The 72,089-nt window shown below is 36.6% G+C and overlaps 1 protein-coding gene across 1 annotated transcript; it reads right to left on the reverse strand.

Annotated features, from left to right (window-relative positions):
* Positions 1-13,787: 13,787 nt before the first annotated feature.
* On the reverse strand, positions 13,788-45,542 carry LOC18445741 (endonuclease/exonuclease/phosphatase family protein). The gene is made up of 4 exons (XM_011629315.3): positions 44,815-45,542; positions 23,116-23,249; positions 22,913-23,023; positions 13,788-14,604 (listed from the first exon to the last, which is right to left on the reverse strand). The coding sequence occupies exons 1-4, from the start codon at positions 45,275-45,277 to the stop codon at positions 13,999-14,001; spliced, it is 1,314 nt and encodes a 437-aa protein (XP_011627617.1). The 5' UTR covers positions 45,278-45,542; the 3' UTR covers positions 13,788-13,998.
* Between the last annotated feature and the right edge of the window lie 26,547 nt (positions 45,543-72,089).

The following is a 72,089-nucleotide window of genomic DNA, read 5'->3' on the forward strand; positions in this document are numbered from 1 at the left end:
TTTTGGTTTAAAGGACGAGAGTTATCAAATGGTGCATCCATTTTAGAGCGTCGTTCCTTTTCGAGGGAAACAACATCCAGCAGATCATCTTCGATTGATGGAGACCTCCTCAGAGGGTCAGCAACATCCTATCGTTTGTTAGGATTCAGGTCTAGGTCAATATCCCACCCCATGCCTTTCTCATGATGGCGCTTCAATTTCAATTATGAATATGAACAGACAGTCTCCCAACCGCCACTTACATCTAGTCGTTGAATCTTGTTCTCCAAAAGCGGGGCCATCAGATCACCATGACTAGATGTCCTCTCATCAGCACAAGGCAGCGCCTTTTCGGGAACAAGACAAGTGGCCACGGTTACAGAGGATGCATGGGATGAGGCCGCTAGAGGAGTCATTTCCGAAGGTGCCAGGACTTTCCTCTTTGATGATTCACCCACTACGAAGGTAGAACATTTGAATAGTGGTCTATAATGCATGGACCCAGCAAGATCACCACTTTTAATTGTTGGGAGCGACCTAGAATTTGAATTTGAATTCAACATCAAATGCTGCTGGTCTTTCGCCATTATTTTCAAAAAAACTTCAGGGGGGGTAGGTCTTTAGGTTATCATTACCAGAGGAAGTTGAGGCAGAAGAGATGGAAGAGTGCATAGGAGCAGCAAAGTTGCCTTGTTCAACATGGAAAGAGACATTGAAGTAATTGTCGTCAACTTTTAGCAAGATGCAGTCGGATATCTTCCAACTAGGAACCAGCCGCACTTTCATCCTTAAGGATCCCAAGGAGGGGCCTGCGGAGGTGAACCAATCTATCTCCACCAGGGTACCACAGGCTTGAGCCACCAGAGCAAAGACTTCCTTAGTCTAGGTGTGAATAGGAATGTTGAAAGTGCCTTATACTTTCCCCGATATCGAAGGGGATCAAATAAGAGACAAATTTACCTCAATAGACCATCATTCCACTGTCATGAGCACTCATTTGAATCTCCAAAGATGCTGCTTCAAAACCCGAACCCGGCCCATAGCATCTGGGCAATCAAAGATTAGCAAGGCTCTATGGTTAGGGATGATCTTATAGGTTAAGGGGCAGTTCCAAGTATGGACCACCCAATCTTGAAGCATACTTAAATCATTCACAGGAGCTCTAAATGAGCAAACTAAGGCCTTAAGAAGCTGGGATTCCCACTGGTTAGTGGTACCCTTACCAACCTCTAGCACAGGAATCCCTCCCAGTGAATCAGGAGTGCTCAAGGGAACGTGGGTGTGGGGGGAGAAGAGCTCTAGGATCCATTCAAGCCATTGACCTTAAGGTGCACAAAAGAGCCTTTAACACCACCTCCTGAGGCTCTGGACGATCTGGAGAAATTGCTGGAACTGTTGCATGTAGGAAGGGATCTCTAGCCAAATTTTTCCATAAAGGCAAGAAAGGAAATCAGGAGAAGAAAGGAAAGGAAGCATAGAAAGGAAGGTCACAGTCGCCAGAAACAAGAAAAGCAATCGAAGAGGAAAGAAAAGAAGGAAAAGCCGTAAGGGGAGAAGGAAGACAGAGAGGAGATCAGACAGGCCATGCCTTTTATAAGGTGATAATCTTAAAATATGACAAAACAAAATAGCTATTTAAAGGAAAATGGTGGGGAGTTTTGGGCATGTCAAATAAAAATAATTAAAGAGGCCATTACAAATTATGTAACCTTAACAACAATTATAAGGAATATAAAACTTAAAAAAATTCAACAAGAATATCCATTCTAGAAAATAATGCTAATACGGGGTATACTTTTTTATTAGTCATCTGGAAATAATTTAAATAAGGTATGTTTGTTAAGTAATTCGTAAATTTCCAAAACAGGAAAAGTTTATATAAGTGGTCAACGTTATACTATAGAAGTAAAGGGCACCTAAAAAAATCCAATCAAAAGGGTTGTTCTAATGTTAAAAAAACTTTGCACTTCATCATCTCACCATTGGTACATACGGATATGAGAAAAAAAGATTTTAAGTCCTAAAACAAAGTTTTATCTTGTAATAAATTATTTAGACTATCCATTTTTAATTTTTTTAAGTGTTCATAGATCTACAACGTGTAAGGGTGCTCACACTACAAAGTAATTTATCATTGTGGTCAACAAAAATTGGACACTTATATACCCTTGTTTTGTACATTGAGCCGTTTTTAGTAAAGGTAATATTAGTCATTAGGAGGACTATAATATTGATCTACATAGGGTGTGACCCACATTGAGCATTAAATGCCACTAGTGTGTTCTATGTAGCTGATGTCACACCTCATGTGTATAATATCATACCCTTCTTAATGACAAAAAATACCCCTACTAAAAAAATTCTTCATATACAAAACAAGGGTATATAAGTATCTGAAAATTGTTAAGTACAATGATAAATTACTCTATAGTGTGATTATCTTAACATAACCAATGAAGGTGTCTAAGTAAAACGCATTTGCTTCAATTTCTAAATCTTGATATAATTTAGAGAGAATAATGTGCGCGTTTGCTTCAAGTTCTAAGTCTTGATATAATTTAGAACAAAAAAAGTGCAACTTTGCATATCCCCCATAATTTATGTTCTTTAAAACTTATCTAAAATTTCAATTTTTTAATGTTCATAGCAGTTTTTCTCATATTTAAAAAAAATAGATTGGCCATATTTCTAATCTTCAAGGTTTGAAACCATACAATTTTGAAATTTATTTATTTATTTGTCGTTTGAATATCCAAGATATTTTTTCATCCCAAAAAAAAAAAAAAAAAAAAAATATATATATATATATATATATATATATATATATATATATATATATATATTTAACAATTTTTTGATTGTGAAAGTACAAAATTTGTATAAAAAAAGAAAAAAAATTGGGTTTAAAAAAAGATAAATGATCCTATAGGACCCTCCCCCACTCATGTATATAGGACTCCAAAGGATCACCATTAAATTTGCCACAGATCTATAGAAAAGTCAAGTCTCACACCCACGTGATAACTTTTCTAGAGATCCGTACCAACTTTAATAGTGATCCTTTGGGGTCCTATACACATGGGTGTAAAAGGGTCCTATAGGATCATTACTCTTAAAAAAAATATATTTGGATTTCAAAATTTGAAACAATTGTTTGGCCTATGTAATTTTTTGCACATTGAAAGTTCAAAACTTGTAAAAAAAAAAAAAAAAATGAAAATTTTCAGATAAATTATTTTTCAGATATTCAAAATCAAAAAGTTATATATATATATATATATATATATATATATATATATATATATATATATATATATATATATATATATATAAAATCTGAAAATTGTAAAAAAATAAAATAAAATATATATAATTTTGAATCCTCAAGATCCCAAATATGGGCACTTTCGTTTTGGCATTTTTAAAAAATTTGACAAAAAAGGGTATAAATGTAAAAACTAATAATTTAGAAAAAATTTGAATAACCTGAATTATAGGGGATATATGTGTAATTTTCCCTATAATAAATCATGTTTTTATGCATGTCTGCCATTTTTCACTTTTGCTATTTAATGCAAACCCCAGCTAGGTATAACTGCCATTATAAGCATCAGTAAACGCACATAGCGGTGTACCTTCTCCAATCGGCAAAGAGCTACGTAGGAGAATTTGTTTATCCAAAATTTTAAGATTCATTTAATAATTATTAGGTAATTATTTTGGAAAAATATTTATATTTCGAGTTTTAAACACATGGATTTAACTGTCTAAAAATTCTGACTCTATAAGAGTATTTTTCAAAGGGAAAAGTTCACATGGAGCCGAGGCTCTAAATAATCAAATTAGAACCTACCTCAAAAATTTCATTAGAAGAGGTTGTTTTGATACTCAAATATCCTCATATTCATCACCTCGACATCAAGATGCATGAACATAAGCAAAAAATGGAGTTCAAGTTTTGGAAATAGTATATTTTGTAATGCATTTTTGGACTGTTAATTTTCAAAATTTTCAAGTTTTCATAGTTCTGTCGATCTACACTATTTTTGACGCTTTAACTTTATAAATAAAGATGAAAATATATTTTAAGGCTATCACAAAGATTTTCAGTATTGAAATCATATTTCTTGACATTATTTAAAGGTACGCTCTAAATTTGATTGTTTAGAGCCTAGGCTCTATACAAACCGCACGCTTTTTCAAATAGGGCACATTGATGTTATCTTTTAAAGGATTATAGACAATGAGACCATTTAGCTTTAATACATGGTGGTAACAATTACTTACAACCAACTGATGTAAAATTTGATAGCTCGGATGTGTCACAAAGTTTGAATTTTTTTTTTTTTTTTTGAAGTTTAAACTTGATCAATGAAATAATTGTAACAATCTAATTTCATAGAACCTTTTGACAACATGATTGTCAGATTGGTACCATAAAAATCTGTCGGATGGAGATTTTGAGGCCTGTAGTTTTGTCCCTTTTGGGCATGCAATGCTCAAACTTGACTTAACAGTCCTTTCTCCATCTTAGCAAAAGATGTACCAAAACAAATACGAATTTCATTCCTACCACAGTCCATACATCCAATCCCAACTTAACTACCCAAATTTTATTTATTAAAAAAAAAAAACACAAACAAACATGATTAATACTAGTGATTTAAAAGATAGATCGGCACAAAAACCTGTCCCCATTGGTGAATCGGTGGTCCGGATCACTGTTTTACAAAGTGAAAAAAATAGTGAATTGACAAAAAACCATGAGCAAAAGCAGTGAATTAACCAAAAAACCGGTCCGGATCGATGAATTTGTGTTTTTACTGTAGCAAACGCCATTTTACTGTAGCAAATCACCGGTTCTCTTTTAGACCCAGACGATTTCCGATATATCGACAGAATCGGCATGGAGTGACTGATTCTCAAGTCGAACAGGACGACTCTGTGCTGACCCGGCTTTTTTTAAATCACTTATTAATACTATGCTATGCTAAAAATGAAGGACAAAATTATTAGGAGCATGCTTGGAAGGAGATAACCTTTTGTCAATGCCTAGTGGCAATTGAGTTCCACTCTCTGAATGATCCCATACAGTTCGAAAAAAGACTTCTATTTGCTCATTGCTCGAATGGACAACACTGAATTCCTTCCCTCTAATTCTGTGCACAAGCAACACTGGTTAAACAATCATTTACTCTAGTAGTAAAAAATAAAGTCTTAATTAAATGACACCATACAATTGATATCGGTCTTGTCCTCGTGGTAAATTCCAATTGATGTCCCAATATCTGCATAATTACAAGATTAAGGCAAATTAGAAGTTAAATGGGAAAATGAACTAACATCAAAGTTTCAAAAGATTCAGAATTTTCCCACCCTCGATCAGATTCCTTCAACTTTGTATCCACGAGATTGTCGATTCCTGCATACTCGATTGCAGTCAAGAATCCATGTGGTTTTGATAATAGAAGCCTTACGATGCCATTTTCGAGTGCTACCTGCATACAGCGCACGTTCCGCATAATCTCTCTGTGTCTATCTCTTTTGAAATGAAGAACTGCAACAATCAACAGCACTGGAAATTAATATCCGGCCCAGTTTCAAGTATCTGTTGTGAAACCAGTGGGCACTCACCCCTGGCTGAGGCGAGACTCAGTTGGGTCCAACACAGGCCCTTTTGGCCTTACTCGGTCCAGCACAGGACCTTTTCGACTAAGAAAATTTTACAAAATTGAGAATTTTGAAAAAATAAAAGCATGTAGTAAAAAAATTTGATGCCTCAAACAACTTTAAAAAGTTTAAAGAAAGCTTAAAAATATAAAAAAGAAAATCCAAAAAAGAGAGAAAAATACAAAAATAGTGATTATAGCAAAAAAAAAAAGCAATTACCAATCTTTGCCAAATACATCCAAATCTTATTATAAAATGAACCAATATTTTTTTATTTTTTTAAATTTTTGAATTTTTTTTTATATCCCCAAGTTCTGCACCGAACTCAGGGAAACTCAATCTCGTTCATTGGGTGAAGCTGAGCTACCCTAGTCCGAGTGGACTCAAGCGAGTCACGGCACACTCTGTGAGACTATTGAAAAACCATCTGATGTACCAATAATGATTGGATTATGGATTTCAATCACTTTGATGCCTATCAAACCAAAAAACATGAAAACAAAAAACAAAATCTTGAAAACCAATTTGAGGTACCAAGTCTTCAAGAAAATGAAATGAAGAAAATGGGAAGCATCTTGTTTATAGTGCATGATTGAATTTATTGATTCCAGTCACTGTGATGCCTATCAAACCCAAAAACATAAATAGGAAAAAAAAAGAAAGAAAAGAAAACATTAAACCCATTTGATACCTACATATGAGTCTTGGATTTTTATTGTAACACTCTTCTTTGCCATTTGAAGCAGCAGCAGGCAAGCCAAAGAGCTGTGAGCTCATGAACTGATAAATTAGGTTACAATTTCGTTGCTTTCTATTTAAAGCTGCCATTACAAAATTTTTCAATTGTCTTGTTTTGTCAAGGCTTTTGCAAAATCATCTTGGTTGCATCACCCACCATCGGATACATTTAAATTAATGAGCAAGCGTAGTTGGCCGATAGCCATATCACAGCTTCAACCAGTTACACAAATTTATCTCAATGTATTTATTCGAGACAATGTTAAAAAAACCGCCTAGTAGACCCGAAACCGCCCAATTCGACGCGGAACCGTGGGAAACTCCGATCCAGACATGTCTGATGGCTGAGTAGTACCTTGTTTTTATTTTTTATTTTTACAAATCAAAATAAAAATTTCGATTTCTCACTCGATCTTCTGCAAAAGATCTCTCGAACTTGTTTGGATTTTTTTTTTTAATAAATGGTGAGAAAAAATATGGAGATCTTTTTTTTTGGATAATGTTATCAAAATTTTATTGAACGAAAATGAAAAAAATTATAGCTGAGACGTTACATTGTCAAAAATAGCTAAAGATTGTACAGAAACACCCCTCTTTGCCACAACATCCATGATATCAGTGGCCTCCCTGTAAGCATGATAGAATAAAGCCGTCAAAGAAGCTGTCATAACTAAAACTCGAAGCCCAATTGATTTTAAATGCCACGGAATCCTTTGTTTTTTGTTGCACTATTTGATAACATTCATTGACTCCCCTTCAATGGTACAAGTAGAACCAACATTTTTTTTAAAAAAAATTCTCAATGCATGGAAAAGATACAGGGACTTATGGGGTCACTAAGGGTCTGACCCTTATAGAGTCATGTAGCTGACCCCAAATAGTTCGAAAAGGCAGATGATGATGATATTGATAATCTATAATAACTCTAAAGAAATTTCCCTAGTAAGGCAGTAATAGCTTAAATTCATGAAACTTGAAGATTATCAATAATTGCCTAAAATTTATGAAACTTGAAGATTAAAATTTGGTGTCCTTTTTTTTGTCATTTTTATACGTAATCCACCTTGTTTTTATCTATTTCTATTTGCCTAATACACCAAAATATTCAATATTTGCCTCAAAATTGTCGTCTTGATCCCTCTAATGAATCCATATTTTAATTTTATGGATTGAAGCGTAGTTTTTAAGAGATTGAGAATGGAAGTTTCAAGACTATTTTAACCCAATATTTTTAAGAGATTGAGAATGGAAGTTTCAAGACTATTTTAACCCAATATTTGGATTTCGGACTCAATGTTTCAATAAATTTATTCAAACATCTCAAAATGTTCCTAACATATTGGTCTACAAAAGGCCTAGCAAATGAAAACAAAAAATTTACAAGATTGATTTTGGCCTCTTTGTGAAACGTTTTTTCATTTTAAGTTTTTTTATTAATTTCCATTAAAATGTCTTATTAGATGAAATTAAATATTTTATTTTAGATTTCAATGAATTTATTTATTTTTATTTAGCTTTGTTCTTTCTTTCATATTTTTGAAATTAATTTCTTGAATAATTTTTTCTTGTTGTTCTTGGGCAGGGGTTTAAAATGAATTTTAATAATGCATATTTTTATGAATACATTTTTTGACAAATGTTAGGAACTTTTATTGACAAAAACTACCCAAACGGGATTACATCATTAGAAATAGAGAGAAGGAACCAAACTTAGCCAAAGAATCAACAAAAGAGTTGGCCTTCCTATAGACATGGCAAAAAGAAATCGACATCTCATCAGCAAGGTCCAGAATTTGTGACCAGATCGAGACTAACTTCCAAAGAACCTATAACTCCTTCTTGAACCATTGAATAACATTCAATGAATCCCACTCGACCCGCCAACTACCCAAGTTTTTACTACACACAATTTTGAGATCCTGAAGGAGGGCAAGCAATTCAGCTTGGTTTGCCGTATTTTCCCCAACCGGTCTTGCATAGCTAAAAATGATATTCCCACGCCAAACCTGACCAAGTCTCCCAATACATGCAGGGCTTGGATTCCCTATAGAACTGCCATCGAAGTTAATTTTCAAAGTCCCTCGCGGTGGGCGAGTCCAAATACTCAAATCTCTACTTCTAACCATGGCCATCATTATAAGATTTAGAAGGTTAGTCAAGACGTCCACCTCTAAGATACCTCTCCCTTCCTTGGATACCACAAGAAGAGACCAAAACAAATATATAATTTTCTCCAACACTCCCTCAAAGGGAAGACAATCCCTATCAAAAGTCTGTTTGTTCCTCTCTTTCCAAATCTCCCAAAGAGCTACCCCACGCTGAATCTTCCATATCACAGCTCCAACCTTAGGTAAGTAAAGCATTGACAACTCTGAGATAACACCTAAAACCTCTTGAGGCATCTGAGATAACACCTAAAACCTCTTGAGGCATCTGAGATAACACCTAAAACCTCTTGAGGCATCTCCAAATGAAATCCCAATAACGAGAAGAAATGGCCTCACATCCTTGAAGCAAAATAACAGTGAAGAAGAAGATGCGCAACAGATTCTACATCCTCTTTGCACATCAAACAAATATTAGGTAAAATCTTACCCCTTTTCATGAGATTATTAATAATAAGTATTTTATTTTGAGATGCTAACCAAAGGAAGATTTAGACTTTGTGGGGGATGGACCACTTCCAAACTTTTGTAACCTGAGGTAAGGACCAATGCCACCTTCCATGGAATAACAGTCGGTGACAAGATTTGACTGAAAAAGATACCATCACTCTCTATATCCTAAATAATATCATTTTCCTTATTTGATGGGATATAGACCTTATCTAGCATTTCTATAAGGGACCAAGGTTGATCAAAGACTGCCCCATTAATTCCATTATACGATAAAGTCACATTCCAAACAACATTATCACCTTGCCCCTCAGCAATATCAGCCACCTTAGAATTTTGATCAACTACTTTTTGGAACACATTCGGGAACCTCAGCTTTAAAGGATACTCTCCCAGCCATGTGTGATGCCATAATGAAATACGTTCCCCATTACCAATATTCCACGGAATATTTCTTGGTATGAAAGGTTTACAATAAACAATAGCCTTCCACACTATCGAAGCATTAACACTCCTGATATTACCAATCCACATACCATGTCTAGCCAAACCATACTTGGCCTCCAAAACTTTATACCACAGATGGTCCTTAGAAGTGAAACTACATCGCCACCATGTACATAGAAGAATTTGATCGACTAATTTTATTTTTCTGAGACCCAAACCTCTTTATTCTTTGGAGTATAAACCTTGTCCCACTTTAACAAAGGAAATTTTCTCGCCACTTCAGGTGACGTCCAAAGGAAATCCCTCATCATCTTCTCTATCTTTTCAGCAACCGAGGTGAGAATTTGGCAAATGGACATTTGGTAAATAGATAAGCTTGATAGACATGCTTGGAGGAGGGTAGCTTTGCCCCCCTCCCCCCCGAGGAAAGATACTTAAACTTCCATAGCTCCAACTTCACATGGACTTGTTGTAGCACCTTGCCCCACACCGAGATCGGAAGACTCATATCCGAGATACACAGTCCAAGATAAATGATTGGGAAGGATTTTATTCTACAATTAAAAACTTTGGCCAGAACTGAAATTACTAGTTCATCACAATTTATACCATTTATCAAACTTTTCCTAAAGTTTACCTTTAAACCTAAAGTCACCGCGCAGTACCTTGGGAATGTAGCAATATTTTGTATTTGCTCTACCTCAGCCTAGCAAAAAATGAGCGTGTCATCTACATATTGGAAATGCGATACATTGAGCCCATTATTAGCAACCTGAAAACTTGTGAAATTACCTCTATCTACCACATTCATGATCATAAGGCTAAAGCATTCAACATTTATGGTAAATAAAAAAGGAGATATGGGATCACCTTGTCTTAATCCCCTCAAGGCTCTAAAAAAACTTGTCGGGCTTCCTTTATAAAGCACCGAAAACTGAGCTAACGACAGACACTCATAAATCCAACCATGCCCTTTAGCTCCAAAACCCATTCTTCTCATTATTTCGAAGAGAACACCCCACTCCACTCTCTCGTAAGCCTTTTCCATGTCTAATTTCAAGACAACTCCAGGGATCTGACTTAAACATCTAAAGTGGATATATTCTTGAGTCACCAAAGCACTATCCATTATCAGCCTGTCGTGCATAAAGGTTGATTGTGGCCCAGAGACCACTTGTAAAAGCACATCTTTCAACCTTTCCGCCAAAAGTTTAGCCACAATTTTATATAGACTTGTTAGCAAGCTAATAGGTCTAATGTCAGATAATTCCGCAATGACAGACTTCTTAGAAATAAGAATTATATAGGTTGAATTCACCGCTTTAAAAAATTCCCCTCGGATCATAAAACCTTTAACCATCTCAAACAACTCCCCTTTGATCAAGTTCCAGAATTTCTGAAAAAAGATTAAAGGGAAACCATCGGGGCCAGGAGCTTTATCCCCAAGCAAAGCAAATACCGCTTCCTTTAGCTCTTCCAACGATACTTCTCTCTTCAAAAGGGAACTAGAGTTGTAAGACAAAACAAAAATGAACACGATCAAGCTTAGGAGTGAATCACAAGTCTGAAGAAAGAGCTTTTTTAAAATGCGATACCACAGCTTCTCGCGTCATCACACAATCATCCTGATCCACCCCTTGATAATCCTGAAACATCATTAAGCCTCCTACGAGAGCTAGCAATGGCATGGAAACATTATTATGATTATTATTTTTGATCTAGGTTATCCCTAAATAATTTTTTAGAAGTATTATTGTAATTTTTTGTTTTGTTTTAAGTTGTCTTAAATAGGGGTTAGATAATTGTTAATAATGTTTGAATTCATTTTATTTTTTTAAAGCACTAGTTTGTGTTTGGGGTTTTAGATAGTTTTTTTTTTATGATATTTGGATTTATTTTAACTTCTTGGTCTCAACTTAGGGCATGAAAATGTTTGAGAAAATTTGTATGATAAACGTTTTCCTCTTGTCTCTCTTAGCTTGCGTGTAGCTAAATTATATATATATATATATATATATATATATATATATATATATATATTCCCTGCTTAGGGTTTTCCTTAACAATTTTCAGAAAATCCAATTTTTTTATGAATATGATGTAATTATTTTTGTTAGCTATGGTTATGATTTTATTGCTAATTAGTTTCATTAGGTAGAGTTCAAAGTTTATTGTTTCTTTTTTTTTTCCCTTTAATATTTACTGCATTTTACCATGTGAATGACTCAGTAGTACTCAAGATAGGAACTCAACTCTCAGTATTCTAACCTTTTTGGATAAGTTGGCCAAAGTACGTTACAAGTTCATCATATTTTTTCACAAATCAACTCACTTTATTTTTAATATTTGTCTCCAAGTCCTTTTGCTAGCTCATTGTTGCAGACCTGGTCGACCTGATCTGAGTCAGCTGGGAATCCAGTGGATGACGAGTTTGGCCACTCGATCTGATTTTGAAACACTGATTCCATGACACAAAAATAGCATGCTTTTGTTAAGAAGGGGGGGGGGGGGGGGGGCGGCCAAATAACATATAGTATATTATGTGCACATGAGTTATTAGTTCAAGGAAAGCTGAGAACAAAGCCGGGATGACTTGCAAAGTTGACTTGGAGAAAAACTATGATAAGGAAGATTAGAGAATTTTGATGAAAATAATGGAGGTAAAAGGATTTGGTGGCTCGCAGTGGAAATGGATATGGGGATGCCTATTTTCTGCTAATATTTTTTCTATGGTAATTAATGGAAAGCCAAAAGGTTTCTTTAAGACATTAAAAGGGGCGGGACAAAGGGATCATCTATTCCCTTTCTGTTTAAATTATTGACGAGGCTGAGTTTAAAGTTGTGGTAAGGGGAAAGAGCGTGTTTCATCTGCCATGCGTTAAAACTAAGGAGGATGAGAGACCGGAGTTCACAATCCTACAATGCATAAAACATCAATCATAAAGATGGAGGTAAAGGGGTGATCCATCTCCTACAATGCATAAAACATCAATCATAAAGATGGAGGTAAAGGGGTGATCCATCTCCTACAATGCATAAAACATCAATCATAAACATGGAGGTAAAGGGGTGATCAATCTAAAAATTTAAAATAGCCCAAGAATTTTCTCCAAAAAATTATCATTTTTTAGTTTTTAAAATTTAGGAAAAATTGCAGACCCCACCCCAAAATGGACTAAATGAACTTTTTACGCACTTCACCCACCCAACTTTTCCCAACAACTTCCCAAAAAAACTCATGTTTTTTAGCAAATACCCCTTACACAAAAACTAATTCTTAATCATGTTTCGAAGCAAATACCCCTCACACAAAAAGTTTTTTTATATAACAAATCATTTTCGGATCCCAATAAATTTATGTAAAATCATTTTCGGATCCCAATAAAAGGAAACGCCAGACCGCACTTGTACAATGCCGGTCTACTCACTTCAAAACGTCATACAACTACTTCAAAATGCTGGACTGCCCATTCAAAATGTCGGATTGTCCCTTCAAATGTCGAAACCGCTATATCAAAACGCCGAACTGCCCCTTCAAAATACCGGACCAAGACTTCAAAACATCGGATCGCCCATTCCAGCAAAAACTAATCATCAGACTACCACCATGAAACGCCGGACCGGCCATTCCAACAAAAATAATCACCGGACAGCCGGTCCAACAAAAATAATCATCAGACAGCGTGTCAAAAATGCCGGACTGCCCTTTCCAACAAAAATAATTTGTTATGTGATGGAAGGGCATTTTAGTCCAAAAAAAATGAACTTTCGTATAGAAGTATTAGCTAGGTAAGGTTGAGTGGGGTAAAATGCGTAAAAAATCCATTTTGAGGGGGTTTTTGTAATTCCCTGCAATTTCTCTATTTTTACATATGCTAAAGATTTTACATTCCTAAAAATTTGATCTAAAATCCATCTCAAAAATGGATTATGAAGAAGGGACACGTCTACATTTGATGAAAATCTTGTCCAAAGTAAAAAGACTGCTGATGTGTTCCAAATTTAAGGCTAACATTATCAGAAAAAAGAAAAAAAATTTAAAAACTTCAATGAACAAAACTCTCAACAAAATGCAACAAATAAAAAAAAGAAGAAATTCCGTAGAAACAATGGCCACAATTTTGGTGTCCTTCAGAACAACACAAAATAGGTCAATCCATTTTCACGGCAGTTAGGACAGGATATTGACTATATATATATATTCCTTAGTGTAAAATGTCATGGACAACCATATTAAAAAAAATTCCAAAACAGTGTTAGTCAGTGTACATCAGTTCAAGCTAGATTCTAAGTGGTAGCTTTCTTCCTTTTAAAATGTAAATGCATGAGAATTTCAGATTTTGTAATCTAATTATATTTAGAAGCATAAGTTTTTTGGACAAAACCTGGTCAATCTGGGTTCAGCAATAAAAGCCATAAACCAAAAACAGCCAAGGAGGCATACAACCCAAAGACTCCATAATTCAAACACCCAATCCCTAAGAAGCCCTCCTAAGCGTCCCTCATTTACAACCTTTCAATCAATTCAAACTCCATGATATCCATGATTTCACCTCTTCGTAAGAGCCCCGCTTTTGCGACAAATCTTCAAGAGCAATCCATAGTGGTCACTAGGCAAAACAGGAAGTGTTATTTTTTGCATCTGTTTCCTCACCTTCTTCTCCTTGAAATAGGAAATCCCAGGTATAGCCTTTGTTCCAATCATATCAATACTACTCAGTTTAAAATCACGCATGTTACATACAAACCTATCCAACCGTTTCTGCAAAGCTCGGTTCTCCGAAAGCATCTGGTTGGCCTTGGTGTCATATGTCCATCCATTCTCTCTAGGTCTAAGCTCAGTCCAAGCATCAATCCAGTCATTGGATAGAGGAAACTCACCATCTATTTTCTCGTCCCAATTCATATCTCCAGCAAATATTACGTTCGGGTGATCCTTCAGGAGCTGAAGGCTCTCCTCAGCTTGAGTTCTGCGTTCTGGACTGTACATCTGATTCCAACTTGGAGGGGCAGGGCAGGGGCTCTCAAGGTGAGTGGTAGCTACCACCAAATGTCTTCCCATCCCAGCATCAATATCTGCTACACAGAGCTCTCTTCCCATTATGGAGTTTCTAAACGATTCACAGAGGAAAGATTTCACAGGTAATCTGCTCAACTGGAGGCAACAAAATAAATAATTTAAGTCACCTTCTTTTGAGACATCAGTCAACAAGCACAAATTTTTTTGAACGAAACAGTAAGAGACACAGTAGACTCCAGTGCAATGAGCATGATGTCAGTTGTTGATAAAGAGAGTGGGGGGGGAGGGGGGGGGGTGCCTCGAATAGGGAAATTAAAAAGATCAAATTCATTTGTCGAAACACAAGTCAAACAGATCATGATTATCATATTCAGAATATTTACCTGCATATGGATGTCCAAATATTCTGCATATGGAAACCATATCAATAAATGGGAAGCAATAGCATATAAAATTCACAAGACCATACACCAAAAGAAGATTTTGATGGGGAGAGACTTTTTAGAAAGTTCAGAAAACTCAATAATAACATTAGAAAAGAGAAATGACTGTATCATATCAGCATAGAGAAATAATCCTAGCCCTTGCATCTTGAAAAATCAATGGAAAAAATGGCAGCAGCATGGACATAAGTTTACCGACGCAAATGTATTACGACTTATGAGAAGATTTTGTAGATTATACAAGCAAGCCCTACAAATATTTGTATCGCTTGCAGACTCACTTTGTGATAAGCTCCAGCAAAGTATGAATAAAAAAAAGGGAACCTCCTAAATCAAGTGATTACAGACATGTACATACAACCACTTGAACCAAAAGAACAAAAACTTTTGACCACTACTCCTCCAACCCAGTTTTCTCTAAACCACTGGTGTTTTCAAGGTTCCACATTCAGTAAACCATGTGTGATTTGTGAAAATATAGAAGCTACACATTCTTGTATATTCAATCATCAAAGATTCTACCACAACAATTTTTGGGTTGGTTTGTTCAGTTCTAAATTCAAACCACAAACTTCACCTCAGTATGAATGATTTGTCTCATATGACACATGTCATATTTAGCAACAAAATATAGACAAGCGAACATCCACCGTGCAAGGGCCAATGAAAACTAAACAAGACAAATTGGAAAAATTATCAGATAGATGGATCTAATACACCACAATCGTGCATACTTAACATGGAATTAAAAAATAAATAAAAAAGACGATCTCACTACCATCCTAATTGAATTTAAGCTTGGTCAATGGAACACCCCTAATCACCTGATGTCAAATTTAACGGCCACCAATGATTGTGACTCCATGTACAAAAAGTAAATGGTCTTATTGTGACTTTACATTAATTTCAATTGTTCAAATCCAAGAAAAAAAACAATGAACCAAATAATAAACATAACCAGATATAGAATCACGAGCCATAACATTTCCAGTTCCATAAAGATCATAGCCATTGCCGATGCAATGGCTATGACCATAACAAAAAAAAAAGACCAACATATCCCGGAACTGCCATGTTCAACCTGGAGTGCCAAAATGCCAAATTTGAACCAACTACATAATGACAATAGCATCCATCTTATGCGTAAAGCTACAAAGAAACTCTATTTACTCCTCTAAGAAAAGATTTCTCAGAAGAATCAAAGGTATATAAGGAACAGTTAAGCAAATGTTAGTCACCAACATCACTGCAAACTAACAAGGACTCCATTATGGTTAAACCATCCTCTTTGGATAATTCATTTGATCTAATAATAGCTATAATGTCCTGAAGTTCTTTGTAATGTTGTAAAGTTTGTCCGATTCTTTGCACAGGTTGGTAATGAGGTTGGAGCACAATTGATGTTGGATCTAAAGGATTTACTGCTAGATTAGATACCTTTGGTGATTAATCCTCTTGATAGTACGGTAGTAGCATCCAATGTCCAAAAGGAGTAGGCGACCGCCAAGGCGGTTTGGGCATTGGGCCGCCTAGGCGAGCGATCAAACCCAAAGGTGGCCTATGTTGAAGGTTGGATCCCCCACAGCTCCCCCAATTTATTGTATATGCTATGTAATAATAATTTTACAAATTGATACTACTTATTGATTTACCGATAAATTAATTACTATCAAATGCAAAGAGCATTTTCAATAAATTAATATCTTTTGGTTTACCAATAAATTAATAATTATTGTTACATGCAAAAAGCATTTTCAATAAACTAATAAATACAAATTAATATTATCTTTTGGTTTACCAATAAATTAATAATTATTGTCACATGCAACAAGCATTTTCGATAAACTAATAAGTGCGAATTAATACTATCTTTTGGTTTACAAATAAATTAATAATTACTGTCACATGCAAAAAGCATTTTCGATAAATTAATAATTACAGATTAATACTACCTTTTGTTGTATCAATAAATTAATACTTACAATTAAATGCAAAAATCATTTTTGACAAAGTAATAATTACGAATTAATTATTGTTACATGTAAAAAGCATTTTCGATAAATTAATAATCACAAATTAATACTATTTTTTTACCAATAAATTAATAATTATTGTTACATGCAAAAAGCATTTTCAATTAATTAATAATTACGAATTAATACTATTTTGCTTATCAATCAATTAACAATTACTATCACATGCAAAAAGCCTTTTCAATAAATCAATAGTTAATAATTACGAATTAATTATCATATTTTCAGGACGACGCCTAGGTCCCCCGCGATTAACACCTCCTAGGCTGCCTAAACGAGCACCTAGCAAAAGCCGCTTAGGACAAGCCACCGCCCAATCCACGACTAGACGTTTTTAAAAAAGAGTTCGCCTAGGCAGCCAGGCGGCCAACTTTTTGTTCATTAATAGCATCTAAATGTACAAATGTTTTGGCAAGAGCAGGGCTGGTATCATCCGTAGGTACATAAAATGCATGAATGGAAGTTATGGATCCCTCTTTAGAAGAAGTAATTCTTTCTTGCAAAAAACCCATTTCTGTACTAAGGTTAGGTTGATTACCCATGGCAGAAGGAAGCTGTTTAACCGGCCTAACCGGTAACCAGTCGATTTAACCGCTCTAATTGAGCAAGTCTTGAGCAGTCATAAAATTGTTGAAGAAAATAATAAAGATACAAAAAAAATCTACTAAAATATGAAAAGCATATAAAGAATGATTAAAACAAAACACACTCAAATGAAGTTGAAAATTATTGAAGAATGTGGATTTTCAAGGTACCTAGGGGTATTTTTAAAATTTTCTGAAAAATATGGGAAAATATAAAAGTGAGTATTAATGACCAAAACAATTTCTAATCTTTACCATAATGTAAAGAATATTAAAAAAAATGTAATACAAACCAAATTCTTTATTTTGATACCGATCGATCACCGAAACTGCCCGAAACCGGAACCGGCCCGTGGCTGGTTCCGATCTAACCGGGCGGTTATCGGTTAGATCGCCCGGTTTTTCCAACATGGTCTGAAACAAAAGACAGAATGGAATATATCGAATTGAGACATGGATATTCACGGTCAATAATTTTATCACCCACATGAACCAACACTTTGATTAGACCAAACCAGACACCCAATATAAATATCTTAAATATCAAAAGCAATGTTATCAAATTCGCTTCGCTTCGTCCGAAGAGGTCGAAGCCTTCGGATTTTGGGTATAAACCGAAGAGAAGCGAAGCTGGGTGCCTCCGCTTCGGTCAAATTTGGGCTACTTCGGCCAAATTCGGGCTGCTTCGGATATGATTCGGGTTTGCTTCGGCCAGCAAAGAAATAGCTATATAAAAGTATTTTAATTTTTTTTATTTCCTATATTTTCTATTTTTTGTATATATTTTATATATAAATATCTAATTTATTTATATTAAATTAAAAAAGAATCTGAAGTCTTCCCCCAAATCGGCCGAAGCACCGAATTACCTCATTTTCCTCACCAAACCAAAGAACACTTTGAAGCGAATCTGACAACATTGATCAAAAGCAATCCGTGCAATCGCATGATGATCTTCCACCTCAACTGAGGTCACTGTGGGCAATAGAAGCCTGCAAATCAGCTTAACTTCACCAACATGACTGTTACCCCAAAATTTCATTTGACTCATTCTCTTGGTGTTCAACACTAGAAAACTTTAGACATGTAGTGGGATCTGATATATAGTTTGCTATACTATACTTTTGTTTATTATTATTATGTTGAACTTAAATAAATATGCTTTGAAATTTATGACATCACAGAATGAAAATGGTTTGGTGATGTGCTAGTGTCACCAAAACCACGCCTCATTTCTCCATATTCTGGATGAATGGGAACCCAAAATATGCAAATCCATTTTCTTACCTTCCAAGATCAATTTTCTAAAAGAATTGTAATTTGAAGCCCTAAAAGTGTTCCATCATGACCGCCATCTCAAAACCTGATCTGGACCTTAGATTGATCAGATTTAGGACCTGTTAGGATCTCCAAATCCATTTACTTGAGATGGAAATGGACTTGCGGGTATTTTAGTGAGTTTTTGGGTCCTCAATCCATCAAAAAGATGGAGTTTGAGGTGCAGACATTGAGCAACAGGGTGCAACCATGGCAGCAACCTCAAAGTACCCATCAGAAAATTATGGTAATCTGCAATTCTATATTTGAAGAGAGCATGCTTAAAATGCATTACAATGAGTCATAATAAGCGCTCTGTACATAATTATAAAATTTATTTATTAAAGAATATCAGAAACAACATAAAATATTACAAAAAATTCAGAAGTCACATCAATATTTTTTAATTTAAAATTCCAATATTTACAATTCATGATCATGCTCTGAAGCTTTTTTTTTTTTAGGGAAAATATCTTCAAAACAGAAAATTAGGATCATTTTCACAGCATCCCCTCCCATTCCCTAAACATCTAGCGGCATAGCATTTTATGAAAATTTTCTTCCCACCCCCTATTCTCTATTTTCCATGTTTTTTAACTTTGCACCCTTATGATTGTCCTAAACAAAAAGTCATATCCCATTCCTACCTTTTATCCTCTTTCCTCTTCCAAACTCTCTCTCGCATCCTCATCTCTCTCCATTTCCACCCACCTGTCTCTCATGCTACTAAACACATGAAGATAGATGACTAGCAGTTGAAGCCTCTCTTGACATTGAATCCGTGGACCTGTTTGCATTATTGTCGACATTGAGCACAGTGCTTCGCTCCCAGCTCTTCCTCAACTCAGGACACAAATGCTTCTTCGATTTCACCACATTTTCCTCTTGTGAAACAGACCTCCTCAGTTTACCCCTATCCAGCAGCCTCTGCATAATGCCAAGATTAGCAACCGGCTTCTCCACAGAAAAAGATCGAAGGGTGTCCTCTATCTCTCCACTCACACTTACACTCTTCCTTGCCAGCGAGAACTGATCAACAGAACAGTTACTCAAAGCAGGAAAAGAAGAAATTGATCAGCAAGCCATTGAAGATTGAGTTAAAGGACTTGCCCTTGCCTTAATTTTTGAAACAAATGGCTCTTTCTCAGACCTCTCTCAGACTTCTCTTATTCATTTTGCTTGATTGTCAATCCCCTCTCCACACTTAGAGAGACAAACTACTACTTTTCTTAGTTGTTGTTGTTTGACCTTGCCGCTAATTAGGTTATCAGACCCTCCACTACAAGAAAACAGAGGGCCTGCAACTAGATCCTCAGCATTGCCAATTGGAAAATTAAATCATTGCTCTCTTCAACAAGAGAGATGTAGGTCGAGCACAAGGAGTCAGATATCTTGAGGTACAAGCGATGGCTCTGCCATAAATTGTTACCTGAGATGGCAGGAACAATGCCAATCACTTGCAGAAGCACTGTTCTTTGTTCACCAGCAACTTTTATGCTGCTCTTCATGTGTTATAGTAGCTTTAAGAGGACACCTGGGGTTAGAGAAGCCACCCCTCATGTGCTGTAGTAGCGTGAGAGAGGGACGATGGGGACAGGGTGAGAGGGATGCGAGCATGAGAGAGAGTTTGGGGCATAACGAGAAAGAGAGAGGTTGGGCAAGAGAACGAGAGGTTGGGGGCAAAGATAGAGAGAGAGAAAGAGAGAGAGAGAGGAATGAAGGCATGAGAGAGAATTGGGGGCAGGAGAGAGAGAGGATTGGAGGTAGAGAGAGGGGATGATGGTATGAGAGGAGAAATGAGGGCATGAGAGGGGAATTGGGTGCACAGAGAGAGAGGTTGGGGGCAGAGAGAGAGAGATAGGTTGGAAGGCATGAGAGAGAGTCGGGGGGCAGGAGAGAGAAAGAGGATTGGGGGTAGAGAGAGAGAGGGGATGAGGGTGTGTGAGAGAGAGTAAGTTTGGAAGAGGAAAAAAATATAAATGGTAGTAATGGGATATGGCTTTTTGTCTAGGGCAATTGCAAGGGAACTAAGGTAAAAAAATGTGAGTAGAGAGACCAGGGGGTAGGAAGAAATATGTTCATAAAATGCTATGCAACTAGATATTTAGAGAATGAGAGGGTGATGGGATGCTATGAAATGGAATATTAGGGGTTATTAAGATATTTCCCTTTTTTTTATCATTACATGTAATACTATATTCATTGATTTATAACTTTCGCCATGTTGACAATATTCTAGCTACCATGTTGGACACCACCATGTCCAGGATACCAATGCCCATGTCAGTGTCCACGCAATGCAGGTGCTCATCATCACCAGAGATCCAGATTCACAAATAATTCAATCGTAGGAAATAGTTATCTTTTAAATAATACATTTCTAAGTGACATGTTCATTATATTATTATCTGGATGGTTTCAAGGTCAATATTTTACCGACCTAATCTTATTATATCGTCACTTCGCTGGATAAACTAAAAGTCAACGATGCAAGGAGTGGACAAATAAGTCAATCTCCTAGACACCTTAGCAGAATGTGCAGAAGGCCTCCTATGGATGAACTGTAAATAACATTTCGAATCAGCAACTATTGACTTTAACCTCTAGGTTATTGTACTGCATCCGTATTTCATAGGACACCTTTCCACTATTGATTGCAGTCCTGTCGATATATCTCCTACATCTAGAACAACCATAATTGACTTTTAGAGTAAGAAGTGAGAAGGACTTCCATGGAGGAAAGGGCATTGATATACATGACGTCCAGTTCTACAATGCAACCATATTGGTGTCCTAAGAACACCTATTCTCCCTCTTTACAAATGGTATGATTTATGAATCCACCTCTATTTCCACTTTTTGATATATAGGTTTTTAAGTCCCCGTTCTGATGTGTGAATATCTAGTTCTTGTTAAGCATGCCTCTTTGAATAAGGCCTCTTGCAGTTTGGACAACCTTCCCACTCATATACTTTCTTCAAGTTTCTTCTTGTACGAGAACTCGAAATCTGTGCAACTCACATGTAGTGCGTAAGCTCTTAACAACTCAAATCATCACCATCTTTAGTATAACTAACATCTCCATGTTTGAGAGAAATAATAATTTGTCTGAGTTGGAAGTCATGTCCCTATCTTTGTTCAGATAATTGCTTTGAAGTGGCTCCACTACTCCTTTACAGTGCTAATGGAGAGAAGACTATTTCCCCTTCATGGCTCTACCGGGTTTCAAGTCCATGGCAATGACAAATTCAACATGGGGCAGCCATTCCTCATGAAGGGATCCTCTGAACAGGTATATCAGAACTCAATTTGAAATAATTACACTATAAATTTTACAGCATGAACAAATGTGAATGGCTGTTCTCGCTCTACACGACTAAAACAATTTGGGGTCCAGGATCATCCAACTAACATTTAAGAGGATTTGAAAAGAACAAACATTCCAGTGGAAATTAAAGATTTTCATAATCACTTCAAATAACATAAACTTTTCTTCCAATTGAAAAAAATTAACAAAATGAGCAGGTCCAAACAGATTGATTTATTTGTCTTTTTTGGTGCAGTACTGTATCGCTAGATCAAGGCACATCAATTAAATAATAATCAATGTGCTCAGAAACTAAAACCCATGGACCTTCAAAATCATGATCATAAGCAGCTGGAATATGTAAAAAGCCTTAAAATTTCCCCCGAGTCCTGGTTTAATAAGCCTGATCCTCATACTGGGAGTAAGCCCACTGAATAGTGAATAGTCATAACTGGTATATGCAAACAACCATGTAGATGAAATGAAAAAATAACCCTACACTCTGACAAACAAGAACAACATGTACAAAAGATCAAAGGGCATGTACAGTGACAATATTATCATTAGGTACAATTATATGAAGATGTTAGCTTAAAGATAGAAGTGGTCATATTTCGATGGGACTGGCAACAAAAACATTCAAAAATTAAAACATATTTTGCTTGCTGAGAACGTCAGCACAAAATGCCCATCCAAAAGCTTTTCTTTTATAAACAGGACTAGTAGTACATCCTGAAGACAGTTCAAGAAGTGACCGACCTGCATACAGAAGTAAGGCCTTTCAGCAGCCAACTCATTTGAAACTGAGCATTGATACTTTTGCCACCACATGGACTGCTGAAAAATATGATAGATATTTGGTGTGACCTCCTGTCCAGTCAAAGCATATTTTTAAAATAAACAAACGTCGGTACACATAACTTTGGTTGACGAATACAGAGAAAGCAAGAAAAGAAATGTACCTGTAAACAAATGACATCTGGATCATATTCTCGAATAATGTCACCTATTGCGTTCATCCTCTCAATAAGTTTCAGGTCTTCCCGAAACCAAACGTTGTAAGTCAACATAACAAATGTGTTTGACTCTTCAGAACCTTCATGAGCAGCCATGGAACGAGGTATTGCATCACTTAGAAAGCTTAAAGGACTTTCAAAAGAAAACAACATTGATGAGTATCCAAAGAAGAATAAGATGTACAGGACTTGACCGGAGAGCATCACAATAAAAAAGCCTCGCACAGTCCACATCCAAGTGTGGCATCCAAAAAAGTATACTCTTTGTTTCTCAAATTACTTTGATACTATCCTGTAAAGAGTGTGCTGCAGCAAATCACGAATCTTGTGGATTCCAGTACTTTTGAGGTCGATAAAAAGCGCAATAAAAGCAAAATATGTCATCACCACCCAGGCATAGGCCTAGGTACCAAATGGTACTTCATATTAGCTAAACATTTCCCCAAGCCTAAATAAAATAGGGAAAGAGAGGAAGATAGAAAGGTTTAGCCAAAACTGGGCTTTCAACACGTTCTTAGACTAGCAAAATTCAACTTTAACCAAACCCTTTTCTAAGTATTTAACAAGTTTTTAAAATAAAAATGTTGTCAGTAATGAGGGTGTTGGGTGAAATGAATCAGGCCTTGAGGATGCCTCAAAGACCTCGATTCAAGCCCATTTAACATGGGAGATCGGCCCTAATAAATACCAATTCAAATAATGATTCCAATAAGAAATGATAAATGCAAACAATTGGCAAAACTCAATGCAAAATACCATGCGTAATCCTGCAAAAGAAAATTGCAAAAAGCAAGGGCCTCAAAATTGTGCCTCTAAGAGTTTGGATTGCATCAAGTGAATCATGCAAAAGAATATCATGCAGAAAAATATCAACCTTTTTTTAGTATAAAAGAAAGATCCAATTGTTGATAATGCACTAAGGGCCTCAAAATTGGTGGACCAAGTCACCGCAGAGCCTTATACCATAATTCACACAGCACAAGCCAAATCCAAGGAAGGCCATCTACATTTTTGACATCAGATGCAGTGGTGATCCTTTACGTGTGTGAGTTCTAGGGAGGGTGACAAGGTTATGATTGGGAGACAAAGAGATATAGAGCATTAAATAGGATGCTATAGATGAAATGGGCATGGGTGTATATGCCTAGTAAAGGGTTCAAAGGTGTAGGCTACACATTCCAGAGAGAAACTAGAAGACTAAGGGGCAGCTCTAAAAAGGAATGGTAAATGCTCATGCAGTAGTAAGCATGAAGGGATTGTGCCTCTAGCATTTCGATTGCATCTAGTGAGGGTAATTATTAGGTTGCTTGGTGAGAGAAAGAAGCAACATGGCTATGGTACTTGGAGAGAGAGGTATAGCTGGTGGTTTTTCTAAACGAGAAGATACGAGTGTAGGTCTCAAGAAAGAATTCAAAGTTCCTCCTAAGTAGGGGTGGCAACGGTCGAGTCAGGTCTAGGTTGAAACTCTAGAAAGACATACGACAAATATTTCTCGAATTGAGTATGCAAGAGTAATTGGTAGTTTGATGTATACAATGTATTGTAGAAGGTCGGTATTGCATACCACTAAATCGAATTTGGTCCATGAATCTAAGAAATAGTGAGCAGTGGGTAAGTAAATATACAAGTTACCCAAGTAGAGAGCATTGGAATGCAATCTCTCGAGTTTTGAGATTATCTCAAAGGAACTATCAATTTTGGCATAGATTATTCCAGTTATCCCAAATGTTGGAAGGACATAGTGATGCGAGTTGGAGCACGGACTCAAACAGTTACTATCCACAACATGATCATCATCCGAGACTTATCCCAACTATTTAAGGTCGGCTAAAGACTCACCATCCACATCTAGATGGGTATTTACCTTAGGTGGTGGAGTTGAATCATGGGGCTTAAAGAAACAAATGTAAATTTCTCAGTCCACTATGGAATCAAAGTTCATTACACTAGATTATGGTTGTGAAGAAGCGGAATGGTTAAAAAGTATCCATGGAATTCCATATTGGCCCAAACCAATATCCACGATCACAAATAATTGCGATAAACGTGCCACAGTTGCTCAAGAAAATAATTATGTATATAACGACAAATCTAAACATATTGCGTCCAAACATGGATCCATCCAAATGTTGATGAAAGATGGAGCGGTAAATCTAGAATTTGGGAGGTCAAAGGAAAATTTGGCCAATCCTTTGAAAAAAGGCCTTGCAAAGGGAAGACACCACCCAGATGTCAAGAATGGGGCTAGAATCCATAGAGTAACAATCAACAATGGGAACACAATCTAGGCCTTTTGTTACCTCAAGAGTCGAAATTCAATGTGGTAAAAACAAGTCGTTCGTATGGTTAGTTGGATCACTAGAAATGTTTAAACAATTTATCAGCACCCATTTTAGAAAGATCCATACAGTAGACAAGTCCAGTGATGACCTCCATGAGAAAAGGTTGAGCTATGCTCTTAATGGAACAGTTAAGGTGTTCTTGATAGATTTACCTATATGGGTGTGGAGGTGAGGCCGCTTCCTATAAGATTGGACTTAGCTCTAGAGTACTTATAAAAATCAGGACACAAGCTCAAGGCCCATAACAAGCAAGCAGTATAAAGATACACTGGAGTGTATGTCACTTGCGTGTTGTACTACCAATATTGTTAGATAAGATCCTCGGTTCAAAGCTATGTGATACCATGGAGCTCGATGTACTTTGTAGTGCTTACACTAAGTGGAGTTTCAAATCAAAAGATACCTTCATGACGTGGGAATGACATATGTTGCCTAGAGTTTTCATATTATTTTGAAATAGAGGAGGAAATTGTTGTATTTTGCTATGGAAAATACCATGTGTTATGTCAAATAATATCTCCTTTGAAACATGGTGGTTTGGAAAGTGTAGTATTCTTGAAAGTATGTTTTGTTGTATTTGCAGAGAGAGAAGTAGTTGGTTATTTATCTCACATTGAAGATGTGGATGAGGGAAGTCTTGCTTAAATATGAATTTATCTTCTTCACTTGTGTTCTAGGAACTAAAGGGAGATAAAGCCTATCTGGAGCATGCATAGCGTGTGAATGCACATGCACATGCACGTGTGCGAGGCACAAGGATGCTTGATGGTACACTTGGCACTTCTTATGCTCGGATCGATGCAAGAGGCGCGAGCACAAGTGTGTAGGTTAGGCATGTGGCTCGATTTCTTTTTATCACAACACGAAAAGCCACCAGTTGATCTTAGGGCCATTCCAAAAAACTGTTCACCACAGGTGAAGATGCACAGATCCAGTGGATTGGTGCACTCCGGTGTTTTATCGGTTCTAGCAGATTGATGCAATCCAGTTATTTGAGCATACCAGTGCATGCGTGTGGCTCCAGTAGATTGGGGTGCTCCTGTACTTGTGTTCCACAGGTGAAGATGTGTACATAGAGCGTGACAGTTGGTCTTCCAGAGCACGAAGAGACATTGTTTGACTGGTGGCTTCCTCGAACCCAAAGAGACATGCGTAATTGTTGGCTATCATGTTGCCTGTGAGTTGCAACAGATAAACTGTTTTGACGATTGAGATTTCGAGAGATGCAATTCTTGAACTAATGTGTACTTGAATAGTCAGGCGGAGTAGGTGAAAAGACTCTCATTATAAATGGGAACTTGTATACTCCAATTTGTACATACGATTTTTTTTACTTCCAAAGTCTTTGTGAAAACTTTCTCTCTTTAGAAAGAGGCCAATCTGGCGCTCTAGCTCTCGCAATACTTGTGCATTTGTCTTGATGAGATAGTTTTTCACAATCTTCTACTCCCAGTATCCCGAGGAAAAATTTGCTTATCAAACGTAGATGCACATAGATTCTTATCAATAAGGGGCAAATATTGTCTTGAGAACCATCTATCGCGCCTAGGATCATAGAGATTGAAACTTCTTTTACTCTTTCATCTTTTATTTTGCTCAATTTCAACCTCCGTTTCCAACGTGTTCCATTCGAAATGAATAAATCATTAAATGCGTCAGGATTTCCAGCCGCCACCTCCTCGAAATCTGCAACCCACTCAACCAATCATCAATACAACTCCTTAAAGACTGCCAATTAAGCTACCCCTTGTGGTGCTATGTAAGATGACTCACCTCTTTCCAACCGTCGCACGTGTCACAAGGACAATGATCCACAGGTGTGGCTTTTAATGCGGAGGTAGTCCCCACAGGCAACTCATCTTCCCAGGGAGACTATTATCACTGTAATCTCCCCCTAACAAGTTCACACTAATGGCACACTGCACTCAGTTACCACGTTACCCTTGCCTCCCCGAAAAGTTAGTACTGCTACTCCATCCCTAAATCGAGTGCTCTCAGCCTTGACAACATATGAGATGCATGCCCATGTTAGTGACCACTCTGCTGCATGATAGGCTATCCTCAAACACCCCATTCCCTCTCAAACCATGGGTGCTTTCCTCAAACCAAGATGTGCGACACATTACTGTCCCTATAGTTGCTTGAATCGCCCATTGGGGTAGTGATTCCGTTTCGGATCGCGATTCCTCGTTTTTCAGGACGAAACTTGATTCTAAAAGAAATGAATCACGTTCCAAGTTTCTCGAAATGCAATTCAAATAAGTTTAGGAATCTCGATTCCTGGAAGCCTAGAATCAAGATTCCATATCCCAAACTTTGTGAATCTTAGGTACACAACAATGCGATTCTGCTTGTGCGAAACGTTGATTCCAAATTTTTAAGAATTGCGAATTCATGTTGCTTGGAATCAAGATTCTATAGCTACACAACAATGCGATTCTACTCGTGCGAAACGTTGATGCCAAATTTTTAGGAATTGTGAATCTAAAGTCGTTGCACACGGCATTAGAATCAAAGTTTTAAATATGGGAAACATGTGAAATTTTTTTATTTCTTGTTTTCAAATTTCTATTCTTGTATTCAAATTCTATTTTACTTTTTAACGACTCTAGCCAAGTATAAATATTACTAAAAAAAATTTGTAACTTCAAGTTCAATATTTTTTGGTAAATGATGTGGGTATTAATGTAATCGTGTTTAATATATGATGGGTACCAACATATGCTACCACTGCTTTTCTTCAAGTAGAACAAGAGGATAAGAATATGAGTGAAGTGCATTATGGTGCTTTAAGTTAATTAATCATTAAATATCAGGAATTGAGTTTTGAAAATTGAGTTAAATTATTCATTAAATATCAGGAATAGACTTAACATTGAATAACTCAATTTTTAAAAGTCACAACTAGACCTAACAAAGAAGAATTTCTAAGTCAAAACTACACCTAACAAAGAAGAATTGGTAGACCAAGTCCATTGAATGGGATTGTTGACAAAGATATCATAAAGGTTGACATTGGTAATTGGACTAAATCTATACAAACCAAAATTCAATCGGGTAATAGTTGATAAAATTTAAATATTTTCTTAATGCTTTTCTCATATACCGGAGGGGAATGGTGCGCAATTCCAATATGGGGAGAATCTCGATTCTTGAATGGTAAGAACTTGATTCCAAGTTGATGGGGGACAACGATTCTAGAATTTTAGGAATCACGATTCTATATTTTTAGGAATCACGATTCCAATCTCATTGGATCGCAATTCCAGAATCCACTGAACTATGTGGGGTCACCTAACAAAGAAGAATTGGTAGACCAAGTCCATTGTATGGGATTGTTAACAAAGATATCATAAAGGTTGACATTGGTAATTGGACTAAATATATACAGACCAAAATTCAATCTGGTAATAGTTGATAAAATTTAAATATTTTCTTAATTCTTTTATCATATATTGTAGGGGATCGGTGTGCAATTCCAGTATGGGGAGAATCTCGATTCCTGAATGGTGAGAATTTGATTCCAAGTTGATGGGGGACAACGATTCTAGAATTTTAGGAATCACGATTCTATATTTTTAAGAATCACGATTCCAATCTCATCGGATCGCGATTCCATAATCCACTGAACGATGTGGGGTCAGGTGCAATTCCAATAGGTATGAAACTCGATTCCAGAATGAAGGGACATCGATACTTACAAATAGGAAACACGATTCCTATTTATTGGATCGCGATCGAATATAGTACCCGATTTGTAATTCCGAATCGTACGGACAACGATTCCAAGTTTAGGAAACATTTGATACACGTGATTCCGCAATTCCGATTCCTGAAAAAATTCAGAATCACAAGCTTTTCCAACAACTATTTTTGTCCCTTCAAGACTTCTACACCATCATTAGGGTCCAATCCCGGGAAGCCATATACATTTGTGCTTATCCTTCCTCTCAACCCCCTGTTGTCCACTCTTCCCTTCTCTACCTCTACTCCCATTTAATCCCTCGAGTCAAGAGCCATGGACCCTTGCTTCCTCCCTCCTTATCCCCGGCCTCAACCTCCTCTACCTCCCATCCACATCATCTTTGTCCCTCCAATGCCTATCCTTAGCCATGTCTTTATCTTCTCAAAGGTTACCTCTTCCCTTGTGTTGAGCTCACCCAGTCGAGCCCTCTTGCATGAATGTGGATGCATGCAGCGAAACCCAGATTTATGGGACACAAGATATACCAAAATCGATGTTCGTGTGTGTATGAGTGGAAATCATGCAATAAAGCAAATAAAATAAAAACTTACTAGCACCAAGATTTACGTGATTCATCTTTTCAAGTTACATCCACGAGAGAAAGAGATAGATCCTTTTCTCAAAAAAAAAAAAAAATTTCTCAAAAAAAAAGAGACAAATCCACTATTAAAATAATGGTTACAATGTTCTTCCAATAAACAAGCTTTCTTAGGCTTTCTGATTTCTTCTTGAGGGTTTTATCTCTCTAGGTTTTCCTTCTCTGAGGTTCTCTCACTTAAAGGCTTCTTTTCTGGAGGCTTTCTCTCTTTGAAAGAAAAGGTTCTCAATTTCTCTCTCTAACAGGCTTCTCTCTCTCTTCTTCTTTCTCTAAAAAGACAGATAACTTTCTCTCTCTTCTTCTCTCTAAGAGAAAGCTCTCTGTATTTTTCTAATATACCAAGATAGATGCGCCCAAAGAAGAGGCTTAGAATGTTGGGGAGAAACGACACTAATACTACATGAGGCTTTCCCTTTTTTTATAAGGGATGAGATTTTGTTTCTCCAAAATCCCTACCTTATCTCACATAGTTGTTATCCTATGTTATGTGGGAAAAGATCCATATCCTCTCTCTCTCTAAAGAGACACGGATGGAATCTTGACCACTTTATTTAATCTTATCTCATCTCATGTAGGGTCCACATGAGGATATCCCTTTTGAAGAAGCCTACAACCTCCCACGTGAGGTTAGCTTTTGTAACTAATTCCTATAACTTGAACGAGAGGTCAACACTTATATATAACCAGTGCCCCTCTACAAAAAAAAATTCCATGAAGGTCCTCTCACATGGGACAGACTCTCCCAACAATCTCCCCTTTTAGTCCCATGGGGGAGGTTCTCTTTTGTATGTTAACTAGGTTCTCAAATGCCAACCATGGCAGTCATGCTTCAACACAACTCATGTTTGTCTCTAGTCAAGGTATTTGTCATTATATCCGACATACTCCTATCGGTATGAATTTTTTCTAGTTGCAACAGATTATCACCCTTCTGTAGCTTAGACAGCCATGAAATAACTCCCCCTGCAAAAGTAAACAATATTTAGAGATTGACTTCCCAAAGTCTAGTTCTCCAGCCATGTATTCATCTGTGTACCCTTGTAACACAGGTTTTCCTCCTCCAAAGCTTAAACACGTTATGGATGTTCCTCAAAGAGATATTTGATTAGCCAATTGACTGCTGCTCAATATTACTTGTTAGGATTAGAAATAAATCTGCTCACTACGCCAACACTTACCTGGCTTCGTGCACACCATGGCGTACATTGGACTTCCTACGACCGACCCATAGGGACACTTTCTGCATGTCTTTCTTCGTCCTCTTGATTGAAGGGCTCTGCCTTGGCAATTAACTCATGTGCATTCTTGCCTTTAGTCAACTTTACCAGGTCATAAGTGTGATTCTTATTCAAGGATTTGATCTCATCTTGCATAGTTTTAACCCACACCTCTTTTTGTTTGTCGGCCTAAGCTTCTTGGTAGCTATCTGGTCCAACCCCTTCAGTGTATTGGACATACTCCGATGTGGGGTATCTTGTAAAGGGTTTATGTCCCCTAGAGGACCTTCTTAGTTCCATTGTAGGTGGCACTTCTTGAACAAGTTGCTCCCCTTGCTCCACATCACCTAGAATTGGCATGTCAAACTCTTGGGACCCATCCTCTTGTTGCGTTTCTCCCCCATCTTCATATACCACGGTAGGAGGAACTATGACTGGTTCTGAACCATTAAAGATTTGTGGATTTTTGGACTTCTTCATATCTTCAATAATAAAGTCTTCCTGAAAGACCACATCCCTAGTCTTGATCACCTTCTTGTTCTCAAGATCCCATAGCCTATAGTCGAACTCTTCATTTGAGTACCCTAAGAAGATGCATAGAAGTGCTTTTTCATCCAACTTGGATCTTTGTTTCTTGGGCACGTGCACCAATGCCTTGCATCCTAACATCCTCAAGTGTGAATAAGAGATCTTTTCCGGTCCAAACTCTCTCTGGGATTTCACCATCCAGAGGAAATGATGGGAATCTATTTATTAGGCAGCATGTTTTGAGGACTGTTTCACCCAGTACGGCTTTGATAACTTGGAGGCGGATAGCATGCTCCTAACTCTTTCCATAATGGTGCAATTCATTCTCTTAGCTACATCAGTATGCTGAGGGGTATATGAAACTATCTTTTCGTGCCTTATGTCACGCTTCGCACCACAACTTTTGAAAGCATTTGAGAATTACTTCCCCCATTAGATGATCTGAGACACTTTAGCAACTTGTCTTTCTCTCTTTCCACCTTAGCCTGAAAATTCTCAAAGATCTTAAACACCTGATCGTTTGATTTCAAAAATACACTCACACCTTTCTTGAAGCATCATCGATGAAGGTGAAGTATGATGCACCACCAAGCGACTTGACATCCATGGGACCACACACATCTGAATACATCAGATCCAGGATTTTCATATCTTTAGAGCTCTTACAGGAGAAAGAGACTCTATGTTGTTTGCCCAGCAAACAGTGGTCACATGGGGTTAGAGATGCATTCTTGACACTGGGAAGAATCTGTTTCTCTGCTAAGATTTGTATTCTTTTTTCACTCATGTGGCCTAGTCGCTTGTGCCACAAGTCTAGTGAGGGTTCTTCTATGGCACCTATGCCACTGGTCTAGTGAGGGTTTTTTCTAGTCGCCTGTGCCATGGATATTTGGTACATGTCTGACGCCCTTTAGCACAAGCTTTATGCCTTTATCCCAATATCGTCTTGATGTGTACATCTCCCTTACCCACAATCTTTGAGGAACTGTTGTTCCCCATCTGTAGAAAGCCAAAATCTCTCGCTCTGTAACAAGCCAAATAGCGTCTATGTGGGGTAACATGGAACGATGCTCTGGTATCTACAACCCAGTCCGAGTTACAAGAACCTAATGCAATATTGATGCACCCGTCACTACAGTTTCTGACCACATCAACATATGTGATCACTGCAGTGGTTTGCCTGCCATCATCCTTGGCATTGTCCTCATTCTGCTCTTTCTTGAGCTTTCAGGACTCTTTCTTGATGTAACCTTTCTTGCCACAATGAAAACATGTAACCCTCTTTTTTGACTTCAATCTAGCTTTATCATTAGATCGGTTTTGGTCCCTATTTTTCCTTCTTGAATTTGTGACAAGAGCTTGCGAGTTTGATGCGTCGGAGGATTTTCTTCTCGTCTCCTCATTCAACAGGCTATTAGTGACCCGACTCATGGTCACTATCCCAAAGTGAAAAACACCTAATTTCCCACGGTCTTCCTCTCGTACAAGTCATGTAGCTTATCCCACAATAACTTGGTGTATGTCTCCGTCGACACATGGTGGAATACATTTTCTTCCAACTAATGTTGAATGGTTCCAAGAGCCTTTCGATCATGCTTCTTCCACTCATCGTCTTTCATACCTTCGAACTTGTGTTCTATCCCTTCAATGGGTGTGTACAAGTTCCCATAGTATAAAAGTTCTTCCATTTTTGGCTTCCATATGATCCAGTTATTACCGTTGAGCGATATCATCTTACTCTTGGTACTGCAATCCATCTTGAATCCACACATGTTATCTTCACACCTCTCTATTCTATCCACCGGCAGTCAGGGAGATTCACCGTTTGTCAAGCTCCCACCGTCAAAGTATTCATCAGTAGTCAAGGATCTGTCGGCTGCCTACTCATCGATGGTCAAGCTTCCACCGGTTGTCAACTCATTGGCGGTCAAGTATCCGTCAACAGTCAAGAAATCATCAGCTATCAAGGTGTCACCGTCGATGAAAGTGATTCACTGTTGGTCAAGGAGGTGACCGACAGTCTGTCGGCCAAGACCTTCTTTGCACAGTGGCCACTCACTGGCAGCCTCTGGTTGATGACATGTCCCAAAACGCGTCATTGAATGGTCAAAAAAGATCCAGCCTACAAGGAGGATTTTCTTCCATCCTCACGCTACGATCGCTAAGCTCGCTATACCAGCAAATGGTGATAAGGATGACCAAGCGGTGTATTAAAGTCAATGTTGGGAGAGTCTGTCTCATGTGGGAGGACCTCCATGGAATTTTTTTTGTAGTGGACCACTTGGTTATACATAAGTGTTGACATGTTGTTTAGGTCAGAGAAGTTGGTTACAAAAAATAACCTCACATGATGGGTTGTAAGCTTCTTCAAAAGGGATATCCTCATGTGGGCCCCACATGATATGAAATAAGATTAAATAAGGTGGTCAAAGATTTCATCATCATCTCTTTAGAGAGAGAAAGGATAGGGATCACTTTCCACATAACATAGGATAGCAACTAGTTGAGATAAGGAATAGATTTTGGGGAAACAAAATTTCATCCCTTATAAAAAAAGGGAAAGCCTCACGTATATTAATGTTGTCTTTATTCAACATACTAAGCCTCTTCTTTGGGCATACCACTTTTGATGTATTAGTAAATTACAAAGAGCCTTCTCTTAAGAGTGAAGAAAGGAGAGAAAATTACCCCATTCTTAAAGAGAGAAGGAGAGAGAAAGAAGCTTGTTAGAGAGAAAAAGAGATAACCTTTTCTTTTAAAGAGAGAGAAAGCCTCCAAAAAAGAAAAGTGGCCTTTGGGAGAGAGAAGAACCACAGAGAAGTAAAACTTAGAGAAAGAACCCTCTATAAGAAATCAGAGAGCCCAAGAAAGCTTGTTTCTTGGAAGAACATTGTAACTATTATTTTAACAGTGGATCTATCTCTTTCTCCCGTAGACCTAACCTGAAAAGATGAACCACGTAAATCTCGATGCTAGTAAGCTTTTATTTATTTGCTTTATTGTACGATTTCCACTCATACACATGCACAACGATTTTGGTATATCTTGTATCCCATAAATCTAGGTTCCACTGCATGGATCTGCATTCATGCTAGAGGGCTCAACTGGGTGAGCCTAACATCCTGCACTTCACCCCTTTCTTGTACCTTTCTCTCAACCTCCTCCCTTTGTAAACACCTTGGAAGGCTAGAACCATCTTGGGCTTCATTTAATTGTCTAGTTCTGTTATTGGTGGAGTTATCCTCAAGAATTTCTAACTTCCATTTGTTGGGAGGCTTCCTAGCCAGGGGAATATCTCCAAGTTCTAATCCTTTTCTACCATCACCTCCCCCTCTTTTCATCCCACACACTTGTCAGCTCCTCTTCTCCTATCGTCTAGATGGCCTTGATCCCCTCTGTTAGTCACTTCTCGACTCGCACAATCCTTTATACAATTCCCTCAACACACTTTGACGACCCACCTTCACCGTGCCCAAACTTCTTTCCCTCCCCTTCCCACCCAACTATTGATACCCATTCCACCTTCTTCTACTTCTTTAACCTTCCTGATACCTTGACCTGTCGAACCTAATTTCCAGGAACATTATGGACCAAGCTCTCCTACCTCCATTGATTCGACTAACTCAACAATCCAACACAGTTTTTCAGAATGTTTTCAAGAAAACCTTTAGAACCTGCCTGCTTTGTGGAGACTCGAGAACACTTCCATAGGCCATAAATTTATTTATTGCTAATCAATTAGCCATTACTTCCTCAAAGATCATATCTCTGTAGTGGTACAAAGTCTAGGAACATTTTAATTGAGCCAAAAACAACAATACAACTCAGTGTTTTATTACAAAACTCATGCTATACAAAGCAAATACACAATTACAGTTCTTTAAGACAATGATACAAATATCTTATACTTTACATACCACAAAGAAGCCACTCTAAAACAGTTCCCTTATGGGGCAAAATTGGCAAAATACATGCCACTCACACCAACTCAAAATCGAAGCACTTAGTTACATACAATGGACATGCACCATTACATAATCAAATCACATAAACCAAACTGCCCCAATAGTTGCAACAGATAATAATAACAATAAAACAGAGGTATTAGAGTGCCAAAAGAATTTGGGAAGCCAATGGTTCGAACCCCTTCTGCCCCAGCCCACGTTCGGGGCTTTCGAGAACTTAATATTATCTCAAAGATGAGTGCACGAGTGGTAAATTTGACCTAAGGGTATCTATCCAATTTAGGAAGCTAAAACACATTTACAAACACTTCATATGATCCATAATTAATAATAAAATCAACTCACAACAGTTTGCAAAAAGAAATAGCAAGATCCGATCAAAATCGAGCAAAAGAGAGCAAAACTATGTAGTATAGTGCATCAGACCACCAAAAAAGGATTGCATACAAAAGTGTGGATCCTAAATAATTCAAAGAGATAATGGATCTTTGGAATTTGAAACTAAAATATAAGAAATGCACCAGAAAAATTCATGTGGAGTAAATCAATGGTGAACTATACTCAATCAAAGTATCATCAAGGAATGAAGCCCATAGCCAAATGGATGACTATCCCATAAAAGGTTATCAGAAAGATCACATAAAGTCAAGGTAAAAGAATTACAAAGGCAATGTAATTAAGAATTTACAGCAAGCTTTGAAGTGGAAAATGAAGAAGAACAATAAGGAAAAACTCGATGAAAATCTACCTTGATGATTGCTTAAAACGAACTTGATCTCTTGTAGTAAAGGATCACCCCAAGGCTCCAAATATGATCAATGGATGCAATAGAACAAGTTCTACAATGGCTGGTGCGTGGAGCTCTTGAGGGCTCTTGCTCTCTCTCTCTCTCTCTCTCTCTCTCTCTCTCTCTCTCTAGGTTCTTTTTGCTGGTGAAAATTCATTTTGACCATAAGATAGTATTTATATGAAGTGTTTGAGTAGGGTTAGATCTCAACTCTTGATGCACATCATCAATGGTACATGAGAGGCTAATTACCCCTAGCCACTCATCCCCATCCACTACCAAGATTAAGGGATGAGATTTGCCACCATTATTACCCACTAAAACCTAGGTTAAAGCCACATTTATCTTCTTATCCTTAGCCCCATACTTTTATTCCAAATATGTCCAAGTGAACTTACAAAAATGCCCTCATCATATCTTTAATTCAAAAGTACAGAGAATGTTCAATAGGAAAGGGCAAAATAGTAAATGGCGTCATTACATGGGATAGACAAAAAGGAGGGTTATGACACCACCAATAGGATCAACTAAACCCACACCTTTCACATGCACTTCACACCTTCACATGGGTCACACCAATGAGGTGCATCCACATGAAATATTCACATGAAATATTTCTCATGTGGATATTAATTTTAATAACAATTTTTATTTCAAAATTCTTTTGGCTTCACACAAGTTAAGTATGTGACATGTGTGACAATTACCCATGTGATTAAAATGTAACTTTAATTTATAACCATATAACATAAGGTTTGGAAATCAAATTAAATAATGAAGTGTCAAAAGGGGATTCACATCCAAAATAGAAGGGGCCCCAACATGAGGGTATGGCCACTTGGGTGCCACATGGCATCCGCATGGATGTCCTCATTTGAAATTAAGGTTAAACACTTTTAAAAAGTACATTTTTTGTGCTTTTAAAAATCCAAAAAAAATCTCCAAAAATCCCAATAAATATTTGAAGCATATTTCACGTCATTTTTCATCATAATTAAATCGGAATAAAGATATATGTGAGATCTCAAGGCTTTGACTTAGTAACATGAGTACTCCATTGGGCTAAACCCGAATGATGCTCTGCCAGTGTCTCAAGTTGACCCAACGGACCCATGCTCCACAGTTTATGACAGGGACACATAATTGGTCGCATCAAAGTCACTGAGTCAGAGCTTCCCACTATCTAGTTTCTCAATGGATTACAGGTGTAACCTTGTGGGACATATTACTACTATATTACAGAGGTTCTCTCAAAGCACATGTGCACGGGCTCTTCCATTGTCGGATAACACATGTGGAAGAGTGGTTTCCCATGCGAATGAATATGCACATGCCATGGAATGGTCTCGTGCATGGATACAGACTCATGTCCTTTAACTCTTCACCATTCCATACAGGGTCAGCTCTCATCACAAGATACTCGGGTTCTTTTACACTCGATTAGTAACTCCAACCCTAGCTAATCGTATCAATTATGAGGCATTCTAACTTATATTGTCCTAACTCATAGGTGACCCTCACACCCCCAGAGAGATCACTCTCTCAGAGCATAAACTCTCAATGCCTCGTACGTACTCGGGGTATTAAAATATGGGCCCCAGTTTGAAAAGCACCCAGATTCTATCTCTCACTCAGGGTGCGGGCTGAGTTGATACCATTGGTGGTGTCATAACCCTTTTTTTTTGCATTTCCCATGCAATGACGCCATTTACTATTTTGCCCCTTGCTCTTGAACATTCTCTACTCTCTTGAATTAAAGATATAGTGAAGGCATTTTTGTAAGTATACTTGGACATGTTTGAAATAAAAGTAGGGGCTAAGGACAAGAAGGTAAATGTGGCATTAACCTAGGGTTTCAATGGGTGATAATGGTGGCAAATCTCATCCCTTCAGCTTGGTAGTGGATGGGGATGAGTGGCTAGGAGTAATTAGCTTCTCATGTGTCATTGATGATGTGCATCAAGGATTAAGATTTAACCCTACTCAAACACTTCATATAAATACTATGTTATGATCCAACATAATCCTAACTTTTGAAGAATGAATTTTCACCAGCAAAAGGAACCTAAAGAGAGAGAGCAAGAGCCCTCAAGAGCTCCATGCACCCTTCATCTTGGTAGCGCATGGGGATGAGTGGCTAGGGGTAATTAGCCTCTCATGTGCCGTTGATGATGTGCATAAAGGGTTAAGATCTAACCCTACTCAAACACTTCATATAAATACTATCTTATGATCCAACATAATCTTAACTTTTGAAAAATGAATTTTCACCAACAAAAGGAACCTAAAGAGAGAGAGCAAGAGCCCCCAAGAGCTCCACGCACCAACCATTGTAGAACTTGTTCCATTGCATTCCATTGATCATATTTGGAGCCTCAAGGAGATCCTTTACTACATGAGATCAAGTTCGTGTTAAGCAATCATCAAGGTAACTCTTCATTGAGTTTTTCCCTATTGTTCTTCATCATCTTCCACTTCAAAGCTTGTTGTAAATTCTTAACTACAGTAGCTTTGTAATCATTTTACCATGGCTTCATGTGATCTTTATGATAGCCTTTTATAAAGTAGTCATCCATTAGACTATAGGCTTCATACCTTGATGATACATTGATTGAGCATAGTTTACCCTTGATTTACTACACACGAATTTTTCTGGTGCATTTCTTATACTTCAGTTTTCAAATTCCAGAGATCTATTACCTCTTTGAATCATTTAGAATCCACACTTTTGCATGTAATCCCGTTTTGGTGGTCCAGTGGACTATACTACACAGTTTTGCTCTATCTTGCTCGATTTTGATCGGATCTTCCTAGTTTTTTTGCAAATTGTTGTGGGGTTGATTTTATTATTGATTATGGACCATATTAAGTGTTTGTAAAGGTGTTTACGCTTCCCAAATTGGATAGACATCCTTGAGTCAAATAAACCGCTCGTGCCTTCATCTTTGGGACAATATTAAGTCCTCAAAAGCCCCGATCGTGGGCCGAGAACAAGGGGTTTGAACCATTGGCTTTCCAAATACTTTTGGCACTCTAATACATCTGTTTTATTGTTATTATACTATGTTGTAACTGTTGGGGCAATTTGGTTTATGTAATTTGATTATGTGATGCCACTGTATGTAACTAATTGTTTCGATTGTGAGTTGGCATGAGTGGCATGTAATTTGCCCCATAAGGGGGCTATTTTAGAGTTGTTTCTTTGTGGTATGTAAAGTCTAAGATGTTTGTATCATTGTGTTAAAGAACTGTTATTGTGTATTTGCTTTATATAAACAAGAGTTTTGGAATAAAGCACTAAGTTGTATTGTTGTTTTTGGCTCAATTAAAGTGTTCCAAGACTTTGTACCACTACAATTGGTATCAGAGTTAGGATCTTTAACAGCCCCATTTAGAGTCATTTGTGTGTATTTAGAGTGCCACCTAGGGACCAATGACTGCCCGGTCGATCTTGACCTAGTTGCTTAAGGGAGAACGGTTCAATGGTACCAATACCGAGTGGAGGCGTAAGATTAGGTATGTGTTTCATAAGGACGATTTGGTGCCTTTGCTCCCTTTGAGGTAAATCAGCCCGCTATTAATGCACCACAAGTAGTTAAAGAAGCTTATGAGCCATGGCACCGAAAGAATCAAAGTGCCATGAATCTCATATTTGCTACTATGAGTGATCCTTTTGTTAAGGATTATGAAGATTTTACCTGTGTCAAGTATATCATTGATGATATGAAGAAGAAATTTAACAAACCTAATGAGGCACAAAGGATTATTAGAATGAGAAACCTCATGGGTTGTAAAATGGACGACCACACCAAGGTGGGTGATCATCTAAAGGAATTTAAGAATTGCATCAAGGAAAGTGAGAAAGACGGTCATTCTTATGACCGAGTTACTCAAGACACTGTCACCATGTTTGTGCAATCCATCTCTCCAAAGTGGGAGAACTTTGTGGCCAATTTGATGGCAAAAACACCCCAAGCACCATAGAAGAAATTGCATCATTCATGGACGCCAAGGAACAAAGGCGGATGGCGACGGATGGACCATTAGCATGGTCCATATGGTAAAATCACAACTACCATCTTCCTCTTCTACTCCCTTGCTTATTACTCCCATTTCTTCTTCTTTGCCTTCTTCTTCAAATCTGGTTGCTTGTAATGTTGGGATTAGTAGGAGTGCTCAAACACAAAATAAGAAGAGAAGACGTAAAGAATGGAAAGGGAAGGTCAAACAAGGCCAAAGTGTTAGGCCATATCCCCCTTATCTATTTAGCCCTTATCCTCCTAAGTCCCATTCCTTTACTCCTAGCCACACGACTGGGCCCAAACCGCCACCCACACCTACTATGATTCATGCGAGGACGGTTTGGCCATTTAGCCAAGATTATTCACGAGTGCAATGCTTGAGGTGCAAAAAGTTTGGCCACACCCAAAAGTTTTGTAGGTACCTCCTCCTCCGCCACCACAAAAACCTCACTTCACTTCTAAGCCTAATGTCAGTAAGTCTCATGGTCAAATCGGTGGTGGACCAAGGAAGGACAAGGTTTGTCTGGTTCATGAGACTTTGATGGTCAATGAGGGGGTTGATACATGGGTGCTTGATTTTGGTGCCACTATTCATGTGGCCAATTAGATGAGAGGTTTTAGAAGTTTTAATGACATCAAACCCGGCACCCATAGTCTTTATATGGGTGGAAATCAAATGGAGAAGGCCTCAGGAAAGGGTGACTATATGTTGGAGCTCACCAATGATGAGACTCTCATCCTTAAGGACACCCTCTATGCACTCGGGATGAGGAAGAATCTCATCTCAATCTCCAAGATGAATCAAGTCGGGTTTGTGTTGATGTTTAAAGAAGGGAAGGTTTATGTTCATGATGGTTCGATCAAAGGTGATCTTGTGTTTGTAGCCCATTTGATAGAAGGCCTTTTCTAAGTTGAAATGAAGCAAGAGTTTGCTAACTTGGGTGATGATTTTCAAAAATTTCTTTTATGGCATTAGAGATTAGGCCACATTAGCCCTTGTAGGATGCATATTATGATGAGAGAAGGCTTACTTCACAATTTGAGTGGTAATTTACATAATAAGTGCGAGGCTTGCCTAAAAGGTAAAATGGTAAAGAAATCACATAAAAAAGTCGAAAGGGTCATTAGACTTTTAGATCTAATCCACTCCGATGTATGTGAGTCAATGAGTGTGCCAACCAAAGGGCACATGAGGTACTTCATTCCATTTATTGATGACCACTCCCAGTTTGGTCACACATATCTTATGAGGAACAGGCATAAATAAGGTTCAAGAATATAAAGCGGAAGTTGAAAATCAACTAGGTAAAACCATTAAAATCCTTAGATCCGATAGAGGTGGGGAATACACGTCCCAAACCTTCCATAATCTTTGTGTTCAATATGGGATTACCCACAAAACCAACATGCCTTATTCACCCGAAAAAAATGAGGTAGCCGAAAGAAGGAATAGGACCCTAGTTGGCGAAGCATGATGAGTACCACTAATCTTGGATTAGAGTTTTGGGGAGAGGCAATTCTAACCGCCACATACGTCCTTCATCAAACTCCCATTAAGGATGTCTCATCAACTCTATACCAACTCTTCATGGGCCGACCTCCCTCTATTAGACACCTTAAAGTTTGGGGATGCTCAGCCCATATCCTCATTCCCTCTCAAAATAGATTCAAATTAGATCCTAAAAGTGCATCTACATAGGATACCCAACTCATGGGAAGGAATATAGATTCTATGACCCCTTGAATCGAAATGTGATTGAAAGCCTAGATGCCCATTTTCTTGAAGATGATTTCCTTGTGCGAGATCTAACCCAAAAGAGAGTGGACTTTCATGAGCTTGAACCTAACAAAGAGACTGAACCCATTCCACTTAAGTGAAGTGAGAGAATAAGGAGATCACCTGAATTCTTCACTTACCTTGGAGAAACCTATGAAAGAATTAGCGAGGAACCCGATGATGAACCCTACTCTTATCAAGATGCCATGTCTTGCCTGGATCATAAACTGTGGAAAGAAGCTATGCAAGATTAGATAAACCCGATTATAAAGAACCATGTATGGGAGTTAGTCCACTTACCACCTAACCATAGAACCATTGGGTGTAAGTGGATATTCAAAAAGAAACTTAACTCCGAATGACGTGTTGAAAAGTACAAGGCAAGACTTGTGGTTCACTCAAAAGGAAGGGATAGATGATTTTGATACCTTCTCACCCATTGCTAAAATGGCTTCAATAAGAAAAATCAGATCCATAGCCGCCTACCTTGACCTAGAACTACACCAAATGGATGTGAAAACCACTTTCTTGAATGGTCAATTAGAACAAGCAATCTTTATGAACCAACCTGAGGGATTTGTAGTGAACGGTAAGGAGAAGCTAGTATACAAACTTAAGAGATCCCTATATGTGACTTGAAACAAGCTTCAAGAAGATGGTTCCTAAAATTCCATCAAACCTTTATTAGATATGGATTCAAGGCAAATGATGATGACTAATGTGTGTATTATAAGACCAACGGGAGCAGCATCACCTTTATAACCTTATATGTGGATGACATTCTAGCAGCTAGTAGTACCTTAGACCATATAAGGGATACAAAGACAATGCTATCAAATAACTTTGATATGAAAGATATGGGAGAGGCTTCATATGTATTGGGAATTCAAATTATAAGAGATAGGGCAGCTCGCACAATTCAATTGTCTCAATTAGCATATTGCAAGAAGGTTCTCGAGAGACCTAGGATGCCTAAATCCAAACCCATAGATACACACGTGGAAAGGAGAGTGAAAATGAATGTCAATATGAAACCTAGTAATGATCAAGAGAGAAGAGAGGTGGAAAAGGTCCCATATAGGAGTGTCGTGGATTATCTAATGTATTTAATTATGGGAACTAGACCCGACCTAGCTTTTGCTCAAAGTTTGATAGGTCGATTTCAAAGCGATCCTTGATCAGAGCATTGGAAAGCCGTTAAAAGAATCATGAGATACTTGAGAGGAACAATTGATTATGGGTTGACTTATGGGAATGTTTGGGGTATTAAGACTCCAATTATCAAAGGGACCCGGATAACTCCAAATCCACATCGGGCAACCTATTTCTATATGGAGGTGGTACCATATCTTGGCACACCAAGAAGCAAGACACCGTAGCCCTATCTACTATGGAAGCCGAATATTGGCTTTGTGTACCGCAACTTTGGAAGCCATTTGGATTAAGAAGTTCTTCAATCATTTTTATTTCAACCCTATCCAACATGGAATCATAAGAATCATGTGTGACAATCAGGCCGCCAGTGCCGTGGCAGGTGAGCCTAAGTTCCATAGCAAGTCAAGGCACATCAAAGCCCAATACCATAGAGTGAGAGAAGAGATTGCAGCTGGTGAGGCAGAAGTTGGTTATATTTTATCTGAGGCTATGCACATTGATCCTCTGACTAAAGGCTTGTGGGCTAATGATTTCATGAGGCATGTGCATGGGATGGGGTGAAGGAGGTTGACAAAGTTGTGTATTTCTTACTTATGAGTATTACTTATGAGTATTACTTTCTTTCATATGTATGGATGTGTTATGTTGTTCCATCATCTCATATAATGAGAGCGAGATCCGATTAAGGCCTTAAAAGGCCAAATGGGAGAATGTTGGCAATATGACCTTTCAAGGCCTTAATGCCAAGAGTCTCTTGCTCAGTGGGACTAAGGGAGAGATAGTTGGCATTAAGGCCTTGAAAGGTCATATTGCCAACAATCTCTAATTCCATAAAAAATGCGACTGCCACTACCATAGCCGCAACTCACACAATCCAACATATAATAATACAACTCTATTTTCCTCGCCACTACTAAATTTCCTTACCATATTGTTTCAAAGCATGATTTCCCTTGCACAAAAATTATGGCATGATAGCAAAGAAAGACATTAAGGAACTAGATGAACAGGTTTCGACCACGAATTAAGTTTTTTTCTTCAAAGTCTTTAAGCAAGGAAGCCTGGATGTAAACCATTTCATATAAAAATAAAAGAGAAGAAGCATGAAACATCAGCATATCTGGGATAGGGCAGGGCAGCAAAACCATATAACAAAGAGCACAAGAAGAAAATGACAGACAATAGCCCCTGATGTATCTGGCCAGGTTAACCATGAGAAGCTCATCTAGAAATACATGTATCCATTCTAGAAAAGTATAACAAAGCCAAACATTGCTCCCCAAACCTAATCACTAACCAAAATTTGCCCCCACTGTGCCTGCTCCTTCCAAGCCAGAAAAATTTTGCAACCAAATGAATACCAGACAAAATATCAAAAACCATTACAACTATTCTTTTCACTGCATCCAATAAACCTTCATTTACTTATTAAATAATGGTTCCAGTTTTAAAACCCCTCCATGGAGAGAGAGAGAGAGAGAGAGAGAGAGAGAGAGAGAGAGAGCGTACCTGAACATGCCTTAGGCATCCTTGATAATCTCTCAGCATGAAGCTTCCCCAATAAAGAATTCGTATCAGGAAGGGGTTCAGAAGGGTCCTCCTGTCCTCTCGATGATGGAACGGCTGAAACCTCAACAAGGAGCTCAGAATGAGGCTCAACAACTTCAACAGGGGCCTTCCGCTTCCTCGACGACAAAAAATCATCAGAGAAAGAATCATCATCTAGTTGGCCAGAATCAGAGCGATAGGTTTTGGGGGATGGAGGGGCGCATGGAGTGTCACATATTTGGCAAGTGGTGGATTGGTCAGAGGTGTTGAGGAAAGTGCAGGCTTTACATGCCCAACCTTCTCCTCCACGAGAAGAAGAAGAAGAAGAAGAAGGGAGAGAGTGTGGATTAAGGCACATTTGGCAGGAAAAGCCATGGTTTGGAGGGTTTAGAAAGGTACATTTAGTGCAGGCCCAGGATGCCATATTAAGCGGGGGATGGGCCGCGGGGGAGAGAGAGAGAGAGAGAGGGAGATTTCAAGGAGGGAAGGGGAGAGACTACCCTGGATATTTGAAAGGAGGAAACACGACAGAAACGCATGGGGGTTTTAACAGGGAAAAGTTTATACAGAGCATAGGCTCTAAACAATCAAATTAGAGCCTACCTCAAAACTTTCACTAGAAGAGGAGTGCCCAAATATCGTAAAGCCGAGCATCTCAACATCAAGATGCACGGGCATCGGAAAAAACTGGATTTCAAGTTTTGAAAATAGTTCATTTTGAAATGTATTTTTGGACTATCGATTTTCAAGTTTAAATAGATTTGTTTAATTTATATTATTAACCTTTAAATTCTATTGCTACATATGAAAATATAATTTAAAGTTATCACATAACTTTCCGGTATTAAAATCATATTTCTCGACACTATTTAAAGGTGGGCTCTAATTTGATTGTTTGGAGCCTTGGCTCTATACAAATCACTCCCTTTTTTAAAAAAAAATGTTTCATAGGAGTGGGATGACTACATAAGCGGTCCAAAAAAATGTAAAACATTCATCTTAATGATGGATGCAAGTAGGTATTCCATCTAGAAACAATGGAAACTAACAGTCCAAATATTTTCTTGCTAGAATTATTATTTCTAATTTTTAAAATTTACTTTTTTTTTCATATTCATGATCTTCATGTTAGAGATTATAAGTCCTTAAAAATTAAGTCCAAAAATTCATATCAAAAATAGATATATTAATAAGCCCACATTTCTACACGTGTGGGCTTGGCCGCATAGAAACCGAGTCCATACTTTAAAGGGAAAATTACTAGAGAAAATTACCAAAACCCCCAAAATGAGACTTTCTAGATAACTTACCCCCAACAAAGCTTTTTTGAATAACTTTTACCCTAAATTGAACTTTTTTAGCAAATACCCCAAAGTGAAAAAAGTCATATTTTTTTGACGAAAATGCCCATAGTGCCGAAGCGGCCTCATTTTTGTACCGGATCACATGCCCAAAGTACCGGACCGCCCTTATTTTGTGTTGGACCACATGCTTTCTAGAAGCCCAAAGTTTCAAACCGCCCTCATTTTGTGCTGGACTGCATGCCCAAAGTGTCGGACTGCCCCCATTTTGTGCCAGACTGCATGCCCAAAGTGTCGGACCGCCCCTATTTTGTGCCGAACCGTATGCTTTCTAAAAGAAAAGTGCCGGACCGCCCCCATTTTGTGCTAGACCGCATACTTTTCAGAGGTTGTTTTGGTCTTCATTTTACTTTTTTTATGACTTGGAGAGTATTAGCTAAGAAACTTAAATTTTGGGTAAAAAGTAAGATAAAAAGTTTGGTTGGGGGTTAAGTTGCATAGGAAGTCTATATTTTTTTTTCTCACTTTTTATCCCAAAATATACTTTCCTAGCAAATACCCTCTAATAAAAAAAAAAGAGACTAAACTACCCTCGCTTACTTGTATCCACACCACTCTCTCCTCTTTTCCCACCAAACCTATTTTTTTACTTAAGGGGCCCAAAGAGAACCACTCACGTTGTGTCCCTCTCTCTCGCAACCCGAGCTCCCTCCCTCTGTCTTGATCTCTCTCCCAGCCTGAGCTCTCTCCCTCTCTCTCGCTCTCGCACTCTCTCTCTCTCGACCCAAGCCTACTCATTCTCTCTCTTCAAAGGACTAAAGGCTCGAGAACCCACCCTCTCTCCCTCGATCTGTCTCCCTGAATCCATGGCCCGAGCTCTCTCCCACTCTGTCTACGAATGACCCACGACCCGATCTCTCACTCTCTTTATGAATCAGCTCGGGCTCTCAATTTCTCCACTTAGTCCGAGCTTGATTTTTAGCTCGATCTCTTAGCACCATTAAAGGTAGAAAAGACTTTTTTACTTATTTCTTACAAAAAAATAAACATATAACAAATTTATTGAAGAAAATTGCTAAAATCTGTTGTGGGGTTATTGTTTGTCGAAATTCGTTGTATTTGATCTGTCATTGGCAATGAAGAGATGATGCTCATGTCATAAGATTTATTGAAGTTTTTCTTATTAATTTGTTATGGAGTTTGTCATTCTTTCTCTATTGTCATTTTAGGGCTATTGTCCTTGGTGGTAGGAAATTTTGGGTTTTTTTGCTGTATCTATTTTATGTTGGTTTTATTTGCATCAATTGTATCTTATTTGTGAATCTCTAGGAAGATTGAAAATTATTCAGTCGTTTGATCTCAATTGATTGCTCATGGCTTAAGAATTATTAAAGTTTTTCTTATTAATTTTTTATGGAGGTCGTTATTTTTTCTCTATTGTCATTTTAGGGCTTGAATGATCTTGGTGGTAGTAAATTTTGGATTTGTTTTGCTGTATGTATTTTCTCTATTGTTATTTTGTTTTGTTGTATCTGTTGTCATTTTAGGGCTTGAATGCTCATGGTTTTCTTTGCATCAATTGTTTCTTATTTAATGATCCATCCTCTTTCTCTTGTTAAAATTTAGTTTGTCATTAAAAAGTAAATATGATTAGCTCTTGTTAAGTTTAGAAGTAGCTCTTTTAAAATAAAAAAAACCCAAAAAATAGACTTTAGGATGGTCTATATTGCTAGTTGTATATATTATATTTATCTATATTGTTAGCCTGAACTATAGCTTAGAAAAATGGTATTGTTGATCTATAACGTAGAGAAATAGTATTGTTTATCAATATATTTTTTTGGTTTGGAATATCTTAATGAACATGGCACCAGCAAAACTACCCAGAGTATTCTACATTTTTTGTCATTTTTAATGACGATGGTATTTCATTTCTCTCCTTAAACTGCAACACTATTGCAAATTATTTGTGATTATTTCACTCCTTAGGAACAATGAAAAGAGCCTCAAACCCATTTTTATTTCATTCTTTCAATGAAACCCACTCATTTCTCCTTTTTATTAGCTAACATGTAACACCACCCAAAAGCAAAAAGAAAGAGGGTGAGAGAGAGAGAAAGAGAGAGAGAAGGGTCCTACAATTTATGAGGGCAATCAGGCAGAAAAAAGTTACTGGAAATTGATGCGGTCTAGCATATTTTAAGGGCGGTCCGGCAAAAAATGTCACTGAAATTGAAAGGGGTCTAGCACATTCTAAGGGGGCAGTCCGGCAATACATGTTACTGGAATTAAAGGGGTCCGGCACATTCTAAGGGCAGTCTGGCAATACATGTTACTAAATTAAAGGGGTCTGACACATTTTAAGGGCAGTCCAACAGTACATGTTCTGGAATTAAAGGGATCCGACACATTCTAAGGGTGGTCCGGTAGTATGCAACTTCCGTCCAATAGTTTTATTTGTCAGTCTAGCAATACATGCACTGGAAATGTATGGCCGGCATATTACAGGGCAATGTGGTACATTAGAAACGTGGTCTAACATGTTCTAAGGGCTGTCCATCAATTTGAAATTTAGGTTTGGCAAATCATAGTGGTGGTCTAGTAGTACAAATTACTGGAACAAAAAGGGGTCCTGCGATCAGAGAGGCTCTTCGGCATTTCACAAATGCGGTCCAGCGATAGGCAACTATGGTCCGGTACATGTTTTCTTGGAACAAGGGGTCCAATTGTTGATAAGTGCGGTCTGACACTAATTTTTTTGAAATAAGGGGTCTGGCAATTCAAAGTTTGGTCCGGTAGAAATGACAGGGGTCCGAAAATTCACTTTTTTGGTTCGGCAACATGCTACAAGGGTTTGTCAAACAACATCAAATCCGGCCAAAATGATTTCTTGTGTACGGGATGGGCATTTTCATCTAAAAAAATTGACTTTTTAACTTGGGGGGTATTTGCTAAGAAAGTATATTTTGGGATAAAAAATGAGAAAAAAAGTTTGGTTGGGAGTAAGTTGCATAGGAAGTCTATATTTGGGAGTTATTTGTAATTTTCCGTACTTCAAACATAAATGTGTCACATTCACTCTTGTCTATCATATTTCAAATAGGGGATTGTGAGTGCCTCATTAATTAGAATCAAAATTCAAAAACAATTGTCAAACTTTATGAAACACCCCAAGTCATCGCTAAAACCAATATTAAAAAAAAATTGATCGGTGACTCGAATCGGTCTCACCCATACCCGTGTCAGATCGGTGGATCGGATCAGAGAATCAACCGAATCGGCAATTTTTTTCCCAAAAAATCACTATAAATATTTAAAAATAGTGTTCTTTTATTGTCTAAAAGAAATTAGGAGTTGTGCATTATGTAATTTCATTACTTTGCAAAATAAGTAAATACTGAGACATTTTTATATTTGGATGTACATTTTATTTGTGTATCAAGAACGTAAATTTTATTGCATTAAAAAAAATTGACGATAAAATTTAAAAATACAAGTTTTTTTCCATGATAATTATAAATTCATGATATAAAATTGAATATAATACTGCTATTTTCCTAATAATACTAGGCTCATAAAAAAAACTACTATTTTCCTAATGGTAATTTTAATTCAATGATTGTAGTCTCACATTTTAATTTTCCTAATGCCAAAATTGCTAATCAGATTTTAATTTTCCCAATGTCAAAACGCTCATCATATTTTAATTTTCCTAATATCAAAACACACATTTTAATTCTTGCCATTTTCTTAGCATTCATTTAATTCTCACTATCTTAGCATAGCACATGAATGAGCCATATAAGTAACCCAAATACAAGGAAGGTCCCACCAAATTATTATCTTATATTTGAGGCCAATCAAACCTCTTTTGCAATAGGTTCTTAAAAACATTTACGACACGAAATGACTTAATTTAGTGCACAAAATGTTATCAAACCAAAAAAAAAACAAGTATTAAACCTTTTAAAGTGTCAATTTACATCGCAACATGTAAAGTCAACCAAACTAATCCCACATTGTAAAGTGAAAGGAGACAAAGTTTCTTTTAAAGTGTTTAAGGCTCCGTTTACGACAACTTTGCACCTGTGTGTGGGAGGTTGGGCCTATAGTGGGTTGGGCCCTACTCCACATGATGGTAGCCTTTTCGCATATTTTTAAAATTGGCGCCCACTTTTTTTAAAAAAGTTGATGGTATCATCACCGGTTCAATGACGTTGTAACCAGTTATGTTAAAGAACCGACCGAATCCCCTTTTTTCAGCAGATCCGAGACGGTTTTGTCGATACCCGATCCAGATCACTCGATTCCAGATTGAGTCACCAATTGTTTTTTTTTTTTTTTTTTCAACACTGGCTAAAACCTAGTAGCAATTGTGATATCCTCTTAAAAAAGATAAATAGTCCTATAGCATATAATCTTATTGGAAAAGTATATAAAGATATCAATAACTTTTAATATAAGGAAGTCACAATGACTTGTCCTTTAGATTTCAAATTAGGTGGTTGTAAGAGTGTCATTTACTAGATTCAAAGTTAAAAAATAAAATGATTGAACTTTGTCACACACCCCAAGCAATAGGCCGGATCAACTCAACCCCAATTCCCCTAAGGGCCGGCCCAAGCCCTAGCTAGGCCGCTTTGGGCTGGGTAAAATTAAACGAAAACAAAGCAAAGAATATTAAATTATAAGGGTTGTGCTAGGCATCTTAGCTTAGCCTAGGCATGGCCCTTGAGTCACATTTTGTGGCCCCTGGCCGGGCCATCCATCCTTTGCCACCCTTACCCAAGCCATCAATTTGACATCTAATGGCTAGTAGCAATCGTGAATGGTCTCATAATATACAATCTCGATTTGAAAAAATAACAAAGATATCATTTACTTTTGATGAAAGAAAATCACATTCATTCTTCTCTGTTAAATTTCAAATAAGGCTGGTATGAGTGTGTCATTGATTAGTTTCAAAATTCAAATAAATAAAAAATTTCCCGAACTTTATGACATACCTCAAACCATCTAATTTGACATCTAATGGCTAGTAGCAATTGTGACCTTCTCATAAGAAAGAGAATGGTCTCATAGTACAATTTCAAATTGGAAAAGTATACAAAGATAATATTTACTTTTAACAAAAGGAAGTCACATTCACTATTGTCTATCAAATTTCAAATAGGGTGGTTGTGAGTGTAATTGAATGGACTCAAAGTTAAAAAATAAAAAATAATCTCGAATTTTGTGACCCACATCCCAAGCATCCAATGTGATATCTAATAGCTCGTATCAATTCTTACCTCCTTGTAAAAAAGATAAGTGATCTCATAGTATATAACCCATGGAAAAATATACAAAGAGAACATTTACTTTTAATCTAAAGAAGTCATAATCGATCATATCCTTTAGATTCAAAATAGGTGATTGTGAGTGTGTCATTGACTAGACTTAGTTCAAACAAAAAATTTTCTCGAAGATCATATCCTTTAGATTCAAAACAGGTGATTATGAGTGTGTCATTGACTAGACTTAGTTCAAACAAAAAAATTTCTCGAACTTTGTTACACACTTCAAGCCATTCAATTACCATCTAATAATTAGTTGCAATTGTGACCTCCTTGTAAGAAAGATAAATAATCTCATTGTACAAATCCCCGGTGTGCTGTGAATTTTAATCAGCATTCTCTTTAGAAGATCTTATGTAACAGGTACAACAAGATTTCCAGAGAACATGTATGCACTTGATGTTTGAGCCAATGTGCCTTCCAAAGGGGCCATGGGATTGAACATCTTTGTTAACTTATAAAAAGTGATGTCATTCGACATGTACATGTCGAAGCTATGTCTAACCATATCAACCTTTGTCGATGCACGATACCAAGCCCCAGAGTGTCGGGGTAACACGGATCACCATAATAATTGTCATAGGCCCAATGTCAAATACAAGGTTGAACAATGGTCGGGAGTATAACCAAATGTAAATGTCATAACCTCTCACCTCACCATCAGTCGACCGTACTTGCATCATTACATTTTTGTTGATCATATGAAATATTCAATACTTTCATATTTTTTATTTTTATGATGAGGAGGATTGAAATTATGTTGCTTTAGGGTCGTTTTGCAGGACATATCTTTGCCTCAACAACTTCAGAATCATTCAAGATTTTTTAAATGCTTTCACTATTTTTAAGGCATGTGTAATCCTAAATGAGCAGTTCATACTGGTATATAGATAAGGATGTTGAGATGAATGAGTAGCGAGATAAGAAATAATAGAATTCGAAATGAATACATTTGAAATAACTTAGGTACAACATTAATAGGAAGATGAAAGAACGTAGACTTAGGTGGGCTGACCATGTGCAGCACAGACCCAATACAACACCTGTTAGGATATGCAAGTTAGTTTAAGTGGAAAGCTAAAAAAAGGCAAGGGGTGGGCCCAAAAGGATATAGTTGGAAGTAGTTTGAAAATATATGAGGACTTATGGCCTTAATGAGGGTATGATCCTTGATAGAGTAGAATGGCAGACCAAGCTTCATGGAGCTAAATCCAAATAGTTTGGAAAAGGCTTTGAGGATGATAACGATGATACTGGTATATAGATTAGATGAGTTAGGCCGTCTTCAAGGGGCACTTGGCAATTGTGAAAAAATTTAGCGTTAGAAAATACTTCACAAATTTTGTGTTTGCCAGCACAAATTTTTACAAAGTTTAAGAAGTTTTAGTTCCACGTAAAGCAGGGTATGGCGGTGAGGATTCAACTCTATCCCCACTTCCCTACTTCATGTGGGAAAGGGGACTCATTTGGGTGCTTTTTGCTCACCTCTTTTTGACCCCCGCACTACACAGATTTCTCCTCTCTACAACCCGTTTCTCTCCTAACCCTAACCTCATCTCTCATCTACGTTTTATCCCATCCTCTCTTCCATAATCTCTCTTTTTGCTTCTAAATCCTCTCTCTAAGTCACCTTATCACTCTCTAGAGCACCTTACTACATCTTGAGGTATCTATCTCTTCCACCACATATTCTAATCTACATATGTTTGAGTGAAAAGAAAGTATATATTGTATATCCTATTAATATGGAAGGTGTATATATAATCGGTATCTATGGGAAGGGTAGATACCATATCTTGTATGTTATGGTAAGTCTGGTATAATATGGGTATCTATGATTTAGTTTCTATTATTATTATCTGTAATTTTTCTATAAAAGACAAGTTTGTATATTCATATCGATTAATGGGCATTGAGTCTCTTTAGATAAACCTGAGACTCTTCACCTGGTATTAAAGCCAGATTCATCTTTGTTGTGTCCATTCATCATCCGAGCTAGCACCTCAGATTTAAGCTCTTTGTCGAGTGGTATTTTGACTATCTGATCTGTCTATCAAGTCGTGTTTCAACTCTCTGTTCTATCTCTTTGCTGAGTCATGTTAGACTATCTAATCTGTTTGATCTCCTCCGCCTCTTTTTATGTCTTCTGAATCCATTGTAATCAACCATCGTTTTTCCAGCCATTCGGTGGTTGTTTCTCTAGGTGATTTGGCCAGAATTTATGTGATAGTTTTGAGGAGTCTATTTTCTTGGTTAAGAGGAGTAAACAACCATGTTTCCAATTATTGTTATGAAATGTTGCGACACCGATAATTTGGCAGAGAATCACCCTAATGACGTGTGAAATACAATACATGGTTGTATAGGAATGCGGTTATTTGGTTATACAATTCCCATCAATATGAGGAGGCTATAAATCTTTTCACTAGGACACTCAATGCTTTCTCGAAGATCCCCCCAAAGCATAAGGTTGCAACTTTTAAATGTAAGTTTGAAGAACTTGTTGCACTTGAGTTATAAGAACATATTTTCCATTTAATGGGGAATATTCAATTGTGCCTTTCGTGTTTCTTTAGCCATCAACTCAGAAAGAGTAGCATCAACAGATGGAAGAGGGGGCCAATAGAGAATAGATGCTCGAGCTGATTTAAAATCATCTTGTAGTGTAAAAAATTGCATCTGACGCATCTCTTCTCTATGTTTATAATAGATTTCAGTATCAGTGGTCCATTAGGGTTCTATTAATGCCAACTAATCACAAACAACTGACATTTGGGAATGAAAATCAGAAATTGACTGTCCTTTATTTTATCTCAAAGATCGGATATCCATCTCAAGTTTATATTTATGAGTAAAGTTGGTTTGAACATACCGAGAGATAAGAAAATCCCATACCTCTTTGACAGTTTCAAACTTTCTGAGTTGCATGCTAAGGCAATCCACACAACAATTTTATGATTATTCATTTCTCATTCCTCTAACTTAGATTCCTACTGATCTCCTTTCTATTCATCAGAAGATTTCATAACATGATTTGTTACTAGTGATATACTTTCATAGGATTTTTCCTTTAAGAAAACTTCTCATAAGGTAGGACCGGTGGCTATAGTACGACCCATCCAATTTAATAGCAATGGGTTGGGCTGAATCAAAAGAGGCCATTGTAGGATGTGGTCTCTTTGTAAGAAAATCAAATAACTTTATAGATATTTATCTAATGGAAATATGCTAGGGTCCAAGACAATAGTTTTAGGCCTTGAGGCTGACACAAGGCTTAAAACCCACAACCAACAAAAAGTTTGCAAAGTGAAAATATATTAGGGTCCAAGACAATAGTTTTAGGCCTTGAACAAATAGTTTTACTCCTAAGAACAAAAGCTTTGTAAAGGATAGGGACATTCTTTAGTGAGAGAAACAAGGAAGCATATATAAAGTAAGAGAAACATGGAGCAAAACCAAGCCCTTTTAGTGAGAGAAATAGAAGTCGATCCACAGGGACCCAACAACGACCCAAAGAACAAAGAGCGAAGAACAGTGAGTGAAGATCAACACAGACCGAAGAATAAGTAGCAAAGATCTCTGGACCACAACCCATAGTCAACAATGGCTCAAAAAAAAATATGCCAAAAAAATACCCAACGAAGGTGCTAGAAGAAGAACTAACCTCGTTGGAAAACCGTCGACAACTTGCCGGATTTTGACAAGAAGAACAAAAACTGAGTGTCGTAATCTCTCTCTAAATTTCTTCAAGGAAATGACCCCAAAATCCGATCTATCTCAATCACGAACACCAAGTTCACCTCTAAATTTATCGAAGCGAAACCCAAGATCAATGGTGGTCGGATACCATGTGAAGAGTCTCAGATTTCTCTCTCTTTAAAGAAATTTGAGACTCTTCTCATGGTATCAGAGTCAGATTCATCTTTATCGTGTCAATTCATCATCTGTGCTCGCACCTCAGAATTGAGCTCTCCACCAAGTCGTATTTCGACTCTTTGATTTATCATCTCTGTCGAATCTTGTTTCAACTCTCTGATCTGTCTTTCTGTCGAGTCGTATTTCGACTATTTGATCTCGTCTGCCTCTTTTCCTATCTTTCGAATCCACTGGCTGCTGTTAATTTTTGGCAAGCATCTCTGGCCAACTTTTCGACTTGTTTTTTTCTTTTTCTGGCCATCATTTTTCCAGCCATCCAGTGGTTGTTTCTCTAGCTGATTTGGCCGGTATCTATGTGATTGTTTTGAGGAGTCTATTTTCTTGGTTAAAAGGAATAAACAAACTCGTTTCCAATTATTGTTAAAACTATTGCAGCACCGATAATTTGGCAGACAATCTCTCTAGTGATGTGTGAAGTACAATACATAAGAATGTGGTTATTTGGTTGTACAATTCCCGTTAATATGAGGAGGCTGCAAACCTTTTCACTAGGACACTCAATGCTTTCTCCAAGATCGCGCCAAAGCCTAAGGTTGCAACATCTAAAGTATGTTTGAAGAACTTGAAACTGTTCCAACTTCGGTAGGGATGAATGGTCCTTTAGAGCCCTTGTCATCTTCAACATCCAGTACTAAATATTTTCCTTCTCACCCTTGTGTCAACGACTTAAAATCTCGGTTTGAATTCTAGGAAAACCCCATCTCTGCTTGTTTTCGATTTCGCTGTCTTTTTGCATTTGTGATTTTTTTCTCTCTTTCAAAATCGATCCTTTAAAAACCCTGATCTGCAACCAACACTTTGTATAAAAATAAAAAATAAAAAATAAAATTTCAATTTTGAATCACTACCTCAGTCGCTACTTCATTCTTGTTTAGGTCTGAAATCCTCTATTTGATACCCATTCTATATGTGAATCCCAATCTCTGAAACCCGCATTGTCTCGCCAAAAAACCCCGAAGTCCACCAGAAACCCACTTGACAGGGAAATCCCCTGAACATGGAGGTAATGTCTCTGAACTCATTGAAAAAATAAAAAATCTCTCATACCCAAATTTCTCTCTCTGATTTTTCCTCCTAGTTCTCGCTTTTGTTGCTTTGTTTCTGGTTCTGTTTCCTATTCTTTATATTGAAACCCTTCTCCCCCTGTTAAATTTTTTTTAAAAAAAGAAATTTATGTCATGTTCCTAAGATCATCTTCACTCTGTTTAATTTCCGTATGACCAAATACGTTTCTTGATCAGGTTTGTTCTAGTTTACGAGCTGTTGAATCTGTCTCAGATACACACCGAGTTCTGTTGGCTCTTCCAAGTGCTATTTTGTTTTCTCAGTTGTCTCAATTACTTTTTTATCTTTGATGAAGATCTAAAGTTTTTGTCTTTTACTGGAGCCTACTTTATTATGGTCGTTTGTTCCAAAGGCCTACTGATTTGATGTTGCTCGAGCATGCTTTGTTCAAGCCGTCTGTTTATATGGCTTACGGAAGGGCTATTGCTCAAGCTTCTTATGTTCATATTCTTTTTTTTTAGGCTTATTGATATGTAATTGCTTGAGCCTGCCTAGTCTATTGTCCTTGATGATCAAGCAATCCACCTGAAGAACCTGAAGATCTAACTGCACATTTCTATGACTTGGTGTTCAAACTCCAGCTGCTCTCTCTCTCTCTCATAGAGACTTGAGTTTGCGGGGGAGCGTGTAAGGAAAGTATATATTGTGTATCCTGTTAATATCGGAGGTGTATATGTCAGTATATATGGGAAGGGTAGATACCATATCTTGTATTTTATGGTAAGTTTGGATATAGTATGGGTCAAGGGTTGAAAAAACGGCGACTCGACCCAGAATCTCCCTGGTCGACAGGAGAACCATCATAATCGTGCCGTTTTAGCGTGAAAATCAAAAACCAGGCGATTTTAGATGTGAAACGGTGATTTTTCATTAGAAATTGCCGATTCAATTTTAGATGTGAAACGACAATTTTCTCACTCGCTACACAGTATAAATCTCCCGGTGAGGTCAAGCGTCAAGGATTTGCGAAAATATGGCGATTTAAAATCACTCGCTACACAGTAAATCACCGGTGACGTCAAGCGTCAAGGATTTGCGAATAAATCGCCGAAAATATGGCGATTTAGAAATCACTCGCTACACAGTAAAGCGCCCTGTGACGTCAAGGCGTCAAGGATCGGTGACATCAAGTGTCAAGGATTTGCGAAAATATGGCGATTTAGAAATCACTCGCTATATAGTAAATCGCCAAAAATATGGCGATTTAGAAATCACTCGCTACACAGTAAATCCCTCGATGATGTCAAGGCATCAAGGATTTGCAAAAATATGGCGATGTTAGATATGAAACTGTGAGTGAAACAAGGCAAATGCGCATATATGGCCTCTTCATTGGTTTGAGGCCCAAGATAAATACGACCTGAAAATCGTGCTACTCAATTATGGCCCCACGCTCTTTATCATCCTTGATAAGAAGCATAGGAATAACATAGATAATACCTAGAACATTAAAACACTAAATAGAGGAACAACGTTACAAGATGCACTATTTTCAAACCTTGAAATCTATTTTTTTTCTATGTCTATGCTTCTTGAGGACGAGATGATTAATTGAAGGTATTTGGGCATCAAAACAACCCATTCTAATGAAATTTTGAGGTGCACCCTAATTTGATTGTTTAGAGCCTTGCACTTATATAAACTTTTTTATCTTTAGTGCGGTACCTACTCACTAGCAGTCAGCTTCATCTCAATACTCAATTCAAGATGGTCGAACTTATTTGTTGTCTTCCATGAATGATGAATGTGGCTCATTACATGTGACAATTAGTTTTGTGATGAGCTTGATCTCTTTTCATGCAAGATTTCTTTGGTTTATACCACCTCTTTTTTTCTTTTTCTTTTTTTTTCTTTCTTTTTAATTTGAAAGATTTCGTTTATTTCTTCAGCAATATTATTAGGAATTGAAATGAATGATGCAAACTGCCACCATGCTGAGAGAGAGATCTTATGTTATAACTTGTATACTTTACAAATGTGGCAAGCTTTTTTAGAAAGAACAAGAATTGCTGGGGCCAACGATTTGGTCAGTGGATAGATAGGTTGGCCCAACAGATTAAATAAAATAGAGAACTGTGACTTAGATGAGTGAGACAAGGGTTCAAGGAACATAATAAGAATGAGAGATAGAGAGAGTAAACTATAACTATAATATTTTTTTTTACTTTTTACCTTGGATGAACTATGCTTTTAAAATCTCCATTTAATAATATCCATATCGTTGGTAAAAATTTCAATGAACGTTTGAAACTGGCTAATTTTCAGATATCTGGGTTTATAAAATTCTAAGTTAATCCAGACAGTCTTTGATAATCCTTAGAATTTTAAACAGTGTAATCAAACATGGTATTTTTCTATTACCAGGTACTCGAAATTCAAGCATCTAGAAACCAAAACAAGAAATTCTTATTTCTGGTTCCAGCTTCCAAAGTCCAAGCATACCTAAAATATTTCGGAAAAGGATTACCCAAGTCTATGTCCTATATAAAGTTTATATATAAGGAAATAATCTAGTCATCGTATCATTGTAATATAATGAAACCATACTTTAAAAAAAAAAATTATGTTTTGGACATTTGTATGACCTCAAATTTTGTATATATACTCTCTTCATCCTGATAATTAATTTCAAACAATAAATTTTTTTGAATTCTAGAAGTGTACATCGAACATTTATAGGGTTTTGTTAGGCTACACCACTTTATAAAGCCATCTAAACAGTTGGTTATGAAAAGGATCCCTCTTAGGCCTAGATGTAACCATCCTATCAAAAGGATGACCCATGTACATAGGGCTAAAAAAAAAAACAATTTGCATGTTGTGTTTTCAAATTTGGGTTTTGTTAGGCTGCACCACTTGTTTGCCCCTACTTTTGCTACACCACTCGTTTGACCCTAGTTGTTGAACAACATTAGGATAACTTGTTTGACCCTAGTTTTTGAACATGCATTCAAATCGCTATGAAGAACAATCTCAAAAGTTTGGGTTTTGTTAGGCTACACCACTTGTTTGACCCTAGTTTTGCTACACTAATTGTTTGGCCCTAGTTTTTGAACAAGATTAGGATAACTTGTTTGACCCTAGTTTTTGAACATGCATTCAACTCACTATGAAGAACAATCTAAAAAAAACAAAATTTGAAGGATTTTGTTAGGCTACACCACTTGTGGTGTAGACCTTTAAAGTGCTCAATATTTTTAGACATTTAGATACCCTTATCCTATAGCATAGTAACTTTTTGTTTTAGGGGTATTTTAAGTAATTAGTCAAGGGTAAACGATAAATTTTTAATAAAAACAAAATCATTTATTAACAATAGTAGACAATGACATCATCGATATGGTGTGCAACGTCACCCACAAGATGCATTAATTGTTTTTAACTACTAAATGACCAAAAATGCCGTTACTTGAAAAATTTTGTGTTACAATTCAAGGGTATTTTAGTTTCAAAAAATGTTGAGCACTTTAAAGGTCTCCGCCACCAAGTGTAGCCTAACAAAACCCTTTCACTTTTCTTCATTTGCTTTATTATTAACTTTGTTTTACATTATTTTATATTATAATATTTTGTTTTTTATTAGCTTAGAGATTATTATTATTTATTTATTTATTACAAGTGTGTGCATTTACTTTTTATTTATAGGTAAAAGAGTACCTTTGTTTTGCTTTGCTCTTCGTTTTACCTCGATTAATGCAAGGTATTGTGCAATGCACATGTTGCAGACTAGTGGGGTGATTTTAAGTTGAAATGTGCCAAGAACACAAAACAAACTTAAAAGCACTTCTACAACCACTCTGCCAGGGTATATCCATAAACATAACTTTATTTTACTTATGGGGCTTGTGCAGTTCCAAGGCATCCATAGATGCTTGGTAAATTACATTCAATGTCCCATATAACAGAGGCGTAAACAACCTTTGTTTAATCAATCATCGATGAATTCGTCGAGAAATGTAGAAGAGTTAGCAAGTGAGTCTTGTTGTAGCAGCTACTTATATAAATTTGTTCACGAAACACTCATAAATGTTTGGATTAACTTGCTATCTCTCAGTTGTTTTCTTTGTTTTTACTTTGAGTATCTACAATCATCGAACACTTCGACTAACGCTCTCGATCGTGGCCATCAATTGTGATATAATGCAATTCCTATTTCTGCATGATTGTTTGTGGGTTCTGGAGTCTTCTTCACTTTTTGAATGTATGTTGCATCATCTTTAACTTAGCACATCATTTTAGATGGTTGTAGTGTCTTTCATTAGGAATGACTTGGATGAAACGTTTTATCCTTTTCCACAAGTTTAGTGTGTGTAATCTTCCATAATGTATTCACAAATCTTCGAATCTCTAGGTTTTAGAAGATGTGGGTAACAATCCAAGGGTATTTTATCAATAATATCTTTAACGGTAGATAATGTATGTATAAAGTAGTTTTCATATCCACTGTAGCATTGGTGGAACGAGGGGTCAATTCATCAGAGAGTCTTATAATTGGTGTAAATTCACCTGAGAGTTTGATAATGGGGTAAATCAAGGTTAATGTGCATTTTGGAACTATATTCAGACTCTGGGGTCATATATTAGATATTGTCCCCAGTGCTTTATGAATGCATGAAAGTATTAATTTAACACTTTAGTCCAAGTGCGGTGTCCATTATACGTATGAAAGTGTAGTAATAGATAAGACATTATGAAATATATATCAAGGCAAAGGTAGGATAAGTCAAAATTATACCCAAACAACTAGCCTTGAATGGCACACATGAATTGAAAAGTAGTGTGTAGCATTCAGAAATTTGAAGGATGGAACGTAGATTAGATTTTGGGGAACCATAAGGTCGAATCAATGTTTCACAAGATTTTCAGGAAGTTCATGCGTTGCATTTGAATTTTAATTTCATTTCTACATTGAAATTTGTCATGTACTCCTTCAGTTTTGCCAAGTAATGAGACATGGTCAGTCTCAAGGCGGCGTTATGCCTTTCCATGTGGTGTTTTCCTTGAGAAGTTACGTCGCGTACATTTCATTATAAAACAAGCACTTCTTAATCACCAGTTAGATAAAATTTTATGTACAGTTGTAATGATCTTTCTGTACAATCAATGACGCATATAGATTGTACGTCTTCTACAGGTAAGATCTCAAATAGATTCGAGAGTTTGAACCCTCATCTCATTAGGTATCTGTGAATGGTTGTGACCATTAAATCACCTGGATTCATTAGGCATGTTCATGACCTATATAAACAGGGGTTGTGTAATGGAAGTTCGTCGAAAAGCAATGCAAAAATTATTTTGCAATAGGGTTTTTAAGGTTGAATGAATGCTGGAAAATAGTCTAGAATGGGGTTTTCAAAAATTTATTTAAGAAAGTGGTGGAATGGAATGAGACATGAGATTTTGTTAGTCACTTTATAATACAGTATAAGAAGAGTTATTATTGTTATGGGGACTTTTAAAGTTAAAAGGAAAGTTAGTGAGTCTCCTTTTTGTGTGTAAGAATAGGAGCTGATGGGTCTATGTATCTCCCTTAGAATGCCAATAAGGAAGATATTACGTACATGCAATTCTTGTGGCACAACTGGGCCTTTTCACCGTTCTTTCTTGAGAAATCCTTTGCAGGGAGGCTCTAAGGTTTGGATTTCCACTTGTAATGTGTTTCCTTTGAAGAATATGGCTCCTACTCCAATTTTAGAGTCTTGGGGAGAGGACTTTCATGTGATTCTCTTTTGATATACTTCCACAATCACACTCTGAAGGGTGGATTCCCATCTGCGAGCTTTCAATTTGGCTAGTTCAGAGAACCTGCTTTATGTTGTGGGATAACCTTTTTTGGAAGATGATTTGGAAAAGGAGATGTTTGTATTTTTGTATCTCTTCCCTCTAGGTAGTCCGAACTTTTGTATTTCCTAAGTTGAGAAACCTTGTCTTCTATCTTTGGTGGATCGATCAAGACTCATATGATGATTGGGCATAAACGTCTTTTTCAGGAGATTATTTCTCCGGCAGGGCACAAGTAATGCACCGTTGCAATTGAAGGAATTTGGCAAGATACACATGTGGTGTATCATTGCAGTGGGATATACCGCTATTATGGAAGGACTTCATGCAATCTCTCTCTTTGCCAGATAATTTTTTGAAGTGTCAAGTATCTATTAATGAGATGTTCTTTTTCCATAGAGAGTTGTCTCTTGGAATAAGTGATATGTTTCTTGACCTTATGGTAGTTTTCTTATATAAGGTGACAAGCCAGAATTTATTAGACTCATTCAAAAAGTTTTTATTGAAAATAATTCTACTCCCCCTTCTATCTTCATGAGTGTTTCTTCCACTGCTCTCCTTACTAGAGGGAGAAGGGCAGAGGAGGTGAATGTTGTGGAGGTTATGCACGCTAAACTGCATGTCCCCCAACACTGTATACGGTGGCAGAGGAAAATAAGGGGACTGGCCCAGAGAATTCGCCAAGCCCATAGATGGTTGGACCACACAAAGACCTTTTGGAGGAACCACATGGACTCTGTGAAGAAGCAAGCTCGGGAGTACATGGACCAGTTGAAAGGACTGGGTGCTAATTTAGACTACATTGTCGTGGCCAAGCATTTTTTTATTCTCCTGGAATAAATGAGAGACTCTCCTCTTCGTTTCTTTTTTTTTGCCATGCAACTGAACTTTCGGGATTTCATGTATGGATGATCTCATATTTTTTGTATAATAGAGTCAATTTTTATTCAGCTGTCTTCATAATGGGTTGTGCATGATAATGATCGTGTATACTTTTTAGTTAGGCAGAATTCTATAAATAATGGTTCGGGCGAAATAACTGCCTCAAACTTTTAAGTCATATAACTTTCTGTAAAAATTACTCTTTTGATATCGACTTATTCCTCTCTGCCTTCGCTCTTTTTTTCTGCCATCGGTTCTTCTGATTTTGAATAGTTTCACGGTCCTAGATATGAGAAGAATGAAATGGGGGATTCAACCCATATCCCTCCTCAATTTTTGAAGGATTATGGGGATGTTGTTTAGGTAATGTGGCAATTTAAAGACCTTATGAGAGCATGAAACGCTATGACTATAGTGATATGATTACTCCAGTAGAAGTATGGTCCAGAGGGACCAAAGGATTATGGTCTAGAGAGACCGAAGTTGGCAATGCTGATGCCATGACTCAAACTAGGTTGGACGAGCTAGGCTGAGTTGAGTTTTAAAACTCTATGATACCTAGGCATATAGCATAACTGAGAAGGATTTGCAGGGTTAACCCTTGGTAAGGTCGAAGGTATGCCTAGGGTAGTTGGCAAGGCTCTTTGTGACTCTTATGTGTGATTCGTATGTCTGAAAGGATAAAGACCAAAACTTCATCATGACCATCATACGGCATATATATTTAACTGCCGTATTGAGAAATAGACATTACTGAGAGTGTTACATGTACTTGTACTAAAGATATCCCCAATGCACCAATTGCGATGAGTGTGCACACATCTGAGTTACGTATGCTTGTCCCTAGGGAGAACCTGTAGCCCTGGGATATGTTCTCATCAGCTATTGGTTAGTTTTGGTAGTCCAATCATGAATCTTCTTGATGAATTGTAGGTCATGGGAATTATTGAGTGAATTTGAGAAAGTGAGTGTGGGATAGAGTCACCCGCAGAGATGGAGTACCTCAATATTGTTGCATTTTCTTTAATATAGTAATATCTAATTCTCATCAAATTAATTTAGAAATAATTAAATTTATTTTAAATTATTTTTATAATATTACAGTAAATTTTTAAATGCCTTTGGATATTTATTTCATCAAAATTTAATGGTAAATGAGTTAAAACTGAATTTTCTGGTATTTAAATATTCAGAGAAGAAAAATAATGTATTTAATATTTTTCAAAAATCACTTTAATGGTTCTAAAATATATAAGTAATATGGGGCCCATTATGGGTCCACCATTCTCCCATCACGAAAGAGTTAGTAAAATAAAAGAAAAAAGGGGCACACCCCACATAGTAGCCTAAAGGTGAAGCCCTTTTTTTATTCTATATGCTCTCATATTTCATAGAATGGTTTTAGCCAAGCTTACTAAGTTTTGTGAGATTGAAGAAAGATCTAGATCTCATGCACCATCAGTGGAGGAGATCTGGTGTGGGTGTACGAAGTCCTTGGAGTAACTTGAAGCAATGTATTCGGTAATTTTAATAGCTCTATGTTTCCTGTTTCATCATTCACTGCATTTTCTTTGATTGTATATTATTGCAATGGTGTGTAAGATAAGATTGTAGGTTTTATTTCTATAAATTAATGTTGCATATTTTGACATACATATGTGATCTAGTCGGTATTGCAAAATAACTAATGAAAAATATTAAACTGTAGATATTGTGCTAGATCACATAGTCTTTCGTTCATTGGTATCAGAGTTGGATCTCTGGCTTCCATATTCCTTTTATTTTTTTTATTTTTTGTGAGTTTTGAATCAAAAACTTGAGAGAATGATTTTGTGGTCAACCGATACGCCTCCAAAAGAATTATTGACATGTTTCCGACACCGTGATGCCCTCTGCAGATTAGGGTTATAGTGTTGTTTTAGTGCACCAATATGAACCAGAGGATGTGGTATATTTTTTATTTTTGAGAATAACATCTCCTTACAAATTTTAGTGGGAGATCATGTGGGGATTGATAGTTATCAACTCATTATTGAGGGGTGATAATTCTGATCCCGCAAATTCTAGGAATTGTATACTATGTTCTGAGATTTTTTCCACCAAGTAAATATTTTTTTTTTTGGGAAAATTTTGATTGTCATACACCCAAATTGAGTCTTCTCTTAAAAAAAAATAATTTCATGGAGAAAGCCCTTGCGATTTGAAATATATGGTTATTTTATTAAAGGGTACTCAAAAACTGTTTTCTGCTACAAAGCCTGTTTCTGTAACATTAGGGTTATGGTTTTATATCCCTTCTTAAGATAATATTTTGAGGCTCACACTGATTTTTTATACTTTCAATTTGAGTACAAAAAATTGGTTGAGAGAGAAACTCTATGGGCATTAAGAGAATGATTATTTTATTGGAGAAGGGTTCTTGAATTTCTACAATATGATATGTTTTATTGTGATGTGAATGTCACTTATTTATTTCTCTAGTAAAAAAAATTTAATTAGGATTTACACCATGATGTTGAGTTGTGGTTTTTAAGTCTAATTTTCAATGGAAAATGATTGAGGAAGAACTCTCTATGGATCGAGAGAAAATGTTATTTTATTAAGGGATGCTCATCCTGATTTTCAGTTGTATGAGTTGTATTGTGACAAGAATACCACCAATTCATAGGTTTACTAAATGGTATCATTTGGGGACGGTACTGAGTATTATTTTGTATTTTTTAGTCTATTGTCATACTCAAAATGTTATAGAGATAAACTCTTTTTGAGTTAAGAGAGATATTATATTTTTGTTAACAGATGCTCATAGTCTATTATGTAGTAAATCTAAAATTGTGACATGTTAAGTCACATTTTTTAATTTTCTATAATAGAAGTCTTTTAAGCTCATTCAAAGTGTTCTAATATGCTAGGAGTATAATTTATGACATTAAAAGTCTCAGATGCAATGTTGGGGAGGTATGATACCCTAGTTAAAGGTTGCTCAATTTGGGAACTGCAGAAAGTAGAAGACACATGTTATATTTATAGAAAGCATCTTGGTTTCTCTTCATTTATTTCTTAGCAAGGAAGGGATCTGTAGAGACACAAGTTGCAGCCTAGAAATCCTAAGATCAGTGGCCAAATCAAATTTCTAACCTTTTGGAATGATGGCATGAAAATAAAGTATTTCTTCTTGGTGTGAGTTTGGGAGAGTCCAAGGGCCAAAGGATTGGATACCTCCTTGACATGTGGAATCGATGACTAAGTGATTATCCATCAATTATGTCCTCTTCTAGGACCATAAATGTTCGTCAGCAAGCAAAAGCACGGATATAAAATGCTCGGTACCACACTATACAGTTTGAGGTATGAAATCTATCATACATTACATAGTTAGGTCATCTAAGGAAAGATGATACAATAACTTATCGCCTTTCTAAGTCAACGTGATCTTTATACTTCTTTGGTTACATCTTGGCTAGTTTTATGCTTATGTATAAAGAGCAAGGACATTAGTTGATAGGTGCTACAATTTTGAAAGAGACGGTATTTTAGTACCCTTTAATATATGTGCCTTCTTATACTTGTGCGAGCCACTTAAGGTAGCAAACACAAGGGATGTGGTTTTTGGTATTCTTGATCAAGATGGGTATGGCTCATTAAAAAATATGTAGCATAGAGTGAGTGCTGCACCCATTCTTGTATGCTCTGATAAAACCTTTTTTTTTTTTTTTTCGTTTGTCATCCTGGTGATGTCCAGTGATATGATGTGTTGCATGAGATGAGGATTTCATCTTAAGCTCTCCAAATTTCCAAGAAAATAATATGTGTTTTGGATATTTTTTTGGTTTTGATTATCATCATTTAGTCATGCTTTTGTTTTTGTTAAAATTGTAGATGCATTTTATAATTTGTTTTGTGGCTATAACACGACTTGGTAAATAATTAAAGGTGAATGCAGTAAAATAATTTTCAAAAACTAAACATGGCTTTCGAAAATTGAATTGGACCATTTATGTTGAAAAACCTAGGTCCAATGGGTATATTTTAAGAAAAACCCATAATCTTGCAAGGTCTGTCATTTATTTATTTATTTATTTATTTGTTTATTTGTTTATACCAAACCTTGTGCCTTTTTTAAATAGTTGCTAGTTAAAAATACCAAGTCCAAAATTTTGATAAAAAAGAAAAATATCAAGTCGTGAAAATTATTATATAGATATGGCCAGTTTCATTTTTCTTTGCATTGGTTTTAAATTCATATACATCTTGACTCATTTTTTATAGTACCGATTATGAGACTTGATAGTCGGTTCATTAGAATCCTCGATTACCTAAGATCAAGAAACATAGGAATGTCTCAGGATGCCAATCTTGTTGGGCCTCTTTGACACATGTTGTCTAGATAAGATCACTTGGTTTGCATGAAATTACAATCAAGAAACTAGTGTGGTTGAACAAAGGATTGCATATTGCGACCACAAGTGTGAAATTATTTTGGCATGAGACTTGAAATAGAATGTATTATATGTATTTTGTTTGAGTGGGAGTTGCTATAGTCCCACAATTGTTTTAGTTGCTCGGATATTTGAATATACATGTATTTTATTGTAAACTGCCGAAGGGATTTAAATAAATTAACATTCCAATGGGAGCACATGCTTATACTTGGTGGATCAGCTGGTACAACATACTGTAATGTTTTACACCATGGAACATGAATATGTGGCATTGGTTGTCGGGCTACAAAAATGCGCAGCATGATTGAAGAACTTCCTGTTGCTGCTGAGAGACGACCCCTTGCTATGAGTCTGCGTGAAGACCTTTTGCGACGAGTCCATGATTCACAATGTTAAGACTGAGGACATAAAGATGGACTATGGTCACGTTTAAAATGAGATCTAAGCAGCAAAGAGATAGATGCTTCCTAACTCCCACAAACGCTACATACGTGAATCCTTGATGCAAGGATTGATGGCGAACAAGTTCGCTCGGTTATATAATGAGCACGAGAGAAATACTTAAGAGAGAGATTGTAATAGGTGATGAAAATGTGAGGGAGAGATTGCAAGGCGTTCAAAGGCCAAGTAAGAAATGTTAGGATTATGTGATCATTTAAAGGACTTACGAGAGTATGGAAAACTATGACGATAGTGATATGATTACTCCAGTGGGAGTATAGTCCACAGGAACCAAAGGATTATGGTTTAGAGGGACCGAAGTTGGTAATACTGATGCCATGACTCAAACTAGGCTTGCTGAGCTAGGCCAAGTTGAGTTCTAAACCCATATGATACTTGGGTATATAACACAACCGAAAATGGTTTGCAGAGTTAACCCTTGATGATGTCAGAGAAATGCCCAAGGTAGTTACCTAAGAGACTTTGTGACCCTTGTGTGTGATTTGTAGGCTTGAAGAGACAATGGCCAAATCCTCATCATGATAATCACACGATATGTATATCCGACACCCGTATTGGGAAGTAGACATCATTGAGGGTGTTACACATTATACAATGAGTGTGCATAGGTCTGAGTGACTTAGGCTTGTCTTTAGGGGAATTTGTAGTCTATAGATTGGGTTTGTGTTTTTATCACCTGTTAGTTGACATTGGTAGTCCAATCATGAATCCTAGTGATGGGCTGTGGGTCATGGGAACTATTGGGTCAGTTTGAGAAAGTAAGTATGAGATATAATCACTAGTAGAGAAGGAGTGTTTTAATATTTTTGCATTTTCATTAATAAAGTTGGATCCGGTTACTACCAAATTAATTTTAGAAATAATTAATGTTGCTTTAAATGGTTTTTAAAATATTAATATAATTTTTTTTAGATTCCTCTAGATATTTTATTTCATCAAAATTGAATTCTAAATGAGTTAAAACTAAATTTTTTGATATTTAGATATCCAAAGAAGAAAATAAGTTAGTTATCTTTGGAAAAAGTTTATATAAGGTTGCAACCTTAAAATGTAGTATTAAAGGTGCACCTCAAAAATCTATTATAAAATGTTGTTTGGATGTTGAAATCTAATTGATCATTTCGACATCGAGATGTATGAATATGAAAATAAAAAATGATTTTGAGCCCAAGAAATAGTATATTTTGAAACATAGTATCTAGACCATCCATTTTTTAGATTTTCATGTGTTTATATAACTACTTGATTTGAACCATTTTTTTAGTTTAAAATTTGATAACAAAAGATGAAAATAGATTCTCAAGCAATCTTAAGAAATTTTTATATCAAAATTAAATTTATGATAAAATTTAGAGGTGCACCTTAATTGAATTGTTTAAGGTTGCAACCTTATGCAAACCACATACTTTAACTTTATCAAAAAGTCAATTTAATAGTTTTAAAATAAATAAATAATATGGGGCCCATTATACTCTATTGGCCCACCATTTTAGCCCATATTTGATGGGGGCACGGAGCCCACTATGTCCCCATAGAGTGAGGCGCCCCGCTCCTTCCCTCTTTCTATTTTATGTGGCTTGTTTCATAAAAGAGGCTAATTGCTATGAATTAGCTTATGTGTTCAACCATAGCCTGAAAATGCTATATACAAAAACTTCACTTTTGACCTGAAGGGATCGATTTTAATTGGAAGTTTTTTTTTTGGTTGAGTTATGGTTTTTTTTAGACACTAGGATCTTTTAAAGCCACCGAATTAGACAATTTTGGGGTTGAATTTAAATAATAGATAATTCAGGGCAAGACTTTAGGAACCTGGTCTACTAAGGTTAAATTAACCAATGCAATACAGGAGAAAGTGGGTTATTAAAATTGAGAAAATTTTATCTCTTTTGAGTAGTGGTTTAGAAAACGGATTGGTACATTGGATCGGGCACCCCATAAATCCGGATGGATCGGTAAATCGGCGATTCGGATCAGGAATTGGCCTAATCAGTTGGATTCATTTTTAAAAAAATCCAAAAAATTATTAAAATTAATTATAAATGTTGTTGTTTTAGGAATCCAATAAGAAATGGGGGTACTTCATTAAGAACTTTCATTTTTTTTGCATCAATATGTGAATATTAAGATGTCATTTCCCTATATGAAACTATTGTTGACCATTAAATTTACGTCACATGGAAGGAGAATCATATAATTATCATGGATGAAATATATCATCATACATGGACTAATATAAAGCATACAGTTCGTAACTAATAATAAAATGAAAGACGACGTCGTTCATCATCGTGGTCATGCTGGTACCATTAATTGAATTCGCCTGACAATTCAATGACTCAATCTGAGAATGAATTGGACTATTTGATTATAATTACAAGAAAATAGAAAAAAAAAACCTATTCTTATATTGAGAGAAATACGAACATACATACATTTGATATATTAAAGAAAGTTAATTATGATTATAATTACAAGAGAAATTATCACAAATATACCTTAATTTAAGTTTAAATGAAAAAAAACCCCAAACTTTTGTTTATCTCTTTTGCACCTTTTTTTCTCATTTTTGGTTTTTTTTTATCAAAATGACCTTCACGGTAGTCGTATTACCGTAATAGTTAGTGCATATTATACAGTACTTTAAGTACCATAGTATTTAGAGAATTTTATAAGGTCCTTTTTATGTCGTTATACTAACGGCGAAAAGTACCTTAATACTGAGGGCATTTTATACAGTACTTTAAGTACCGTAAACTTACATTAACCCATATACGACGTTTTAAGTATCGTAAATACTAACCCATGTTATACGATACTTAAAATGCAGTAAACCTTTTTCTCTCTGTTTACTCTTTCATCTCTAATTCTCTTTATATTTATCCATTCTTTCTCTCTCTAATTCTTTTTAATATTTATCTCTTTATTCTCTCTCTAATTCATTTTTATCTCTTCTTTCTCTCTCTACAATGTCATTTTCGTTTCCTTAGAGAGAGTAATCAAACAATGACTTTGGCTATGCAAAACAGATGACATGATCTTTCTAAGAAAACGATGATGAGATTGTAGAGAGAGAAAGAAGAGATAAGAAAGAATTAGAGATAGAACAAAGAGATAAATATTAAAAAAAATTAGTGAGAGAAAGAGGAGATAAACATAAAAAAAATTAGAGATGAAAGAGACAAATATAAATAGAATGAGAAAATGATTTATGGCATTTTAAGTGCTATATAAGATGGGTTAGTTTTTACGGTACTTAGAATGCCGTATAATGGGTGTTAGTTTTTATAGTACTTAAAGTTTCGTAATTGGCTTCACGGTCATGGCCAGTGTTTTACGGTACTTAAAGTACCGTTATATTACTTGAAGTTATTACGGTATTTTAAATACCGTATAAAATGTTATGTATTATGGTAGTAAGACTACTGTGAAGGTCAATTTGGTAAAAAATAGTTGAAAATGAGGAAAAAAGGTGTAGACTAGGTAAACGAAAGTTTGAGGTTTTTTTTTTCAATTAAGCTTAAATTAATGTATACTTGCGATAATTTCCCTAATTACAAGAAAATAGAAAAAAAATCTATTCTTATACTGAGAGAAATTAGAGCATCAATTACATGATAAAAATACATATATGACATAGAATTTGACCATTTGATTTTAATTACAAGAAAATAGAAAAAAAACCTAGAAATAAGAACATCAATTGCATGATAAAAATACATTCATGACATAGAATTGGACCATATTATTATAATTACAAGAAAATAGAAACAAAAAAACCTATTCTTATACTGAGAGAAATAAGAACATACATACATTTGATCTATTAAGGAAATTTAATTATGATTATAATTACAAGATAATAGAAAAAAAATCTATTTTTATACTAAGAGAAATAAGAACAGCAATTACACGATAAAAATACATTCATGACATAGAATTAGACCATTTGGTTATAATTACAAGAAAATAGAAAAAAATTTATTCTTATACTGAGAGAAATAAGAATATACATACAATTGATGTATTAA

This window comes from Amborella trichopoda, chromosome 2, assembly GCF_054954075.1.
Source record: "Amborella trichopoda isolate Santa Cruz 75 chromosome 2, AtrichopodaSantaCruz75HAP2 v2.0, whole genome shotgun sequence".
Lineage (NCBI taxonomy): Eukaryota > Viridiplantae > Streptophyta > Magnoliopsida > Amborellales > Amborellaceae > Amborella > Amborella trichopoda.

Bases quoted from the DNA above. Each gene is read 5' to 3' on its own strand.
- LOC18445741 (XM_011629315.3), bottom strand. From the start codon at position 45,277: ATGGCATCCTGGGCCTGCACTAAATGTACCTTTCTAAACCCTCCAAAC. The intron at 23,250-44,814 runs GTACGCTCTCTC...CTGCTCATGAAG, and splicing joins GATGCCTAAGGCATGTTCAG to GTTCTGAAGAGTCAAACACA. The intron at 14,605-22,912 runs GTCGGTCACTTC...TGTTGCCTCCAG, and splicing joins GGCCTTACTTCTGTATGCAG to TTGAGCAGATTACCTGTGAA.